We start from the raw sequence: 72089 nt of genomic DNA on the forward strand, positions 1-72089 counted from the left end.
TGAAAAGACAAAGGGAAAAGAGACCTTGAGTGATAAATGTCTACTTGATGGTCCACTTTTGATGAGTGAAAATATAGATGAAGTAAAATTGGAGAGTTCTCAAGTGGGAAAAGAAAATGAAAAACAAGAAAATATTCATGCAAAAGTAAGGAATTATAATGTTTTAACTAACTATAACTTGATTTTGTTTAGTGGTGTTTCCTTGTTATAGGATTTTAAGGATCCATTGATGGACTTCCAATTATATTACTCTACCATCAATAGACAATTTTACTTGTATGAAAGAGATAAGTTGAACATTGATAATTCTCCATAAGTGCTTCAAGGTAAGAAATGTAAGGAAACATTAGAAATTAAATTAAGAAGGCATACATTGCATGTGTTTGATAAGTATGCTACTGATTTTAGATTTCCTTATGACATGTTTTCTCGTTGGTTAAGCTTCAACAAACCTTTGTCAGTTTCAATTAATTTTACGGGTTTATCTAGATTTGCAAAGGTTAAAAATAGTAATTTTGTTGCATTAAATAGGTTTATTAAAGCATTTTATACATTTATTCTTACAACAATTTTTTCTATCTTGACCTTTAATGATGAATTTTTACATAATCTTAACATTCTTGATTTTTATAATTATGTGAAACTCTTGACTCATGATTGGAAATTCTTATGGATGACCATGCATATTCAAAGAAAGTTACAGATTATATTTTACTTGAACACTCATGTGCCTAACATCTCTTTGTTTAGCATTGATACCTTCTTTTTAAAGGAGACGTCCATGATCAAAGCTAATTTGAAGGATCGAAATAATATCTTTGATCTTGGAGATAGTTTTGGCATCCAAGAAAGCTTAGCTAAGTATTTTTTTTTCATTTTATTGTTATTAATTCTAATCCCATTTCTTTTATGCAGCTAAAGATTTGAGGACGAATCTTCTCGAGGAATGGGGAATGATGCTAGTCTCAAGGCCCAATCTCAAACCCATGAATGTGATGGGCTTACATTACCTCAAACCCCAAAAATATGATCAAAGGCCAACCAAATGAAACCAAGATTCGATCAAAGGAAATATGTGAGGATGAATCGTTTTGAGGACTGATACATGTACGAAATGGGTGAAATTTATTAAATTTCATTCACCGAAGCTGCCAGTTTTTAAGTTTGGGGAATCAATAGACTTGTGACAACTTTTTTAATAGGATCCAGGCATTTCTTGGTTAATATGTCTCAAGGAGTTTGAATATATATCTCTTAGATTTGAAACGCACTTTGAATCACTCAACTTTAAGTTCGAGAGCTCAAGTTATGTTCGTTTTAGTGATGACTATGCAAGCAGAATTTTTGGACAGGATTATGACAGGAATAACAAGTTTCGAGCTTTTAATTCGAGTTTAAATCATATTGGGTTTGAGTTTTAGGCTTAATTTTTATTATATATGAGCTCAATATTGTATTTACCAGCCCTTTTTTATTCTAATTTTTTTATAATTATTAAGTATTTTAAGTTATTTAGGAGTTTTTGTCAACGAGAAAGTTTAGTTTAAAACTACTTCTTGTTTAGGTTAATTAGAATTCTAATATACTTAAGAGTTTTGTTTAGATTTATTTAGCTAACCTATATAAAGGCCTTTACATTGTATTCAAATCATTTAATTCATTATTATTCCACAACTTCTCTTTTCAATTAATAAATTCTCTTTGAGTTTTTCTTTTCAATAATTTTTCTTAAGTTTTCTTTTAGAAGAGTTTTAATAATCTTTTCAGATTGTGAGTATTATCTTCAAAATTTTTCTTTCCAAGTATTCTTTCTTGGAGGGGAAATTAGAGCCTTTTGAAAGAGGTTTTGGATTCTTCTTGTTTCCAAGGCACCTTAGGACTTCTACACGTCATGTTCCATCTTTTCCATCTACCTTGTTTATTTTCTTCTTTATTGTTCTATTTTTTTCATCTTAGTTAATTATTTTAATTTATTTCTTTAAATTTTTTATCTGACTTGGATTCATTTGCATTTCAGGTTGTGTCAAAATCCAAATTTCTTTTCAAACGTCTAGAGCCCTAAGTTAAATCCACAACTTGGACAAACTTATGATCATGTTTCCTCACTCATTCTTTATCAAAGTCATTATGAAGTATTTTGGAGTTCTTATGATATTTTGTTTTTATATTTATATGCTCATATTTTGGTATACTTGGTAAGGTGAACTATAAGGTTTCCAAGGTTTATTTTGAAGCTTTGATTAGTAGCTAATTATGCATGGTTGTACAAGTTTATGTTAGTTTACAAGTTTTTTTCTAGATGTATTGGATTGTATGCTTGGATGATATTTTTTTTGTAATTACATGTGCTGAATAGATGGTTATTGTGTAGGTGCTATGTTTAGGTATGTTTTAGGTATAACTTGTTCAGGTTGGAAAGCTTGAAAATAGGCATTTTTGGTCATTTTGTCATTCAGTCTCGAGGCAAGAAAAACATGTCTCGAGATTATTAGAATAAAATTTACTTAATTGTTCATGCAAAGTCTTAATGTCTCGAGACAAAGTGGATTTTTTCTCAAAACCAGGATACAACGAAGCTAAACTAGTTTTCCGTTGTTCTAGGTCTTGAGACAAGAACCCCTTGTCTTGAGATATCTAAACATCAAAGTTAAAATAGTGAAACAGGGGAAGCCTATCTTGAGACTCAGTCTCAAGACTTGAGAAGCAATGTCTTGAGACATGGATTTCAATGTCTTAAGACGTGTCATCATCGAAGCAAAATTTGTAATAAAAAAATTATATCCTATCTCAAGACATGGAGACCCTTTTCTTAAGACATCTTATTGAAATTTGATGAATAGAGTTTGGATTCAAATCTTAACTTTGTTTTTGATCGAACGCGAACCTGTAACCTTATTTATAGAATCATATAATATTGAATCATCATGTTTACGCAGATAACTATAATTGAATTTGATTATTATAAATTAATATTGAATTGTTTGATTAAATTATTTAAAATAGCCTAAGTTGCTTCGACAACGTAATGTGACTTCACTCATTTAGATCTGACGATCAAATCGAGTGTGGGGTGTCACATAACATGAATGTACTTTGGCGTTAAAAAAAATCAATGGCTGCGTGTTGAAAAATCTGGTTGTGAAAACAATTTACTGTTACAGCAAAAGTTTAAAATTTTTCAAAACTGAGTCGGTTTTGTGAAATTTATAGTAATGAACATTATACTGAAAAGTACATGTGTTTTGTGCAAGATGGATCCAAAATATTCCTAGCTTTCAATTGAACGTCCATCAACACTATCCTTGTACCCTGAATTGTGTTGAGTGTGGGCTTGAATAACAAGAAGTAAACACAGAACTAAAATCAATACAAATTATTATTCCCAGAAAAAAAAATCTATTCTAAGAAAATAAATTTTCACTACTTTTTGGCAGAATAACATCTATTTATAAGAAGAGATAGGAGAATTTTAGTTGAATAATAATAGTACAAATAATATTTATTTAATAGAAAAACACTCCCATAGTCTAATTAGAAGAGGGGGCAGGCACACCCTAGATAAAAATACTAGGGTTGCCACCTTTCACATGTAGAATGAGAGGAATTGGGTCTCTCATGTATTGGATCTAATTCTATGTGATTCATGAACTTTTAACCCAACAATTTATAATTTAATCTAACCCAACATTTGTTTTCCACTCCCAAGATAAATATCGCTTATTTATTTAATTAAATTAACTAAATTAATCCCAATTTTAATCTCGTTAAAGTCAAGACGGTTTTTTGTAAAAGAATCTATGCGGAAATATATTTAATTTTCATGCTCAATGGATTCATAACGACTAATTAATTTAATTTCATAATCGAAATTCAATTATTTAATTACAATTAATTAAGTAATAATTTAAAACCTTAAATTAATTCTCAAGTTATTTCTATACTCAGTGAGATAATGCATTCATTTGTGAATATGACCTATTTCTCAAACTTCATTATTTTATTCATTGTTGCTCATTTGGTTCTACATGCAATTCATTTTCGATTTCAACAAGCTAGCAGAGGGACCAATTTGACATTTGTAATTAGGACTTAAATAATTTAGAATTAAGTTCCATTTTTTTATCTATTGCTTATAAACTTATTTAGTTACAAAGTAATTCTACTATAGTATCGTGACTGAGTCTCCATAATTACATACCATTACGAAAGTTATTTAATTAGTGCTCATCCAATGACCTAGTCATCAGTGAGTTACCCTATTAGGGTATCCTTAATCTCTTTGGGATAAATTTGTTCTCCCAATATGATCCTATTTTATATCATGATAACTATTGCATCTTCCTTTCTGAAAAGTCAATTACTATCGAATAGTAATTAAGTCATTTATCACGAAGACAAATGACCTGTGGTCACGTTTATTTTTCATCTATCATGTAATGCCGATGAGAGGATATTATTTACCCATTAGTTAAGCTATGAATTCCACTTATTGTGAATAATGCTACATACTGCAGAATTCATATACTGAACGCACCAACTTTCAATTCATTATCTATTTGAACTCAAACTTTTACTTACATCAAAGTATATAAGTCACACATACATTGTCCATCATCTACTCAGGATTAAGGTATGTCACAAGTGAATAAATCAATAAACGGATTTAGGATCTATTCTACTTGGGTCTTGTTCAATGTACTGTCAGTCCAGTTAGTCATATCTACGTTTCTATCTTCTGGGAGTCATATGTTCCGATACTCAAGAAAAAGCATCTCCCCAACTGAACTTGATAGACGACATATTAGTCTTTCAATCGGTTTGCTCATCTCTCATTAGATTAATGATATATTTAGGCTCACCTACTAATAAAAGTTGTTTTTTCGTATTACGATCTAACCACATAATATTGCTTAGTATCAATTAAATATTAGATAATCAGTGAGTCAATATTTGTTTCCATTATGCTTTGCATGCAAAAACATTAAAGACAATATACAAAGGGTACAATGAAAATAATGGATGTTATTGTTAAACCAATTTGTTCGAAAAATACAAATATACAAAATGAATATACTACACTTAAGACACCAGATCTAACAGTACAAACAACAAATGATTTATAAGTCTCGCTACTCTTGTAACTCTTATCCCTATTATAAATCCATAAACTTCTAGTTTGGAGAGCATTAGAGAAAGTACATACTAGCATTGGACAAACAAATAAGGAGAAATCAAATCTCCTTATCTCAGGTCATGACACGATTTAAAAATCTTTATACGATTACCATTAACCAAAATCTGGTAAGACACTGTAAAGATAATGGAGATCCACTTGTCACTGATGCCAACTAATTCCAATATTGCTTGAATGAAATTCCAACTTATTCTCTCGTAAGCCTTAATTATGTCAATCTTGAACGTTGCTAATGAATGTTTGCCTTTATGGTGTTCAGAAGTTCCCTTACCCGTAATATATTATTCATTCTAAAATTCGAATAAGACGTCATTCAATCCATTATCCAATTGCGGATTCGGATATTCGATCTCAATTTACTACTGAGAAAATTATTGATTCCATTAAGCGAACATCTTACCTATAAAATCATACTTTAATCGCTAATACTTGCCTTAAACATTGATTATAACTTACAAATATGTATAAATATGTATAAATACATAATAAAATATTTTCTAAAATTAAATATAATAATTAATAATAATATGAAACATAATATTTTTTATTAGAAAATATATCTTCTATAACATTTTATTCTCTTAAATTTCATTCGGGTAATTTACCAATAAAAGCCCTTTTTTTTCAAAATTTACCGAAATGGGCCGATTTTTTTATTATTTACCGGAATGGGCCATTTTCCGCGAAATCGCGTCCACGTCAGCGCGATGTCAGGGTACGTGTCAGGACATCGCGTCCACGTCAGCTCGATTTGCTTACGTGGACACAAATCACGCCTACGAGGACGCGATTTGCTAACGTGGATGAACAGTTTATGTTTTTAAGCTTGGAAAACTTTGAAAGGCTATAACTTTTCGCTCGGTTGTCCAATTGAGACGATTTTTTTTTTGATTTCGAATAAATTTTTGAGATCTACGCGCTGAAGAACAGCCGAAGGCAGTTTGCCACACTTTTCGTCGAAAAAGATCCCTTTTTGCCCCTAAATTTTGATTTTTTCAGTTTAAAATTGAATTTTAAAACATTCAAATCATTATTTTCCTTATCTATTTGAAGTAAACACCGGATCTTTTTTATAGAATTGTCTTATATCATCCTGTTATAGGTATAAGTCAGCTCATTCCACTTTTGAGAAGTTCCCTAAAATTTTCCATTTTATTCAATTTAGTCCCTAAAACCTAAATAGTCATATTTTCAAATCTAAGCTTCATTTTTCAATTCAAATTCAAATTCATCCTTCCATAACATTCAAATATTCTTAAATACAAAAATTTTATGCTAATTTTGAAATAATTACACTTTAGTCCCTATACTCATAACTAACAAATTATACTTTACAAATTAGTCCCTATTCATCTCTAAGCAGTTTTTCAGCGCGTAGATCTCGAAAAGTTATTCGAAATCGAAAAAAAAATCGTCTCAATCGAACAACCGAGCCAAAAGTTATGGCCTTTCAAAGTTTTTCAAGCTAAAAACATAAATTGTTCATGCCACGTCAGCAAATCGCGTCCTCTAGGGCGCAATTTCCGTCTACGTCAGCAAGTCGCACTGACATGGACGCGATTTCGCGGAAAATGGACCATTCCAGTAAATAATTAAATAGTTGGCCCATTTCGATAAATTTTTAAAAAAAATGGCTTTTATTGGAAAATTACCCATTTCATTCAGCTAACCTTGAAACATATTATTTTATCAACTCAATTATCTAAATTACTTTAAAAATTAATTAATATTTATATAATTAAAAGAAATATTACAATATGAACTTATTTTATAATGTGGGATGTAATTATATTTAACACATATTATATTAAAAAATGATATACATACACATTTAACTACGTATAATATATGACAATTATTATATACCAAAAATTATATCACATGCGTATGTATGTGAAAACCATATATTTAAAATATAGGTGTGTTTAAAAATAATATACAATAAATGATAAAATGTAAGGTTTGAAACTAATAATAATAACACATATGCAATATGTACGAAAGTAAATAAAAACTAGTTTAACTTGTGGGTAAAAGAAAATTGAAATAGGTAAATGCATCATATTAAGAATATAAATACACTCTAATTGTTTATCGTTGTATTTTCATTTTTGTATAACACGTCAAAAGTTATCAAGTTAGTGAAAAGAAAATTCAATATTAAAATTTTATTTCTAAAGATTTAAATATTGAGTTGACTTGTAACACTAACGCAATCTAGGACATTATCTATATACACAAATTTGGTGAGAGAAAATATTTTATGTTAAAAGTTAATTTTTTTAAATTTACTCAAGAATTATTATCAGTGTAGTGGTAAAAATTTGTTTATAAACTCATTAAACATAGGTTCAATCCCTAGCAATGTCAATATTAAATCTTTTATTTAAAAACTATATAAAAATATGAAAACACAAAAGACCATTAAAATAATAATAGTAATCATTTAATAAAATGATAGATTACTTAATTTATAAATAATAGAGATCCCTAATATTATAATAATTAGGGTAAACTACACTGTAAATCATCCTAAAACTGCACCTCTTTATAATTAATCCAAAATATTTTTTTTTATTTATTACATCAATATTTATGTTGAATCCTTTAAAACTCGATGATGACGAATGCTCTATTGTGAACCCACCCTTCAAGATTGGCCTCTCGTCGTCGGACTACCTCCTCAGCCGACTGAACTATTGTCAGATCTGTTCGGTTCGGTTCGTCTGAATACTTGTCCAGATCTGTCATGCCCACCAAGAGGAAACCTTCTTCTTTTCCTCCAAAGGAGGATGGTTCTTTTACCACTCAGACTCGAAGGAGCCAGACACATCGCAGAACGACAATAAACCCTAGAAACGAGGAAGTCATCGATGTCCCTGATGAAGAGGAGAGCAGTGAAGTTTTAGGTGGAGGAAAGCACAAGCTAAACTCTGCCTCTGCTGCTGCTACGGTGTCCAAGAAGTCAAAACGAACCATAACCAAACCAGTCTCTAGAACGACACCATCGGAATCTGAAAGTGAAGACACTCTGCTCCTTGACGACAGTGAGAACAACAACAAATCCGCCAATGTGAAAAAGGTTGAGAGGAGCTGTGGTTGATAAAGACGAGGAGAAGGACGCTAAGTTCATTGGCGAGCCCATAGCTGATGAGGAATCACGACAGACGTGCTGGCCAAAAATTATCAAGGAAAGGTATAAAAAATATGAATAGAAAATTATTATTATTTAACATTTTAAATCTTTTTTTGCCAAGACTATCAATGCAATTTTTCTCCTTTAAATTTTAATTTTTTTAATTTTCTTTTTCGCAAAGCCAAAAGTAGAAGTATTTGAGCCTGTTCGAGTGAAAAGGTTTCTTGTTTACAATTTCATGGATATTGAAGTTTTTTTTAGGAAACATAAATGGGAATACATATTTTATAACATGCAATTGCATCTACTATATATATATATATTAGCTTTCCAGATCCAAAGTTGATAATGCCCGTAATGAAATTATTATGTTGCAAATAAATAAATAAGTGTTTTGGACTAATTATAAAGAGGTCCTAAATTTTAATCAAAGGTAAAAAAGAAAGTGTCATGTCAGCAATCCGTTAGTAGATTAATGGAATTTTGAACGGTAGTGACTAATTCGAGTAATTATCTTAATTAGACTGATTAAATTAACAAAAATAATTTTAGAGTGGCTAAAATGGGAACGATACTAATTTAGGGTGACTTGCAGTGTAATTACCCTAATAATTATTGTACAATTATGATATTATAATGTGCATTCTTTTATTAATGATATGCAACCTAAACCTTAAACGTCAAACTAGTTTTATGGTAGATTATAATATATACAATTAACATTATATAATTAAAGTGGATTACTAATGATATGTTTCCTATATACAATTATATTATTATAATATATATTTTTATATTAATTATATTTAAGCTTAAACCCTAAACGTGTGTTGAACATTTTCATATATTTATAGTGTTCCAATAACTATAAATATATAAATGAATGGGTGTAATCAATCAAAAGTTATATTATTTGTTTTTTTTGAAAAGAATTATAACTATTTAAATAATATTATTTGAATAGTTATAATATTAAATGAATAATTATGTGTTTATTTTAAAGACATTATTATTCAAAAAGACACCTATTGAAAGATGACTCTATGAAGAGACATGAAAATTCCTATAAATAGGAATGGGATTTCATTTGGAAATCACACCAACAAATTCTAATATTATTTCTTTCCTTCCTTCATTTTCTAATATTATTAGATTATTCTATAAAGTATAACTGCAGAAATCCTTTGTAGAAATTGAGTTTCTTGTTATACATTGCTCAGTGCGTAGTGGACTATTCTCGTCAGTACAAAATGCAAATAGTCATTGGCTTCATTGTATCCTCGAGGTTAATTTGCTTGGAACTCATTTGCACACCGAAGATAGGTGGGGGAGAATATAACCTTAAAGATAATGGCTTGATACACGCCTTGGAGCCTTGTCCTATTTCTTCTTTTTCTGTTAGAGTTCCGTTCGTGTGTTCGAGATTTTCCTCACCGGAGTTTTGTACTAACAATTTTAAGGTTATAATTCATGATGACTACCACAACACATGAAAGTGGAACATTAAGGGAGTTGGCTTCCAACTTTGTCAAACTTGATCGGTTTGATTGTGGCAATTTTCAAAAGTGGTAGAAAAAGATGCACTTCTTATTATCAACTTTGAAGATTGCTTATGTTTCGGATACTCCAAGACCTAAAGAGAATAAAAACGAATTTGTTTCTGCAACCCGAGAAAGACAAAAATGGGACAATGCTGATTACATGTGCATAGGCCACATATTGAATGGTTTATCTGATGGTTTGTTCGACACCTGCCAAAACAAGGTCACCGCTAAAGAATTATGGGACAAATTGGAGACAAGATACATGACCGAAGATGTTACAAGTAAGAAATTTCTTATCAGTTGTTTCAATAATTATCAAATGGTTGGTGGTCGTTCTGTTATGGAACAATTCCGTGATATTGAAAAGATGCTAAATAAATTCAAGCAATATGATATGAAAATAGATGAAATGATTATTGTATCCTCCATAATAGACAAACTTCCTCCATCTTGGAAAGACTTTAAAAGAAGTCTAAAACATAAGAAAGAGGAAATATCTCTTGAGGCTTTGGCAAATTATCTTCGTATTAAAGAATAATATCAAAAGCAAGATCAGAATCTAAATTCTGAAAATGTCAAAGTGCATGCTACGGAGGAAGTACATTCTACTAAACCATTCAAGAGAAAGTTCAAACAGACTGATAGAGCACCTAAGTTCAAAAAGAAACAAAAGGGCTCATGCTATCATTGTGGTAAGCTGAGTCATTTCAAGAATGAATGTCGATTTTTAAAGAAGAAATCATCTTCTAAGGCTGATAATAACGAAAATTTCATTGCAATGATATTTGAAATTAATATGCCCCAAGAAGATAATACATGGTGGATTGATACCAGAGCAACCAAACATGTGTGCAAAGACAAAAGCATGTTCACAAAGTTCACACAATGTGAAAATGACAATGTCTTGTACATGGGAAATTCTTCCACCGTAGCAATCAAAGGCAAAGAGTCTGTTGAACTACAATTCACTTCTGGAAAGGTTTTAACCTTAAATGATGTATATTATGTACCAGAAGTTAGAAAGAATTTAGTGTCTGGAAGTTTGTTGAATAAGTTTGGTTTCAAACTTGTTTTTGAAGCAGATAAGTTTGTTTTGTCTAAGTGAGGAATTTTTGTAGGGAAATAGTATATGTATGAGAGTATGTTCAAACTCAATATTATTAATAAGAATAAAAATATTATTTCGCTTATATGGTTGAATCTTTTGTTTATGGCATTATAGATTAGGTCATTTGAATTATAGAAAATTGAATAACATGTAGAAGTTAGATTTAATTCCTACTAAAATTACAAGAAACCCTTTCCCTAAGGTTAAAAGGAAAACAAAATTTCTTGATTTGATACATAGTGATTTATGTGACATGCATAATACTCCTACATTAGGTGGAAAGAAATATTTTGTTACTTTTATTGATGATTGTTCTAGATATTGTTATGTATATTTATTGCATTCAAAAGATGAAGCGTTTGATAAATTTAAAGTTTATAAATCTAAAGTTGAACTTCAGTGTGAATCATTTGTCAAGTGCTTAAAAACGGATAGAGATGGAGAATACTATAATCCAAGTTATTTTGAATCAACTGGAATTGTCCATCAAGTTTCAGCCCCTTACACACCACAACAAAATAGTGTAGCTGAAAGGAAAAATAGAGTCTAGACTGAAATAGTAAATTCAATGTTATCATATTCAGGTCTTGGACAAGGTTTTTAGGGAGAATCTGTTCTAACAACTTGTCATATATTGAATAGTTCCTAATAAGAAAACTAAAATAACCCCTTATGAACAATGGGAGAAAAGCAAACCAAACCTTAGTTATTTGAAGGTTTGGGGTTGTAGAGCTATTGTTAAAGTTCCAACACGTAAACGTAAAAAGTTAGATGAAATAGGAATTGAATGCATATTTATAGGATGTGCACATAATAGCAAGGCATATAGGTTCATGGTAATTGAACCAAATGATTAAATTTCAATTAATACTGTTATTGAGTCAAGAGATGCTATTTTTGATGAAAATAGATTTAATTCTATTTCAAGACAATTACAGCCACAACAATTGATTCATTCTTCAAATGAAAATGAGATTCTATTGGAACAAATTTATAATCATGATGAATCTTGTCAAGAATTAAAATAAGTAAGAGAATTAAAAGGTCAAAGATTTTGGACCAGATTTCATTATGTTTCTTGTAGAAGGAAAAGGTGAAAGTATATGCAATAATGTACCTTATTGTTATAATATGAAATCTAATCCTATTACATTTGAAGAGGCAATGAAATCTCAAGACTCTACTTTTTTAAACGAAGCAATAAATCATGAGATGGATTCAATAATGGGAAATCAAACTTGGATCTTAGTTGATCTTCCATCGGGTTCCAAACCAATAGGTTGTAAATGGATCTTAAAAAAAAATTAAGTTCGATGGAACCATTGATAAATTTAAAACAAGGTTGGTAGCCAAAGGTTTTGCACAAAAACAAAGTATTGATTACTTTGATACCTATGCTCCAATAGTAAGAATTGCTATAATTAGACTATCAATATCACTTACCTCTATATATAATTTGGTTGTTCACCAAATAGATGTAAAAATTGCATTTTTAAATGGTGAATTGGAAGAGGAAGTGTACATGGAAAAACCGGAAGCATTTGTTGTTCTAGGACAAGAGCATAAAGTATGTAAGCTTGTTAAATCTTTATATGAACTTAATCAAGCACCAAAATAATGGCACTAAAAGTTTGACAAGGTTGTTTTAGCTAATGGCTATAAAATAAATGAATCTAATAAGTGCATATATAGCAAATTTGAAAATGGAAAAGGTGTCATAATTTGTTTATATGTAGATGAGACGCTCATTTTTTGCACGAATTTGGAACAAATAGAAAACACAAAAAAATTCTTGTCAAATAACTTTGCTATAAAGGATATGGGTGTAGTATATGTTATTCTTAGGATTAAAATAACCCGAAATGAAAGCACTATAACTTTATCACAATCACATTATATTGAAAAGGTGCTTAAAAAGTTTGATCTTTTCAACTGCATACCAACATCTACACCCATGGATCCTCAAATAAAATTAGTATCGAATGTTGGTAGAAAAATTGATCAATTGAAATATGCAAGTCTAATTGGTTGTCTTATGTACATAATGACTTGTATAAGACCAGATATTACATATGTTGTTGGGAAATTTAGTAAGTACACAAGTAATCCAAGTAGTTTGCAATGGCAAGTTTTGAATAGAGTACTTAGGTACTTAAAGAAAACTATTAACTATGGATTGTGTTATAATGGATATCCTCCACTTTTAGAAGGGTATTTGGATGCTAGTTAGATTACAATTTTGGAAGATCATGCATCTATTAGTGTGGATGGATCTTCATTCTTGGTGGAGAAGTCATTTCTTGGGGTTTCAAGAAACAAACATGTATTACTGATTCCGCCATGGCATCAGAATTTATTCCATTAGCCATTGCAACTAAAGAAGCAAAATGGTTAAGAAATTTGCTTTATGATGCACCTTTATGGCCTAAGACAATTTCACCTATTTCTATCCGTTGTGATAGTGAGGCTACTCTAGCAAAGGCATATAGCCAATTATATAATGGAAAGTCTAGACACATTGGATTTGTAACACCCCTAACCCATATCCGTTGCCGGAATAGAGTTACGGAGCATTACTGAAATAACAGATCAAATACAGGCATTTCATATTATTTAACATTCATGTCAAATATTATTCATAAAGTCCCTTATATGAGCCCTCGAGGCCTAAAACATACATTAGAAACAAGTTGAGACTAAACCGGGTACTCAGAGAATTTTTAGCAAAATTTCAAATTTTTTTCCAAGGTGTAGGGGACACACGCCCGTGTCCCAAGCCGTGTGGGCACTCGAAATAGGGCACACGGCTGTGTTCTAGCCCATGTCTATACTTGTGTAACTCTCTAACTTGGGTCACACGGCCAAGTACCACGCCCGTGTGCTAGGCTGTGTGTAGGTACAGGGGTCACATGGCCAAGCCACACACCTGTGTGCCAGGTCGTGTGAAAAATATTAAGCATTCTGTTTTGAATTTTAATGATGCAGGGGACACGCGGCCAAAACACACGCCCGTGTCTCTGCTCGTGTGGATGAAATAAGGTCATTTCCAAGTCATTTTTCTCACCCATTTGGTCTTCCACCTACACTAACATGTTAACACATTCAAAAGTCAATCCAAGACATTTAAACTAACCAAAATCAGGTCATAAACATGCCATATATCCCCATTTCTTATCATTAAAATTTACCATATTAATGAAAACATCTATTTGCTTACTTATACCAACTATACTATCTCATCTCATACATCAATATGCTTATAACTTATCCATCATTCAACCACATCAAACACAACAAACATGAAGAAGCCACACATATATATATATACTTAACAAAAGTATGTCCAACTCAAGCCATTCCAATGGCTATTTATAACCAAAACACATATTTGCCATCAATGTCCCAATTGAACCTATACATGCCATTATACCAAAATTTGGTTCGTTATATACTGAAATGAGCCGAAGGATAGTATGATGATGCACCAACCAGCTTCCAACCACTTTGAGCTTCCGAATTACTATAAATAGGAAAAATAATACAATGTAAGCATATTATGCTTAGTAAGTTCGTATAATAGGAAATTAACTTACCATTCATTTATATTTAAAGTAAGCATACAAAATTCATCCAAAGAAAAATTGGCAATTTGCATAAACACATATAATCTCAAGAAACATGTTGGTCATGTACTTCATGTGAATATCAAGAATAAAAAATGAGCTTATCATGTAAAAATTTTCATATATATATGCTTTCCAAATCATATATCCATATAACATGTACATTTCCATAATAATTCATCTCAAATTCATATTATTTCATGTCAAAACTTTTCCCGTTGAATTTATTAGAAATATCGATGGATACACAGGTAGTACACTTAAAGTGTACAAACTGTAATTCGTTAATTCATTTTTGGGAGTGCTCGTTAAAGTACATAATCGGGATGCCCTCTCTCGAGCCATATAACAAAAATCTCATGTGAGCTATATAACAGGAAGCTTATCCGGGCTCTATGATGGGAAGCTCATAAGAGCCATAATCGGGAAGCTCATGCGAGCCAATAACTAGTAGCTCCGAAAAGCCATTAACGGGAAGCTCCAGATAGCCATATATCAGGAAGATCAAGTGAGTCATATCGGGAAACTCTTGAGAGCCATTAATCAGGAAACTCACAAAGAGCCTTTAAACAGGAAGCTCTTGAAGAGCCATATAACGAGACACTCATAAGAGCTGCGGTATGTCCACAACACATGCAGAATCACAACCGATTAGAATGCTCCGAAGAGCTGTTAACGGGTAGCTCGTAAGAACCATATAATGGGAAGCTTGAGAGGGCTAATAACGGGATGCTCTTTTGAGCTGTGGTGTGTCCGCAACATATGCAGGACCACAACCAATACGGGAAATCCTGTATCCATCAAATTTCATTTATCCAAAAGGGACTTAACATTTATTGGGCTTTGTCGGATATGCAATTAATTTCACATATATGACATTTTTACAATTCACATATACAACATTCAATTCAAACATATAAATATACACAATTTAGTTACACGAAGTTACCTTGACAAGTGTTCGTTGATTTGTCGTCTACTAAGTCGACACTTTCTCTTTTCCTCGATCTAATTCTGTATTTTATCTATCCGAATTTATATGAGTAAATTTAACTCAATTTAATAAAATTCATATTCAATTCAATTCAATTCACATCTTAGGAAAAATACCATTTTACCCCTATACTTTTAATTAATAACGATTTCGTCCCTAGGCTCGAAAAACTGAAATCATACAATTAACCATTATTCCAAGCCTAACGATTTTTACATGTAACATTTATAGCCAATGTAATTCATAAAATTTAGAATTTTTCCATAAATTTTACATCTTTATAATTTAGTCCCTAAATCATAATTTCATCAAAATTCACTTTACAAAAGTTGTTTATCTATCAACAACCTTTCATTTTCTACCATAAATTTCATAATTCATGCATATTCATCCATGGAAAAACTTTAATACTTTGATAACTTTACAAATTAATCTCTGAGATAGTTAGATTAAGCTATTACGATCTCGAAAATATAAAAATTACTAAAAACGGGACAAGATTACTTACCCAATTAAGCCAAATAAGCTTGCTTGAGTTCTCTTCTCCTAGCTAGGGTTTCCATGTATTTAATTTTTGGAAATATGATATAAATGATGATATTTTCTTTTATTTTATTATTTATCATCTTTCGGTTTAGTCCTTTTCTTTATTTAATTTTCCATGGACGAATAATCATACTTATCTACTAACCCCTCTTAATGGTCTATTTGCAATATAAAGACCTCTAATTTTGAATTTCATAGCTATTTGATCCTTTTAGCTACTAGAATTCAACTTTTTCATTTTATGCAATTTGGTCATTTTATCAATTAAACATGTAATCAGTAAAATTTTCCAAAAAAATTTCATATGATATTTCTATCATAATTTAGACCATAAAATAATATTAAAATAACTTTTCTTTTCAGAATCGAATTTGTGGTCCTGAAACCACTATTCTGATTTCACTGAAAACGGGTTGTTACAGGATTAAGACATATCTATGTCCAACAATTGATATCTGATAGAGTGATCACTATTTATTATGTGAGGTCAAGTGAAATTTTGGCAGATCCTTTGACAAAAAGTCTTGCTAGAGATGCAGTAAAAAGAACTTCAAAAGGGATGGAACTCAAGCCCATTAATTAAAGTCACCCATGACAGAAACTCGACTCAACGCTTGGTATAATGTCAAGTCTTGAGTTCAATGAGACAAAGTACATTATTAGTATGTGATTGTTAGCACTATAAATAAATTCGTCCTAAGATTAAAATGCTAGGTACCCGTAATGATAAGGGAAGGATGAGTAATGGACCCATAACATAAATATGTTAGAGTGTTATAATTACAGGAACACTCTCGATGGGATCTACCTATGTAAGTAGAACTATGGTTGCTTCTAGGAACTCAAGGGCTTGGCTCTGACAGCACTCATGAAAAGAGGACACAAACACAAGGCCATAATAGTGTCCCTAAATACTATGCATTGACCGATGTTGAAATCATTGTGTGAGATGTGTTTAGTTAATCAAATGGAATAGTTGGTTCAAAGCTTAGTCTACCATGCAATTTCGAATAACTTTAACATGTTTTCACTAAGTGAAGGTTCAATCGTAAAATACCTTCATTTATGCAAATTGATTTCCAAGAATATTAAAATCTAAAATATTTTGAAAATGGGGGGAGATTGTTGGAATATTTTCAAATATATATAATGTTTCAATAACTATATATGAATGGGTGTAATTAATTAAAAGTTATATTATTTGATTTTGTGAAAAGAATTATAACTATTTAAATAATATTAATTGAATAGTTATAATATTAAATGAATAATTATGTGTTTATTTTAAAGACATTATTATTCAAAAGACATCGATTGAAAGATATAGAGACATGAAAATTCCTATAAATAGGAATGAGATTTCATTTGGAAATCACACCAACAAATTCTAATATTCTTTCTTTCCTTCCTTCATTTTCTAATATTATTAGAGTATTCTATAAAGTATTACTGCAGAAATTCTTTGTAGAAATTGAGTTTCTTGTTATACATTGCTTAGTGCGTAGTGGACTATTCTCGTCAATACAAAATGCAAATAGCCATTGGCTTTACTGTATCATCGAGGTTAATTTGCTTGGAACTCATTTGCACACCAAATATAGGTGGGGGCGAATATAACCTTAAAGATAGTGGCTTGATACACTCCTTGGAGCCTTGTCCTATTTCTTCTTTTTCTGCTTGAGTTTCGTTCGTGTGTTCGAGATTTTCCTCACCGGAGATTTGTACTGACAACATGTAACTATCTTTATGATAGATTTAATATATAAAATGAGGATTATATAATTAAGGTAGATTATTAATGATATGTAACCCTATATACGATTATGATATTATAATGTACATTTGTATCTTAATGATACATAATCTTCAACCTTGAAGGTGTAACTAACTTTATAGTAGATTATATGTAACTATCCAATTTTTAGTGGTGTCGAAAAAGGCGCTTTGAACCCCATTTCCATAAACCAAGTTCAGTAAATATTAAATATGAATATTTACGAGTTGGTATAATAGAATATTAAAATTTGGTCCTTTAATTTTGTCTATTAATCGCTTAATTAGGGTATAGAGACTAAAATGTAAAAGTCCAATTGCTATAGATTTGTAATTAACTAAAGGTTCAAAATGGTAAATAAATTATTTTGTTACATCAAATAGTGGATGATGATGTAAACTTCCACTAACTTTGATTAATGGTGTAAGATTAATTAATTACAGTTTAATTAAGGAATGAAAGATTTAATTTAAGTATATATAGTAAAATTAAGTGTAGATGTTTGTCTTTTTCTTTCTCTCCACCATCCAAATTAGAAAACCTAAAGGGAAAAGCCATTTTTGAACTCAAAGCATTTGGCCCTTGATTGGTATGTGATTTCAAGTCCTTTTTTTGTAATTTTTATGTTTTTAAAATCACGATAGCTTGATTTAGCTAGCTCATTTACCAATTTGTTAAACTATTAAAATTTTTAAAAGTTTCCATTATTGATTTCTTAAAATAAATTGATGTTAAATTGATAGATTTTAAACTTAGATCATGAAAAGGATTAGATTGTAAAGTTTAATTTTTAGTTTTGCAAATAAGCTAAAGTGAATAAAATATAAAATTGTTATGAAATTTTAGTATAAATAGGAAGTAGAGAGCCCATAAAGGATGTAATTGAAGTCGATTTCTAAACTAAGACTCAAAATTTAAAGATATTGTTATTTCGGTTTCAAGAACTAAATTGAATAAAATACAAAACTTTAAAGTTATCAAAAAATGAAATTATATAAGTTAATACATATCATGGAATAATATAGAAATGTTTGGTATTGATGATTGTCTAAAATAATTGTTTAGATCAAGAATTGGATCAAACTAGAGATAAATGGGGAAAGGCCAAAATTGTAGAATAGTCTTTGAAGATTCAATGTAACACCCCTAACCCATATCCAACGCCGGAACAAGGTTACAGAGTATTATCAAACCTTACGGATTAAATACGAACATTTCACAACTGTTATTATACATATCAAGAATCAGTTATAAAATACTCATATTGTCCTTTAGATGGACCCTCGAGAACCAATATACACCTTAGAAGTGAATCGGGACAAAACCGGATACTTCAGGAATTTTTCCCAAAATCTCAAAATTTTCTTAAAATTAGGGGACACACGCCCGTGTGGCCGACCGTGTGGCTTACATGGCCAGGAGACACGCCCGTGTCTTAGGCTATGTGGGCATTCGAGTTGAGGCACACGGCCGTGTCCCAGCCCGTGTCGTTACCCATGTAACTCTCTGACTTGGGTCACACGGCCAACCACACACCTGTGTGCTAAGCTGCGTGCTAAAACCTGAGCATTCTGTTTCGAAATTTTAAGGTGTAGGGGACACACGGCCAGACCACATGCCCATGTGCCAGGCCGTGTGTAACACACGGCTGAGAAACATGCCCTTATGGACGAAAATAGGTCATTTTATGGCCTCTTTTCTCACCCATTCTTGACTTCAACCTACGCATCTCAAATTTCATATATATAGGCCATAACAAGATCTTTAAAACAGCCAATTCCTATCATTATTATAGTCATATTATCACATATATTCTAACAATCTAAACTAGAACATAAACAAATCACACATGCAACTACTTTTATTAACATGTTTTACCATCATCCACTAGATACACTAATGCTATTTCAAATATGATAAAAACCATTCAAATATAAGTTAACTTGAAACATAACCAAAATGAAATTCTTAATATTTACACAACCATTTCAATCCCTATACATGCCATATAAAACATAATATGCTTAGCAAAATATACCGATCAGTTGGATAGTGTGATCCGATGTGTTGACCCGACCTCCCGACTTCTAGTAAATCTACAAAGAAAAATTAAACACTACAAGTAAGCTTAATGAAGCTTAGGAAGTTCGTTGGCTTTAAACATAAATCTTACCGAACATACTATAACAATTTATTTAAATAAATCATTCATTACACGTTTCCTGTCAACCACAACTTTAATTGATGAATTCACTTATTTTATCTCAAAATCAATGATATCATTGAGTCTACGAACATTAATTCCATATGTCACTTACCGAATTACCAACCTTTGTCAAATCGGTGAACGTCTTGTATACGGAAGCCCGAAGGCTGCATAGAAGCACATAAGTGCTAAACAGAAACCCATAAGGGTTGAACAGAAGCTCATAAGAGCTGAACGGAAACCTAAAAGGGTTAAACTGAAGCTTAAAATAGCTGAACTGAAACCCATTAGGGTTAAACTGAAGCTCGAAAGAGCTGAACTGAAACCCATTAGGGTTAAACTGAAACTCATATGAGTTAACTGAAGCTTATAAGAGCTAAACTGAAAGCAAACATGGAAGTTAGCAACAAATGTTGAACCCCGATTTACTTGGGTAATTTGCCGTCAATTCCTCTTTTGCACAGGATGAATGTACTCAATCCTGAGTTCCTTTCACCTCGAACATTCAATTCAATTTTTATAACTTTAACAATAATTTTATTTTCAACAAATGATATGAATAATTACATAATACCAATCAACAATTTAACATTTAACATTAAAGCTTAATTATACGAACTTACCGGTGTTAAATTGTAAATTTGTAGTAGTTCAAGGACTATTCATTAATTTCCCTTTTCTTGTTGATTTTTACAGGCTCTTCATCTAAAATATAATCGCTTTACAATCAATACCCTTCAAATTTTAAAATTACACAATTACCCTAACTTTTATAGTTTTTGCAATTTAGTCCCTTACTAATTAGCCCATCAAATAAGCTAATTTTCTCAAGTAACACTTTATCTAAATATTCTAAACTATTACACAGCCTTTGATAAATATAATTTAATACCAAACCCTAATATTTAATCTTTTCACAATTTGTTCCCAAAATCAATTTCCCTTGAAATCACTTGATAAAATCATCATATGACAAAATTAAAGCTTCAAATCCATTTTAATTCATCATAAACATCCAGCACTCAACAATGGTAACTTCCAAGATTACTCATAAATCAAAAACTAATGAATTAGATAGTTGGACCTAGTTGCAAAAGTCTTAAAAACACAAAAATTTCAAAAAAAAGAGTAAGAATTGAACTCACATGTAGAAAAATATGAAAACCAGCTTCTTAAGCGTTCCTCAATGGTGTTTTTGGCCGAGAATTATGAAGAAATTCTCTAGAATTCTCTTTTTATTTTAATTTGTAAGCTAAATTTTTCAACTTTTCCAATTTTGCCCTTATTTCACCTTATTCTTTGATTTTTCTTTGCCTATGCCACCCAAGCCGTCATCTTTGGGCTACTTTTCCTTTTTAATCCTTCCTCATTTAACACTTGAGCTATTTAATCATTTTAGCAAGTTTTACACCTTTTCAATTTTGTCCTTTTTAATTAATTAACTATCAAAACGTTAAAATTTTGTAATGAAATCTTATTACTTACTTAATGACACTCATTGAATATTTATAAAAATATTTACGACTCAGTTTATAAAATCGAGGTCTTAATACCTCGTTTTCTAAACCATTCTATCTAATAAATCCTTCTAAAACACAAATCACCAATTCAAAAATCTTTCTAAAATCACACTTGACTCGTAAATAATAAATAATAAAATTTTTGAACTCACTCGTCAAATTTAGTGGTCTCAAATTACTATTTCTAACACCACTAAAAATTGGGCTGTTACATTCAATTTACCTGTTTTTTGAACAGGTAAGTTCATATGGTAATCATAACTTAGATTGTATGTATTTGAATTATATTTATGTATGCTTTATTATAAATTAAATTTTGTGAAATGATAAAAATGGTGAGAATTGAACTAAATTGAAAAGTGATGATTATATGTGTAATAGATGCCTATGTGAACTTAGTAAATGTTAGTATACGATGGGCATGCCAATAGGTTTTTGTGCGAGATTGATTATAGATGGTTACCGAGGTCCAACATTTATTGCAGATACTTAAATACATGTGACACAGGTTTAGCTCAAACGAGTAACCTGATGTCATTTTAAAGGTTTAGTCCGGACAGGTAACCTGACATGTATGTATTTTCAACTTGGACAAGAAATCAGATATGTCAGTATAAAGGTTTATCCTGGAAAGGTAACCTGGCACAAATATTTTCAGCTCAGACGAGCAATTGGGTTGGTGTAGTTATTTGTGTATCCGAGTCCATTTACTAGGGTTCATAGAGCGAAATGGCTAATGTATAAACAAGAAATTGAAAATAGGTAAATGAACTTGATGTTCAAATGGAAGAATACAGAATAAATTGAGTATAATGCCTTTGATTATGTATGTGAACATATTATTCTTGAATTGAATGAGTTCTTGTGATTGTTTATCCAAAATGGCATGAATGATATGTTTTTGTTATAAGTTACAAGTCTAGCCAAATTATATCAAGTGATGGTAGCTTATTGTATTAGTTAAAAGATAAGGTAAGTTTTATTTAATGTATATAAACTTACTAAGCATTTTATATCCTTACCTAGTTTGTTTTCTCTTTTCCTTATAGATTGTCACCTTGTGAAACACGTCAAGTCAGATCGTCTCAAAGCTCACGCTATCCTCATTTCAGTAGTTATTTGATCATCTTGAGTAAAGAAGTTATGGCATGTATACAAGTGTTTTGGTATATACTTTGATGTATAAGGTGTCTTGATGAGTTTCGTAACTTATGATGACTTGGTATTTTTTATTCATATATGGAGATGAACATATATGCATTGCATGCTTAATGATGTGATGATTTGTAGCCAAGTGTGTGGCATATGGAATAGTATAAAATGAGGTAGAAATGGTAGTTTGTTTGATTGATGAATAAAATGGAAACGCATTTGAACAATTGTAACTTGTAGCATGCTTGAAAAATGTAACCTAATTTGGTAGTATTTGGTTATGTATAAATACTTATAAGCTCTAGATGTGTATATGTGTTCACAAGTGTTTGAAATGGAAGTGAATTGGCATGTTTTAAGGATCTTTAGCATAGATAAATATTGGTAAATGGAATGATATGGTTGGTGTTTGATTCATGGCATGAAATATTAAATTTTCTTGATGTATAGATAAAAATTGTTTTGAGAAGATGATGAACATAGATGTTGAGCTTGCTTAGCATGTTTATGGTAGGTTTGGATTCAATTGAAATCGGTACATGATGTATATATTGTATGGTTTGTTTGGAAACTATTACCAAATACTCATTTTTACCAAATATAGGGTCCTCGTCCCGACGATCATCTTTCCTCGTCGCAACGTTGGCCAACAGTATGTGACATAGTGATGTCAAGTGGCCTGAAATCGTGACATGACATATTGTTTTGGCGATGTCACGACGTTGGCCCTGAACTTTGAAAACTTTGCAATTTGGTCATTTTTCGTGTTCAAGTTGATAAAAGAGCTTTCGTAAGCTCGATTAAGACTTGGAAATTAATTGTTTAACTTGAAATGAAGGTGTTTGATATTGAAATGCATATGTGAATGATTATTTTACTGTGTACTTGACTGCAGTTGCTCCAACAATAAATGAAGCGTCATGTAACTCAGACTCAGCAATCAGGTTGGGTGAGGGGTGTTACATTATAATATATACAATTAGCATGTGTTAAGTAATTAAGTTATTTTGAATTGGTATGGAACTTTCAATTTGTTTAGAATTCTTATGTTTAAGTTGTTAAGTATATTTAAACTGTTGTGAAATTGTTATGTTTAATTCGTTTGGATTGCTATTTAATTATGTTTTATTCATTTGCAATTATTTATTGTTAATTATGAATTTATTTTGTTTTATTTTATTTTATTTCATAAAATGTCCAACATATTATTGAAAAATTTAAATTTGGATTTTTTTTTTGCAAATTGTTATGAATTTTTAATTTTGTTTGGAATTCTTATGTTTAAGTTATTAGGCATGATTAAATTGTTGTGAAATTATTGTTTTAGTTTGTTTGGATTGTTATTAATTATAAATAATTTTATTTAAAATTAATTATTTTATTTTATATTTTCGAATTTAGATTCAAATTTTTGCAAATTTGAGTATTCAATTTATGATTGGAAATGTTAAATTTAAATTTTTTATTTAAAATATTTGACGGATAATGATATTTAATTCAAATTTAGATTGTAGTACTCGAATAATTTACGGATTCAATTTTTTTTATATAGATTTACATATTTAGATTGGAATCATTCAAAAATTCCAAATATTCAATCCACTTTCATTCGTATATATTACCAAGACTAATTGGTCGGAAATCAACCACCTACAGTTGTTCCTTTTGACATGAAGGCCATAATTGTCTTGTTAAACTATTTTAGCTAGTGTCCTGGACACAAAAACGTCAGTGTGGCTTCAATGGTTATCCTAGAGGGCTTGGTAAATTATAGCAGGCCTCAATTGTCAAAAAAAAAAAAAAAGTTTGATTAGCATCTCCAAGAGTTTTTCCGAGAGTTTTAAGTGACATTTTGATTTTGATATCTTCTACATTGTCAGAAATGGTTCAAGAAAACTTGTTTGATCATCACAGATACTAGGAATCATGAAATTCTTGACTTGTATCGCCAATCAACTTGCTCTTGTTGCTCAACAGTCCTCAATTATGATACCGGTATTTCGCATCACTTCAAAAGAGACATACCAATCTATGATCCCAACAAAATAGAGGCCGGTTTTGGGCTCCTAAATGAACCAATTCCATTGTTTTCAAGGTAAAAAATTTCCATCGAAAGGCTTCTATACTCGTTTCTCCAACTCCTGCAGAATCTAAAGAAGGCCCTCAAACGACATCGTTGCGTTCTATACATAACACATGTCTGTTACTATTAGTATATAAGAATTCATAGCTGCAACTAACCATATATCCATCCCTCCAAAGTTTAGAAGGACGTTCTGTCATTGCTACTCTAGTTCTTGAAGATAAGGGTTTGTGGCGAGAGAATTGTGGAAGAAAACAATGGGATCGACATCGACCAAGATAAAGTTGAGGACCTCCGACCAAAAGGTTTTTGAGGTGGAGAAAGCGGTTGCAGTCCAGTCTCAGACGATCAAATACATTTACGAAAATGGTTGCCCCGACAGCGTCATCCATGTCCATAGCGTCTCCGGCGACATCTTATCCAAGATTCTCGACTACTGCAAGAAGCACGTAAATTCCGCCGCTGGCAAGGAAGACATTTCCCCTGAGGAACTCTACGAATGGGATGCTAATTTTGTCAAGGTTGACCAAAACACCCTCTTCGACCTCATCCTGGTTAGTTTCTTTTCTTTTCCCAATTTGCCATTCTGCCATCTTCTTGTTCTTGAATCTTGGTTGTATTCTACTATCATGAGAATGGGGTTTTCTTGCAGGCGGCCAACTGTTTGAAAATAGAGAGCTTGTTGGACTTGACATGCCAAACTGTTGCCAACATGATAAAGGGGAAGAGACCTGAGGAGATTCGCACTACCTTCAACATCAAGAACGATTACACCATTGAGGCAGAAGAGGCTGTTAGGAGGGAGAACAAATGGGCATTCGACATGCTTGGGGTATGAAGCGTCACCGGTGATAGGTTCTCAAGTTTGAAAAAGATACAACATTGCCCCTTTTTCTTGACATTTGCTTTCCAATCTGTCTAGAGGATTTCATATGAGGATGCCTCTTTTGCATGCTTAAGTCTTTAGCCTTCAAATTTGATTGAATGAGTTGATCGATTTCTTGCTTTGCGTTTTGTGGTATATACTTAAAATCATTGTAGAAACAAACATCTCTTACACCATCCTAGATAACAATCGAAGTTTAGTTGATTCATGTCTTCTTTTCAAGGGTGTTGGAACCATGGTTATAGAAGAGTTGGCCGATGATACGATGAGCAAGTGCGTTACAAATGCAAAGTCACGAGTATGTGTAATTGCGGCAAATCAGATTGTTATGATGAGGTCAATTTCAAAGCTTGCAAACAAGAAAAGCATTGATGTATATAAGCAACCACAAAATCCCACAACACCAAGGATTAAGGAAAGCGTCAAGCAGATAAATGTTGGAACTGGTTTTATTGAACTCTTCTTTCATTTCAAATGCAAAATGTGACCCATATTATGAACCAAGTCCTGAGGCTAACATCAAGGACTCTTAATTTTTCTTGGCAGTTCATTTATTCCAGAAAGCCAGGAATCAGATTATATATAGTGCTCGAAAACAAGTTTGAAACCCTATCATCAATTTCTCTACACACAACACTTTCATGACGCTATCAAGGTATCTAAATATTAATGTAATGTCTTACTTCGCAAACAATATTACAGGAGCTCATCCACCAGAGATTTGCCCTGGAACTTTTCGTTGATTGATGCTATAGATGAAATAGTTTTGTCCAACTGAGAACATTCATGTTCCATGTCATCCAAACGGGCCTTGATTTCTGCGACTTTTTCCCGGGCATCAGCAGCCTCCTTTTCTTTCTGAGATAGATTTTCCATTCGAGATTCCAGTTCGTTCTTTACAGACTCTAACGAACTTTCATACTTAACCTTTTTGGCTTCAAAAGTTTGTCGTTGACTAGCAAGATTGATGGCTTCTGAGATTTCATTGAGCAGAGCACGCAGCCAACTAACATCAATGTTTGCAGATTCTACATCCTTAAGAACAGCAAAAATTTCTTTTACTTTTGATTTGGTCAGTTCATTGAATGGAGTGGATTGCAACTCTTGAACCACAGCACACAAGCACTCTAAATAATATGCACGCATGGAAGACGATTCCAACTGACAGTTAGCTGCTATGTCTCCATATTTATCGAAAATTGACTGTAGAGTTGAGGAGATGCTTTCTTTCACACGGTATTTTCCAACTGAAACACAGGACTCAGAGATTATGGATTTGTTATCTTCCTTATCACTCTCTTCTAGAGCTTGGGTGATCCCTGTGAAACTGAAAGCTGAGCTAGTCACATCTTCCCTCCCATCCTCGGTACTTGCATCTGAACTTACCTTAGGGGAAATTTGAATCTTCTCCCCTTTAAATTTGGTTGCTGTATCACCAGGAGACTGTCAAAGAGGAGGATATAAGCAAAGATTTACATTTATAAAAAATCAAGAATCACTAAGCTTTCATATGTAAGTATAAGCCTTTGCGAGTTTGTAAGAGGGAACAACCATGATTTTGCCAGACATAGGCAACGGTTGAGAGTATTGAATTTGAGCCTTGTCAAAAGATTGCTCTTGGGAACAAATCTCTTCAGGGTGTTGCTCAAAAGAAGAAAAGGACTCGGCATTCTCTGCTTCCAACTTCTCCCTATATAAATGAGACTCAAGTGAGTTGGGGTCACCATGGTAAATTGCACCTAGGGCAGGGGTAATCTCAAGTGCTCGAGGGGACTTAGGCTGAGACTCAGATCCCTTCTTTTTCCTGTCAAAGCTTCTGGAATCATCAATAAATTTGGAACCTACAATGAGAAGACTGTAGTCATGAAAATGCAACAGTGAATTTGTGTACCTTGAAAGAGAACATCAATCTCAAGGAAGAATCAAGTCGTTAGATGTTATCAAACCGGTGGAAATGCGTCTCAAAAGTGTATCAGACTAAAAATTACCCTCAGCATGCAACAATATGCCAAAACAAGATCATCAAACATGCAACGATCTAAGAACAACATGGCTTACAAAACTCTTTAAGAACATCTACAAATTCTCCAAGGTTCTATGAATAGCCAACAATAAGATTGATGTGGCCTTTGACTACCTCCACTATTCCATCCCGTCTCCATTCAAGGGAGGGAAAATAATCTTGATCCGTTCAAGAGGAGTCCTTCTATCCAAAGGTTGTATTTAGTTATCTATTTATAAGAATTTACTGTATTCCTTATTGTTTCACCAAATTAGAACTGCAACTCCAACAAACAAAAAACATAAAAACAAAACAAGTTTGCAGTGGAATTGTTTCTAGCAACTTAGTGATAACGAGTAACAGAATTATGACAAAGGTTTGGCTTTTGGGGTGAGGGGGGGTTTAAAATCTGTTTCATTTCTGATCCCCTGTGTAGCATCATTATTCCTTTCAAAGAAATTTTTGTTGCATTCATGATAAGCATTATTAGATGCTTACTGTTCTCTCGACATCCTTCTTTCCTAAGTTGACCTCGTTTTATAACATTGCGACTATCTAACAAATAAAACTGAAAACATGTATGCCTATGTTCAGAAAAAGGTCTGTAAAACCCACAGAATACACATGAACAAATACAACAGTTCTCTTAATCATATCATCAGAAACCTGATTCTTTCTTGGCCTCTGTAATTCTGTTGAAACAATTTTCATCACATTCATGGTATGGATTCGATGCCTTTCTGCAATTTTGGTGCACTCTTCCCTCGCCACCTTTCTTTTTTCTAAGCTCACTTTGTTTTATACCGTTGTGATTATCTAACAAATAAAAAGACATGACCACCTAGCTTTAGAACATCAACAAAAACCTAAACAATAATATAGTAAAGAACTTTTAATCATGAGCAGAGACCTGATTCCTTTCTAACTCCCTGAATATTGGCCTTGGAACTTCTCTGGGTGCAATTATCATTGCATTCGTGGTAAGGATTCGATGCTTTAGGGCAATTTGGTTGCGATCTCCCTCCATCATCAGTCCTTTTGTTACGCACAACTTCTTTTATACCGTAGCGGTTATCTAAAAAATGTAAATGCAAATAAAACCTGCCTTTATAAAGTGATCAACAAAGCTTTGACTTAAGCTAATAAATCAAAAGTTTCTAGGTTAGGCTTAACAACATGCCTATATCACCCAAGAACCAAGTGAACCTAACTGTTCAGGTACTAACAAGAAACTTAAATTCTTTGTACTCTGAATTTAACCAAGCTGCATTTGATGATATGGAAACAAAAATATTTTCCGAAGATACCCTTTTCTCTGGGAATTCTGTTATTTGTCGAGCCGAGAATGACTTAAAATGACATGTTCCTTATTCACACTTTCTACCAAACATTTAAAGATAGACCAAACTTCACCTTTTAGATTATTTAGTTCCACAAATAAACTTTTATTAGGTTACTTAAACCATAAACTAGATTTCAATCATCCACCTTGCATGAATTACATTGAATCGATCACAAACCAATGGTACATGAAAGCATAAGGGATTCCAGTGTTTATGAACTCCTAAAATGAATTGATCATCTTTCCAAATGCAAAAGGAAGTAATAGAATTGAACAACTTCATCTGTGGAATAACATGTTTCGCAAAGATCAGTTCGGAAAATCGAGCACAAGGGGGTAAGATTGATTACCTAATATCTTTTTATCCTTTTCCTTATATCCCTTGCCATCAGCAATCTTTTCTAGGCAATATGCACCACATACATGGTAGGGATTAGCAGCATTAGCACAATTCGGGCGTACTTTTCCATTCTCATCCATCTCTCCTCGTTGTTTGATTTCAGTTTTACCTGTACAGGCTCACAATAAATTAAAACAATCTAATTACTAAAAGCTGTCACATGCCATTGAAATAGAAAGCACAAAGATCCTAGCTTGCTATGATCTTCCTTTTTCTTAGAACTTTTATCATGCACTAAGTCTTCGATCTCACAGCCAAAAGCCACTTCTAAATTTATACACACGATTGAAGTTCAATCCACAAGTAACCAATAAAAAAACTTGAAATTATATATAAAAGAAACAAGTAATCAGTATTCAATAGATGGGAAACAAAAACTGTTTCTCTCCTCCAATAAATAAGCAGCCAAAAACATGATCGAAGACACTTTTTGACCTTCCGTTAATTTCAAAACCAGAAGTTGATGAGTCAAGACGAACAGAGGGGGGAACCCAGCAGAAAGTTTCTTTACACTTCCCTACTCTTTCTCCCCTTCCAAACAGAGCATAAAGTAAAAAAAGAAAATACACAAACTCCAAAATCCCATCTTTTTGATGAGCATACAGAAAAACATGGATAAAATATTAGATGTTGATAAAGAAGAGAAAGAGAATACCAGAGAGAGAAAGGAGAATAGAAAAAAGAAGAGATGGTATCTGAGACACAGATTTTATTGTTGAAAGTCTTTGTATTATAAATTACGATTGACTAATGAACCTGTCCGAGAAGTGAATTAACAAATCAAATTGGAATTTCTCCCGTCTTTGGGGTTGTCGCAGTTTGACCTGAATTTTCCTTCTTTTTTTTTTTTTGGTAATTGACCTGGATTCTGGAATACATATACATTAATTCTCCATTTTATTATTTTGTAAAAAGAATCTTTATATCTTAATATAAGAGTTGATGTTACAGTTTTCTTCTTTCTGTCAATTACAAATTTTAAAATCTATTTTTAATATTTAACTATTTTTCTGGGGATAGTGATTTCAGTTGTCTTTTATATTTTTATATCATATTTAAATAAAATTATAAATTACAAATTTAAAAATATCAAAACATTTACACTCTACTTATTTTCATTACTAAATAATTTTCTAAAAATATATTTCTAATATAAAATACTTTTTCACCCATATAAAATTATTCTACTTAGAAACCTTGAAAAGGCTCCAAAGAATGACTTTTTTTCACCCATGGTCTTTCACTTTCTTTTTTTAACCTCCCAATGAATATAATCTATATATCTAAAACATGTCCCACCTTCTTCTTCTTTTTTTGCCTTCATCTAATTGCCCTTGGTGTAACTGCCAAATTTGTGGTTCAACTTCACAATATTTTGGGTAAATTATACAATTAGTCATTTAACTTTTATAAATTCTTATTTTTGGCACTAAAAAATGAAAATTTTGGAATTTAATAACTGCCGTTACATGTTGTTATCATTTCAATTATTTGCAGTTAATTTTCCATTAGAAACACTCATTTTAGTCACCCAATTTCAGTAAATTTTAATTTTTGTCACTCATTTTATCTTTTTAATTTCTTCTATTTTTTAAATTAATTTTAGTTTTTTCTGTGAAGGAAAACTTGAAATTTTACCTGAGAAATTCTGGTTAGAAAAACTATTTTATCTTTTTAGTTTCGATTTTACATTGAATTACTCGGGATTTATACGAACAAAACTTTAGTTTTTACTGGAAAATTATTTTTTCCTTTTTAGAATTAATTTTAATTTCTTCAATAAGTACTTGGGTTTCTATAGAGAAAACTTGAATTTTTACATCAAAAATCATTTTATCTTTTTAATTTTTTAAGTTTTTGGAATTAATTTTAGTTGTTTTTAGTAAAAGGGAAATATATGGGGTTTTGTAGAGAATTATTTGAGTTTTTTTCCCAGAAAAATTATGGTTATCTAAATCGGACAAGACCGATCGGTTGGACCTAAAACCGTCTGGGGTATTGGTCTATAAAAAGTCTTTAGACCGATTGAGTCAGGAAATGATACATACCAATTCAACCTAGTTAAACAAACTCGAATAATTCCAATAAAATCCCAAGTAATTCCCTTCCCTATAAAATTTTAAAATTTATGGATAGTGGAAGAAATAATTTAAACTGGTATTGACCGGTTCAACCGGGCTAAAAAAACCTGGTAACTCCTATAAAAGCCTAAGTAATTCCCTTCCATGACATATGACAAAACTTTACAATGGAGATTTTTTTTTCTATAAAAGTCTAAGATATTCTCTATAAAACTCTAGGTTTTTCCATTCCCTTTTTATTGAGAAAAAAAATTAAAATTAATTCTAAAAAGAAAACTAAAAAAATAAAATGGTTTTTCTAATAATTCTTAAAAATAAAAATAAAATAATTCTTAAAAAATTAAAATTATAAAATGAGTGACGAAAATGAAAATTAAATAAAATTAGATGACTAAAATGAGTGTATCTAATAAAAATTAATGATGAGTAACTAAAATGATAATTAAAAGTATATAATAGTGGAGACTAAAATGATGAAAGTATGTAATAACCGTGTCAATATTATAAATTTTTTATTTTAGTACCAAATCAAAACTTGTGAAATTTACCTAAAACATATTAAAACGTGATGAATAAAGTTGGGTGACCAATTGCGAATTCTTATTGTAAATTTTATTTATAATATCTTTGAGGAGATCCAGAAAAAAGGACAAGACTATAAATCAAACGTATAAAATGTTAGGACAAGTACCCACAAATATATTAAACTATTGCTGACAAGTACAACGGTTGAATTTGGTCACGTTGGAACCAAATTTTATTTTATTTCCCTTTTCTGGAGTTTTCAGAAAAAGATGGCGTTGATTCACATTGAACTAGAGCATTTAATAAACAATGAAGTTCTAGTATTTATTTTTGGTTCAATTCTACTATTAGTACCTATACTTTATTAAAGTTACGAATTTAGTTATTATACTTTAATTTTATTATTTTTAGTCTAGTACTTTTCGAATTTTGAAATCTTAGTATTAACTTAAATAGTAGTAGTTAAATTTATTTGGTTAAATTTAACTGTTAGTCTCGTATAATGCATATAGTTATAGATTTAATCTATATTCTTCAAATGGATCATTCTAAATTCCTATATTCTTCGAATTTTAAAATTTGAGTATTGACAATTGAATTAACTAGGTGACATGAAATTTTATACGTGATCATATGTTTAATGGACTTAAATCCACAACTTTCCTAAAATATAGAGTATAATAACTGAAATTAACCTTTATTTTAACCTGAACATCAATATCCACGCCGCCCAAATCGTGAAGGATGGTGCCTTCTGATGTGCTTGTACAAGCACCAAATGTGGGCACGCCAATGCCGGTACCGGGGAGATTTGCATGCTAATGAGCCGCATGATTTCGTGCAGGAACGCGACAATGAAGACCTACCTAATCTGCAACTGGGCCCATCGAAACAAGATCTCACCCAAGACATTCCAATGGCCCCCTTCAACAAATAGATAGAGTTTAAACATAATATTAATGCATTTTATATTTGTTTAAGTTTGACTCCAGTAGAAATATGAGCTAAAATCTTGCCACAAGTCCCTTTTGAACATTCCAGTCCAAGGTGATGGTAATATAGAAAGCAGAAAACCCAAGTAGTGATGGTGAGGCGCAAGCAGCATTCACCCATGAGGAGGAGCAGTCGAAACTCACAGGGAAAATGAGCGTTGTTGGAAAGAGGAGCTGAGCCATGGAAAGTCATAGGGAAATATGAAAATACTATTATCACAAAATCCCTGTACAACTATTAAAAATAAAAAAATGGAGTGAGTGAAGTGGCACAACAGGTAATGGAAGTTTTGAAGGAATACCCCAAACTTTGGTTAACTCAAGCCATATAGCCTATGAAGTGTAGGGCTGCATTCTGAGTTCGAATCCTGCAATTTTTTCTTTTACCTTTTTCTTAATGTCGTTACACGGTAAAAACTATTGATTTGTTATTTTAATATAGTTTAAAAAAATCACTTTAATTTAAAGGATGAAATTATTTGGTTCTCATTATTCTTGTAATAAAATTTTGGTTAAAATATTACATAAATTTCTATATTCTTTACAAATTTAGAATTTAGTTTTATTTTCATGAATTTAATCTTTTTTAATGTTAAAATTTATGTCTAACTATTAACACAGTTAAATTTGTTGGTATGACATTTTATAATAATAAAAATATTCACTTAGTAGTCATGTAACTATAAAATGATATTGTAATGAACCTAAATGTAATGAAATTGTTGATGTGACATTTTGTAATATAAATAAATAATAAAATTCACTTAGTAGCCATGCAAAAGACAATATCATAATGAATCTAAATTTAATACAATAATTTTAATACCATTAACAATTAGACCAAAATTTTAAATTCTAAAAAGTAAAAAGTAAAGAGTAAAGGGACTAATTTTCAAATTTTTAAATGGTATAAGGACTTGTGGAATATTTTAACTTAAAATTTTTCATCCAATTTGTGACGCAAATATGTTAGAAAATTTTTAAGGCAAAAAAGTGAGCGTAGATTAGCCGCGCCTAATGAAAAATCAGAAAAAAGTAAAAGAGAAGCTTTGAAATTTCTTCCCAAATAAAACAAAGGGAATCTAGAATGCGTTCACTTTTACATCTTCTATATACGGGGAAAATCCGGTTACAACTTACAATAATGGATAATTAAAATAGATTTACCTACTTTTATAAATTTTGTTGATTAATTTATTAAAATAATTGTATTTGTAGTACATGTAATCTTTTTAATTGATTCAATATTTTTATCATATTGATCTAAAATATAACATTTATTTTTTTAAGCCCGATTGATACAAGTGTTCATCAAGTGCGGTATTGTTTTAGCATTTTGTTTATTGAGGTAGTCTGAAATTGTTACATCTCAGTGGTCTCTTAGTAGTCCCCTCTTATAGATAAGTTTGCTCCCACTAAAAAGCAAGTGGTCTAGTGTCTAATGGTTCAATAGGTGACCAATCGAACAATGCAAGGTGGAAGACTAACCAAGAGGTGCGAGGTGGAGAGTCATCCACAGGTGTCTCTCAAGTAGCTTCTCACGGTGTTACGTGTCTGTGAGGTGCAGGGGTATACCCAGTCGAGAGGTAGGTTAGAAATTGGCTTACCTTAAGACCTTCTGTAGGTAATCTCAGTGGGTGGTAATTGTCATAAGAGAAATAACATCATCTTCAAAAGCGTCCTCAAGACACGAGAGGTAGGTTATTAGTGTATTGAGGACGATTTTGAAGATGAAGGGTCATTTTAAAGATTCTGGAACATCTACTTTAAATGAAAAGTTGAGCCATTATTTATAGAGAGTGGGGCCAATGATAAATTGTGTTATTACAAGGGACACTCTCCAAATGCATTGGTCGTAAAGTGTTGAGATAGTTGTGTAATGAAACACATTTTTTGGGGGATTTATATATATATAGGTTTCTTCTTCTTCTTCCAATTATTTGATAGCTTTGAGTTCTCTGGTTGTTGTTCCTGCTCCTTTTCTGATTGTTCTTTAAATTCTCTTCATAGTGTGCGGGTGGCTAGTAACTAACAGTGCAAGGTGGAAGGCCAACTGGACAATGCGAGGCGAAGGGTCATCCGTAATAATCTCATGGGTAGCTTCTCGTTGTGCCACGTATTTAGGAGGTGCAAGGGTATGACAAGGCTTAAAGGTCTAGGAACCCTTTCAAAAAAAATGCACTCAATTGAGCTCTTGAACACTAGAATTTGTAATGAGTTGATTTTAGGCAATGTCAGAAAATATGGTTTCGAAATCTCATTTTCGTAAACCGAGTCTGTAAAAATAAAATGGGAATATTTACGAAGTTACTATAAAAATATATTGAAGATCGTTTAAGTAATTTAACAAAGAAAAGAGTTAATTAAAGCTTAGGGACTAAATTGTAAAAGTTTAATTACTATTGAGTTTTAATTTAAAAAATGCTTGAGGACCTAGTTAACAATTATCCAAAAGGCTTAAATGGTTATTAAATCATTTTTTTATATTATTAGTGGGAAATGATGATTACTACCATTAACTTTAATAATAATAATAATAGTAATAATACTAGAATATAAATATTAGATTAATTAAGAAACCATGACTAATTAACTTATTTAAGATTAATTGAAAACTAAACTAAGTATAAATAATAAATTAGTAGAACGAAAGATGAAGTTTTCATCTTCTTCCCCCGTCATTGAAAAAAAAAGAAAAAAAAACCTCAAGCTTCAAACATCATTCGACCATTCAAATTCTCAAGGTAACCAAGCCTTTTTCTTTGAATTCTTATAGGTTCATAATCATGGGAGCTTGATTTAGCTATCTCATGTATTAATTTGTTCATTTAGTTTATATTTAGCAAGTTTCCATTGTAGTGAAATTGATGATTTTAAGCTTAATTTGAAGAAATTGATAGTTAATAAGCCTAGATTATGATAAGGGCTAAATTAGAATGTAAGTTAAACCTGTTAGATAACTTTGTAACATTAAGGATTAAATTGGATAAAATGAAAAAATATCATGAAATTATGTTATAGATAGGAAGTATAAGGTCCCTAATGAAAGAATGTGAAATTGGATTTTGATCCGATGTTTGATATTGAAAAAAACAAGTATCCTAAATCTAGGGACTAAATTAACATGTTTGGATATGTATTTCAATGTGAAGTGGATGTAAAATGATATTGTTTCTATTATTGAATTATCGAACGTAGCTAAAGGCGACGTCGGGCCCTCACAAGAGAAAGGAAAGACGAAAGTTATAGACGAGTGACGAATTCAATTTGTACTTTTATGATTCAAGTTCAATACATAAATACATGTGCATATGTGTGTGTGTGTGTGTGTGTGTGTGTACACACATATATTGTATTATTACCTTGTAACGACCCAAATTTCATTGCTATCGAAAAATGCAATTTCGGAGCCCCATTTCCATAAATCGAATCCATAAATATTAAATAGGAATATTTACGGAGTTAATACAAAAATATATTGAGATTTGGTTAAGTAATTTAACCGAAAAAGTAGTTAATTAAGGCTTAAGGACTAAATTGTAAAATTTTAATCGCTATAAAATTTTAATAAGGAAAAGACTAGGGGACCTAGATAGAAATTATCTAAAGGATTAAAATGGTAAATAAACTGTAACACCCCTTCCCTGACCCAACCACCGAGTCCTAGCTATAGAATGCCACAAGCGAAACCGGAACAAAAATCGACAAATTATTCATCCAGGCATTCATTCATACCATAAACGTTTTCACATGATGATATGCAATTAAATTCAACTCTAAATCAAGTTTACGAAAGCTCTTTTGGTGACTCGGGCATGAATTCGAACCAAATTGCAAAGTTTGAAAGTCTGGACCCAATGTCATGATGTCACTTCCTCCACATCGTGAGTCGCCCAACAGTTTGTCACGTCCCAACATTGAACCACTTGATTTCACAATATCACTTACTGTCGGCCGACATTGCGACAAGGAAGAATTGCTCGTCAAGACAAGGACCCTGTTTTTGCTGAAATTTAGCCATTTGGTACCTATTTTATGCCAAGCCAAACCTTTAACTCATTTGGTGCATAAATGCACACTTAAACCTACATAAAACCAATCCAAAAGCATTTCTAAACATTCATTTAACCATTTCTAAACATCCATTCTAACATTTCCACAATTTGGCATCAACATATCAATCCAACCTATAGCAATTCAACCTACCAATCATGGGTTTATAACTATTCAAAACCATCATTTTACCATGCCTTATCATGCTCAAAATGCCATTCAAATATTATTCATAAGATTACAACACATTACCAATTCATTTCCATCACTTTTTACCATTCAAATAGCATTCAAAGACATTATATGTCAAAACCAAAATCATCATGTACTACTTAGCAAGTGATGCATAACATCAAACATTAACTAATTCAAACCAACATATCCAACTAGTAATATAAGCAACCACATATACGCAAACTCTAAGTCCATATTATCATTTACAAACACCTATTTACATGCCACATAACTGGACGTAAATGAACAAAAGACTACCAAATCAACAATTGGATAGTGTGAGCTTTGAGGTGATCCGATTGATAGGTTCCGCAAACGGACAAACTACAGAAAAAGAAAACAACAATCGAGTAAGCATTTTGAATGCTTAGTAAGTTCATAAACATAAAAACGTAAACTTAACTCACTTTATACTTATATACGATAACATATCCAACCTAACAAATTAAACCCAACATGGCAATTCAATTTCACAAGGTGAGTTCTCATATGATCATGCCATATAAAAATTCAACATGTAACTTGCATTTTCATCATTAATCAACAGTCAATCATATACTTGTCAAGCTCATTCTATATCATTCTTGTATTATTAGTTCGTATTAATCATTTAACCCAATGAACCCTAGTAAAGAAATCCTGATACACGAGTACTACACTACACCAGAAAGCACTGTAGTGTTGTACAGAGGCACCAAAGTGCAAACAAAGGCACCGAAGTGCAAACCTATACAAGTGTGCAAATAACTCTATTGTCATGCCAACCGTATCCTATTCTTTGCTATGTTCACACGGGCACTACTTTTTACAGATAATAACATTTCTTTACAATTCAGTCTTAATCTCACCATTTTGTAGTATTTTGTAAACAAGTTAAACTATAGTCAAACATTCATGATTCAATTATACAAAAATTTCATTGCAACCATTTCATCTGAACTTACCAAACAGGATTAGTAATAATGAAACATCGAGGACTAATCTACAATTTTCTCTTTTTTCGAGATTATCTATTGTTGGTTTAATTCGGATCTATATCATAATTTAATTCAATTTATCAATTCCAAACATCATTTAATAGCCTACTATGAGTATGCCTCAATTTAATTTCATTTTTAGATATTCCATCAAGTTTTACATTTTATTCAGTTTAGTCCTAAAATCGAAACAACCATAACTTACACATTTGAGCTTCATTTTATAATCATACTTCAATTATAACATTAAAAAACCTTTACTATCTATTTATATCAAAACATCATGACAATTTTACCATTTATTCATTTTAGTCCTTAAGTTTAAAATTAACATTCAAACTTTACAAACTAATCCTTTTTCATTTCTAAGCTTAAAAGCAAACATTGTAACACCAAAACTTAAAGCATTCATCCATGGTAACATTTTGTAACTTTAACAGTTTTGAAAAATAAAACACGGGTTAACTAAATCGAGCTACCACTAATAAAAACGTAAAATTTACAAAAAACAGGCTTCAAACGCAAGGGCCAAACTTTCGTTTGAAGGTCAACAATGGTTTCCTCAATTTCTTTTTTTTAGAATAGTGAGGAAGAAAAATAAAAGATAGGTTTTGTTTATTTTGTTTTAACATATTATTTTAATTATTTAATCAAACTTTTAATATTCATTATTCATAAAAGACACCACTAACCGTCCATTCACCCTTAAAATGGATGATTTGCTATTTAAATCCTTGATTTAATTACCATTTAAGCCTTTAAACAAATTAAAATCTATAGCGATTAACTTTTATCACTTTTACGCTTTAGTCCTTATACCACAATTAACTACCAATTCAAAAAGTTTACTAGACCAAAATTTAATATAATTCTATAATAGGCTCGTAAATATTAATTAATAATATTTACAAACTATCAAAAATGGGGTTCGAAACAATCGTTTCCGATACCAATTGAAAATGTGTTGTTACATAAACCAATGTTCTTCATATATATAATGAGACGTGATGATGATATCTATTATGCATAATTTATAATTAAATTAACCCAAATATGATTAATAATTAACTAAAATACTTAATTAAGTTAATTAGCTTACTAATTATACTATATATATGTTAAATGGGATGAAAGATAACAGTTTTATCATCTTTCTCCAAAATAATACACCATTGAAGAAAAGAAAGAAGAAAGCTCAAACTTCTAAACATTCAACAACCATTACAAGTAAGTTCCTAAGTCATCAATTTTTCCAATTATTGAAATTTTGGTAAGTTGTTATTGTTGAGAAATTGAAGAATTAGGCTTAAAATTGATAGAAAATAAGCTTAGATTATGAAAATGACTAAACTGTAAAGCTTAATAAGCTTGTTTGTTAACTTTGTTACATTAGGAACCAAATTAAATAAAGTGAATGACATGAGATTATACTAGAAATAGAAAGTATATGGTCCCTAATGAAAAAATATGAAATTGGATTTTAATCTAAAGCTATATACCGAAAATTATTCAAATTCCGAGTTTAGGGACTAAATTGAATAAAATGAAAAATATGCTTGGCTTTATATTTGAACATGAATTGGATAAAAAAATTTTATCGCTTATTTGTTGAATTATCATCCGTAGCTAAAGACGACGTAGAGCCATCAAGAGGGAAAGGAAAAGCGAGAGTCGTCGATGAGTGACATGCAATCCCGATTTGTACTTTTATGATTTGAGATCAATTTACTTGCTTTCGTATTCATGTTAATTGCATTATTGAGTATTGAGGTGAGTATATAATTTTCGTGTAAATTGATTGAATGTGATTAATATTGAATATTGAGATTTTGGACTGAATTGAATAAAATAGAAAGTAGGATGATTTAATTGATACATGATATGTGATATGGAAATGGAACAAAACATGTTATGTGATATGAGAAAGTTTTGAATTTTTGATGAATTGAAATGTGATTATGAAATTGAATGAGAAATGATATATGAGTTGGATTATATAATGTAATCGAAACATTGGTACCTATTAACTGTTCGGGAAGCGTCAAATATAGTTGGCATGTCATAGGATTAGATTGTATACAGTTTTACACTTCATTTTATCTGACGCTGCACTTATGTGCCAGTATATTTGCTTTGGCTTGTCCAATGATGCACTTTGTGTGCCATTATATCTGCTTCGATTTATCTGATGATGCAATGCGATGCTAGGTTGATGTGTTGGTTGGTTAATCTGTGTATTCGTCTTGAATTTGAGTTTGGTTAATTGGGAATATAAATAATTAATTGGATAAACGATGTTAGAGTTGAATTGATGATACAAATTGATATTATAAATGTATATATGTGAGATGTGATTAAAGACAGCATGTGAAAGACCATGCAAATGTTGGATTTGGTGCCCAAAGTGTAGTATTTTCATTAATGTGCACTTTTAATTTTTTTTCCAAACTGATTGTTAATAAAATTATTCATGAATTACATTAATACTTAGTATAATTTCCTCACATGGTTTTTCATGCAAAGCAAAATGGAAATAAATGTTACTCATTGGTTGTCTAATGTTTAAACTAATACAAAGTGGTATCATGTAGTCGGTTCGTAATACAGAAAGACAGCTTGTATTAGTAGACGAACCTAAACATGTCCTTAATCTAATCGAAAACGATCAAATCGATTGAAGTACTAATATGTCGTCTATCAAGTCCAATTGTGGAGATGCTTTATCTTGGGCATCAGAGTGGATGACTCCCAAAAGATAGAGACATAGATGAAATTGACTGAACTGACAAAACATTAGATAGAACCCAAGAAGAATAGATCATGAATCTATTTATAGATTTATTCACTTGTGATGTTCATAATGTGACATACCTAAATCCTAAGTGGATGACAGACTAGGTATGCGTGACTCGTACACTTTGATGCAAGTAAAAACCTAAGTTCGAATAAATAAGGAATTGAAAGTTGGTGCGTTAGGTGTATGACTTTTATAGTATGTAGCATCATTCACAATAGTGGAATTCATAGCTCGAAACATGGGCAAATGATATCCTTTTATTGGCATTACATGGTTAATGAAAAGGAAATGTGGCCAAGGGTCGTTCATTTTTGTGATGGATGACTTGATCACTATTTGATAGTGATTGACTTTTCATGCAGGAAGATGTAATGGTTACCATAAGATAAAATAGAATCATATTGGGAGAACGGATATTATCCCAAAAAGATTAAAGATATCTTATAAGGGTAACACACTTATGACAAGGTCATTGGACGAGCACTAATTGAGTTGCTTTTGTAATGGTATGCTGTTAGGGAGAGCTCAATCATGATATTATAATGGAAAGACTTCGTGACTAAATGAATATATAATTAGTAGGCGAAAAAGCTGGAACTTAATTATGAATCATTTGAGCCTCAAGTGCATATGTTCAATCGATCCCTTCGCTAGCTCGTTGGAACCACAAATGAATTGCATGATGAATCAAATGAATAGAAATTAGTAGAAATGGTGAAATAAGAGAAATGGAAAACATTCAAAATGATTATGGTTTTCTCCGAAATGGAGAAATGGAATCATTTGGAAATGAATGTGGTTTTCTCAAAATGGAAATGAAAATGAGAAATGATTCATTTGCAAATGAACATGGATTACTAAAAAATGATCAGAAAAATGAATTTATGTTTTTGAGCTATTTTAAAGCCCAAAAATGAAAATAAATCATTTGATCATAGTGAACAAGTTGAACGGCGAAATATTAAATATATTTTCTCAAAAATTTTATCAGGGGTAAAATTATCATAATTTTATCGAGGATAAAATTGGGATAAAAAATTATTTAATTGAATATAAATATTGCAGTTTATTTGGGAAATAGAAAAATAGAATCGGGTTGGCTTATATAACAAAGTATTAGGTCCAAAAGTTTAATAAGTAATTATAATTGGACCTGATGTGAGAGAGGCCGAAAATCCCCCATAAAACATGAAAGGGTGACAACCCTAGTAGGAATACTAGGGGATGTCATTCACCCTACTTATACTCTAAGTAGGAGGTTATTTTTCTAGTTGAAATAAACTTCTACAATTCAACAAGAGTTTTGTTTTCTTTTCCTATAATAGATGGCACCGGTAGGGCTAGAAAGATAACTTTAAGATATTGTTACTCTGTCGAAAAATAGAGAGAATTTATTATCAATTATTAAATATATTTTTTGAAATAAAAATTCTGTCAGTTTCCATTTTGAGAAGAGAATTTTCTTTTTCACCCCAAAAGAAAAGAAAACTATTTTTAGTTCTGTGTTTTGATTCGATTTGATTGAGCTCATGCTCGAGGCAATTTATGGTACGAGAATAGTGGAGAAGATCATTTGGTTGAAAGATGAGAATGACAAGGATTCGTCTATCTGAAAAAACAAGTGCGATTTTGATCTAGGGTTTATTGCTATAAATATAAAAAATCGAGTCGGTTTTCAAAATTTTTATTTTTCATTGTGTAAGAAAACCTTTTTCAAACCATTTTTTTCCAACAACAAACTGGTTTATATGAGCCCTAAGGGCTGACATGGAACTAAGCGAATCAATATATGCGATACAAAAATATAAATTTTGGTATAGTCAAATGGAATTGATTGAAATTAAGGATTGAGTATCACATTGTTATATGCTTATGTGTATGGAAATTAAATGGGATTGTTTGTATACATATTATCAAAAGGCATGGTATTGAATGTTTTAATTGGTTATTAAATGAAATGGTATATGAAAATTGGTATTTGAATAGTAAGCATATAAATCAATATAAATGAAACTTAGCATACATTGATTGAATCCTTATTATGATTATGTTTAATTTATGACTTGAATTATGAAAGTACTGTAATAGGCCATTTTAGCCCGGGCCCAAACCAAAAACTAAAATTAAAGACAATTACAAATCCAATAAAACACCCCAGCCCATTAATAATAACCTATTACTAAACCTTGGGAACGGTGTAAGGAACTAGAACGATTTAGGTCTTGTATCCTTGAATTATGATAAAGAAGGATTGAGGAAAAGCCACATATTTTTTACCATTGGGTTACGGTGGAAAAACGATGGTACAATTTCTGCATCCCAGTGGATTAAACTTTGAGGTTTACAGTGGGGGCAACCTGATTAAATGTTTCTTCTGAAAAAGCCAGCTAAGCAAGAAGGTGTTGTAGCACGTCGGAGATAAAGCCTTAATAAACTTTGAGCAATGATAACCTAAGAAGGATCATTCTTGAAAAAAATATATAGAATAAAATTATGCATTCATGCAAACACCATTCACACCTGTCTAGTTAGGAGTATTGGATTCATTTTGATCATACCATTAGGCATAATTAGGTTCATTATACAGGTCATGTTTTACAGAGAACAGATCAGTGAAAATGACAGATCTTGCCTTCCTGTATAGACAGTGAAGCAGATCAAAGATGGCGGATTTTACCTCCCTGTGGTTACAGTGGAGTACATTGAAGCCAGTAATTCTACTTCCCTAGGCAGCAGTGGAATAGATTGAAGATTTCAGATCTTGTCTCCCTAGGCAGTAGCGGAGTAGATCGAAGGCACTAACCTTGCCTCCCTCGGTGGCGTGAGCGAGTTAAAAATTACGATCTTATCTCCTAGGCGAGCGGAGTAGATCGAAGACACTAACCTTGCCTCCCCGGTGGCGTGAGCGAGTTAAAGATAGCAGATTTTGCCTTCCTGTACTGACAGTGAAGCAAATCGAAGACATTAACCTTGCCTCCCTCGGTGGCAGCGGAGCAGGTTAAAAAAATTACAGATCTTATCTCCCTAGGCAGTAGCGGAGTAGATCGAAGACACTAACCTTGCCTTCCTCGGTGGCGTGAGCGAGTTAAAAATTACGATCTTATCTCCTTAGGCGAGAGCGGAGTAGATCGAAGACACTAACCTTGCCTCCCTCGGTGGCGTGAGCGAGTTAAAGATAGCGATTTTACCTTCTGCATCGACAAGAAAGCAAATCGAAGACATTAACCTTGCCTCCCTCGGTGGCAGCGGAGCAGGTTAAAAAAATTACAGATCTTATCTCCCTAGGCAGTAGCGGAGTAGATCGAAGGCACTAACCTTGCCTCCCTCGGTGGCAGCGGAGCAGGTTAAAAAATTACAGATCTTATCTCCCTAGGCAGTAGCGGAGTAGATCGAAGACACTAACCTTGCCTCCCTCGGTGGCAGCGGAGCAGGTTAAAGATAGCAGATTTTGCCTTCCTGTACTGACAGTGAAGCAAATCGAAGACATTAACCTTGCCTCCCTCGGTGGCGTGAGCGAGTTAAAAATTACGATCTTATCTCCTAGGCGAGCGGAGTAGATCGAAGACACTAACCTTGCCTCCCTCGGTGGCAGCGGAGCAGGTTAAAGATAGCAGATTTTGCCTTCCTGTACTGACAGTGAAGCAAATCGAAGACATTAACCTTGCCTCCCTCGGTGGCAGCGGAGCAGGTTAAAAAATTACAAATCTTATCTCTCTAGGCATAGCGGAGTAGATCGAAGGCACTAACCTTGCCTCCCTCGGTGGCAGCGGAGCAGGTTAAAGATGGTAGATTTTACCTTCCTGTACTGACAGTGAAGCAGATCGTATCCAGTCTTATCTCCCTGAAGTTGCAGTGGAGCAGACAGAAGAAATCAATCCTATCTCCCTGAAGTTGCAGAGGAACGGATTAACATCCAGATCTTATCTTTCTGAGGTTGCAGAGAGCAGGTCGTATCCAGTCTTATCTCCCTGAAGTTGCAGTGGAGCAGGCAGAAGAAATCAATCCTATCTCCCTGAAGTTGCAGAGGAGCGGATTAACATCCAGATCTTATCTTTCTAAGATTGCAGAGAGCAGATCGCATCCAGGCTTATCTCTCTGAAATTGCAGGAGAGCAGACAGAAGAAATCAATCCTATCTCCCTGAAGTTGCAGTGGAGCGGATTAACATCCAGATCTTATCTTTCTGAGGTTGCAGAGAGCAGGTCGCATCCAGTCTTATCTCTCTAAAGTTGCAGTGGAGCAGGCAGAAGAAATCAATCATATCTCCCTGAAGTTGCAGCGGAGCGGATCAACATTTAGATCTTATCTTTCTGAGGTTGCAGAGAGCAAATCGCATCCAGTCTTATCTCCCTGAAGTTGCAGTGGAGCAGACAAAAGAAATCAATCCTATCTTCCTGAAGTTGCAGTGGAGTGGATTAACATCCAGATCTTATCTTTCTAAGATTACAGAGAGCAGATCGCATCCAGTCTTATCTCCTTAATGTTGCAGTGGAGTGGATTGAAGCACCGATTCCTATACTTCTGCAGACGCAGTAGGTTGGAATGAGGCTACTTGAAGAGCGTTAAGGTCCAGTATGCCCGGGCAAAATTGGCCATCTTAAAGTCTTTGATCTGTTCCCGTTACACGACAACGAGCAAAGAGGGGCAGCTGTAATAGGCCATTTTAGCCCGGGCCCAAACCAAAAACTAAAATTAAAGACAATTACAAATCCAATAAAACACCCCAGCCCATTAATAATAACCTATTACTAAACCCAATACCCGAGCAAGCCCAAATCTAACCTAATCCAATTAGCCTAAACACTAAAAAGAAAAAAGAACCCTAATTTTCCTTGTGCCGCAATAGTCTCCCCACGTCGCGGCAACTGTTTTCACCCATGTTCGGCCCCCATACGCACGTCGCGCATGCCTCCTCTAGTATCCACCTGCAACAAATAAGCCACAAACAGAGGACGTGGGGGGAAAACGAAAAATAGGGGTTTTTGGTTGTATAAAAGGGAGAATCAAATCTGTAAAAAGGGTTAGCAAATTTTTGAGAAAAAAATTAAAAAAAGAAAATACAAGAGAAATAAAAGATAATTTTGAAGGTGACGGCTTGTTGTTCTTTTCTTCTGTTCTTTTACCATTTTCATTTTACTTTTGTTTTTCTTTTGCTTTCTAAAATAAAAGGGATTAAAGAAGGGGAGTAAAGCTTACCAGCGTGGTGTTGTTGGATCCCTTTGTTTCATTACAATCGAAACAGGGGAAGAGTTTTGGGGGAGGAGATACGGCACAATGACAAAGAAAGAAAAATGGTTTTTAGGGTTTGAAAAAGGTTTTTTTTAATTGATTTTAAAACGGCGCCGTATTTGGTGTACTCGAATGCCTGCGTGACCCGACCCAGAAACCCGATCAGATCCGCGTGTTTTAAGTAGATGGGTTATTTACGATTTAGGTCCTTCATGTTTTTAAAATCATTTTTTCTTATTTCTTTATTATTTTCAAATTTTTCCATAAAACTTTATTAATGTTTTAATTTAATCCAATAGTGTGCAGTGTTTCTGGGCGGGTTGGAAAATTTCTCTTTTGGTCCCTTATCTATTGCACCTGTTTTAGCTCACTCCTTTTCTTGTTTTTATTTTCAAAATTCGGCTCTCAACTTCTGCTTGACATTTTAATTTGGTCCTTAAATTTTTTTTATTAGCTTATTTTTATTATGTTGTTTTTATTGTTTATTATTATAATTATTATTATATTATTATTGTATGTACAGGTGCGCATATATATGTATGTTAATATATATATATGTGTATATTATAAATGTTTTAAATATATATATAGTTCATATATTTTATTATTATACCATTTTATTTTTTTATAATTTGTATATATCGCACATGCATTATTATTTTATGATATTTATAAATTTTTCATATTTTATAATCCTATATCTTTTTCTTTTAAAATATACATGTTCTTACATTATTCAAATTATTATAAATATATGTTCGTATGTTTTATGTATATCTTTTCATATTTTCATAATTTATTAATATATTATACTTTTATTATTTTTTAAACGTACGAATATATTTTGTATGTATTTTATTATTATTTTATTTTCATGACTTTTGTATTCATATATATGTATGCACTAACATTTTATAATAATTATGCATTTTTTTATATTTATTTCATGGTCATATACATACTAGTAGAATCCACTTATATATCATTTTATATATATCATATACATGTATAGTTTAGGTTTAAAATATTCATTTCGTATTGCATTGACATTTTAGTACCTTTTTTTAAATACATTTTGATTTTGTCAAAATATTTCTTTTATGATTTAAAGATTTTCAAAATAAAAAAACGATATTCAAAGTTAGGAATTTTCGAGGAAAATTGAGCCCTAACGTATTGGGTTCCGATTTTCTTTGTTAATTCCGAATAACCGAGAATATTCGTTATTTAAAATTTATATACAAAAAATTATTTTCGGAAATTCAATATGTTATGCCCTAACGCATTGGGCATGACATATTATTTTCTCGAAATGAAGATTTTCTTTAAAAAATAATTGAAAAGTGATATTCAAAATTCGGGGATTTTGAGAAATTGTACCCTAACGTATTGGGTCTCAATTTCTTCGCATGACTTGAGTAATTGGTTATCCTTTTCGGATTTCAACATTTAAGTTTAACAAAATCTCTTTAATTTTCGACACCAAGACATTAGATAATCAATTTGGTACCGATTTTTGGGCGTTACGAGGGTGCTAACCCTTCCTCGTGCGTAACTGACTCCCGAACCCGTTTTCTCAAATTTCGTAGGCCAAATTTGTTTTTTTAAGGTGGGCCGATCACACCTCAATCAAGGATCGGTGGCGACTCCAAATTTTTTATTTTTAAAGTCGACAACTAAATTTTTGTTTTCAAAAAAATGGTTTCGACAAGTACCATTGAGCTTCATCGTTCAATGTACGTTTGTTTGTCTGTGCACATATTAGGGAAATCTTGAAGATCCCATTTGTGATACAGCTAGTAATCCTTGACTCAGTAATGTTTGTATAGTTCCTTTTGTTTTGATAGGTGGCATGTACCCAGGTTTCGAGTCGGTTTTGTATATATATAACATGATCATGTTGAAGTTTAAGCTAATAACGGTTAACTATATATAGCATAATTGTATTTCACAAATTATGTTTTGAGATTGTTGGTTTTGATACAGCATTAGTATGCATATGTGATCTTAAGTAGATGTAGTGAATTGGAAACATATAGCTACAAGTTAGTATGTGAAAAATATTGTTGGTAAAAAAATGGAATAGTTTTTTTTTTTTTTGTAGTGAATTGGTAACATATAGCTACAAGTTGTGTTATATGCTTATAAATGAGCTTAGGAATACGGTTTTAGTTCTTATTTGAATGTAAAATAGAATTGGTTTATATGATTTGGTATTTTGAATAGGCACCAATTGGACCTTATGGAATCAAGCGGTCACGTTGTGATGTTGGCCCCCTTAACATTGTGACGAGACCAAGTCAGTGAGTTGCATCACGATGAAGAACCCCTGAAGTCGCGACGTCAACCTTATAATTTGAAAATTTTACAATTTGGTCCTTATTCGACCTCGAGTCATCTTAAGATCTTTCATAAGCTCATAAGGGACCCATAAATGATTGTACATCATATTATGAATGAATATTATAATTGGTAGCATGCATACATGGTTTATTTGAATCGTGATTGATCGTAGTTGCTCCAGCAACGAATGTTGCATCCTGTAGCTCAAACCCAGCAATCAGATCGGGTATGGGGTGTTACATGCCTCATGACTTGGTTTGAATATGATGATCTCGAGTTGTCCAGAATTTAATTGAGTTGATTTCAAACATAGTAAACACGAGCATGATATGAACATGTTAAATGATTTCTTAATATGAATTGATGATGGAAATGGTATGGAATTATGATATTGAATATGTAATGACATGTAATTAGATATTGGAAACCATATTAGCTATTTGGGCAGATTCAGATATAGCTGGCATGCCATAAAATTAGATTGTGTATAGGTTTATACTTCAATTTATCCGATGATGCACTATGTGCTAGTATGATATAATAGCGTTGAGTGCAGATTACTTTGGTTTAGCTGATGATGCACTATGTGTTAGAGTATGCCCAAAGACCAATCATGAGATGATTGTAATCATATACTCGTTTTACTTTGTTTATTAATATAAGGTATTGTCATTATTATTTCAGTTTCTTTTTGTGTATATAAATAAACTGAATTGTAATAAAGTTCTAAGAAAATATGATTATTCTTAAAAGGTCCTTAGTCAAGTATTATTGTGGGCTTGGACAACAATAATGCATTGAGACTAATGTGTAGTTGATTGATGACAAAGAGTTGTCATTGACATAGGGATATCAAAATCAATACATGAGTATGTGTTAGAGAATAACATATTGGACTGACCCGCTATGAGTATGTTTCTTGGATTATTATGTAATAATCACAATATTACTCATAATGATAACTATGTACATGATCCTCAGACTTGAGATCATCATTGTCCCAATATCGCGAGTCATATATTTTGATACAGTCAAAACGTCTACCGTAACAAGTTGTACTATAAAGACGGGTGTTGGATATACCACAATCCATATAGTGGGAGCAATATCTTAGGCCTCTTGATGGAGTGAGACTAGAAATGCATAGCCATGCTAGAATAAGTTGATATGAGATATCACACTTATTTGTTTATTGTAGTCTGCTTAGAAAATCAAGAAATATGAAATTGTACTATACAATTGTGACTATTCCATGACTTGTGTCCAATCTAGATATTAATGATAAAATGATATAATACATGAAAAGATTATCACAGAAAGTTTATGACAAATACAACTTCTTCTAACTTGGGTGGCAATGATGCATTGTTAGATGCCACTCATTGCTTGTAATGTTAGAAAAGATTTAGTATTACTACCAATGTTACAATAACCTATACGGCCACACCTTATAGTTGAAACGAATAGAATCCAAATACATTTGGCATTGTATTTAGTTGTCACGTGAATTAAATTAATTGTTGAATTAATTTAATTTAATAGTTAAATATTAAACACATTATATGTACAAACTTGTTGTACACAAATAGAGAACATAGATAAAACTAATATATAAATTTGATTCATACAAATTATTAATTATATATATTTTACCAAATTTATTAATATAAACAATTATATTAATTAATTTCGGTCAAAATATAAAATATATGGAAATTAATATTCTTTTGGAAAGAATATAATTAATATATGAATATGATTCATACAAAAATTAATTGTATATATTTTACCAAATTTATTAATATAAACAGTTCTATTAATTAATTTGGTTAAAATATAAAAGACATGGAATTTAATATTCTTTTGAAAAGAATATAATTCATTTTTTCTAAATTTTCATTTGTCTTCTCTATTATACGAGAATAATCTTATATTCTTTCGGAAAGAATATAATTCTTTTTTCTAACTTTCCATTTGCCTTCTCTATTAATAAGGGAATAATCTTGGTTTTCCTTTTTAATATGTGATATCAAAGAGGATAAAAGGATGATAATCCTTTAGTGTGTTAATGTTACCAACTTAATAAAATAAAGGTCTAGCAACCATTTTTAATTCTCTCTAAAAAGTTCAAGAGAAAGTGATTGTTCGTTTTTTACAAGGTGGATTACATAGAGGCTGGGATGTTTTCGTTATGGCTTGGAATCGATATCGAATCAGCAGCATCCTTTCAACGTTTTCAGTAAAGAAGGTACATTTTCAACCCTTTTTCAACCTGGTTCATTTCTCGTACATGGATCCGTGGTTGATGATCACCAAAATATTTTTTTCACTGCGCCACAGGGTGTATTGATGATCCAACACTATATGCCAGTTTGATTACTTCGATTTATCAAATGATGCACTATGTGCTAGTATCTTTACTTCGGTTTATTCGACAATGCACTGAGGTGGCAAATTGGTGTGTTGGTTAGATGATCTATGTATCTATCTTGAGTCCGAGTTTGGTTAATAAGGATTATAAATTATAAACTTGATAAATGATGTTGAATTGAAATAATGATATGAAATGGTACTATATGTACATATATGTGAAATGTGACTAAAGATAGAATGTGAAAGATCATGCGAACCAAATTATTACAAACCCTGAGAGCCAATATGGAAAATATATGAATCAATAGATTTAAGAAAGAACAATATATGACTTATAGAACTTGGTTAAACAGATTAGTGCATAATCTTGATTCATGAAATTTGCATAAATGAAATTAGATTATGTGTTGAATTGTATCTTTAATAAGTTAATGCTTTTGTATTAATGACTTGAATCATGAAAATACCACTGAGTTTTATCGCTCAGTGTACGGTTTGTTTATTCCATGCACAGGTATTATTAGATCTCTAATCACCGCCTAACATGCGAATGTTTGACTGAAAAATAAAACACCAAATATATATGAAATTAAAGTAGTGGTGTCCACAAGTATACGGGTCAAATTGTAATGTAGTATTGTGTTACAACGGAACACAGGGAAATATTTCGAGGATCATACCCAAGGGAGGATGAATTAGATCTACTGAATTTTTTTTTACAACAATAAGTCTAAATAGTAATAATTAAATTCTATATTATGATAAATCATAAAAGAGATGAATATTAGAAATTAAATAACTAAAGTAAATAAACAATAAAATAAACAAACGACTAAATCAATTAAACCAATTAAGAAGATTAACTTGTTTCAGAGGTTGTAATTAACTTCATATTCGGGCTTTAAGGTGGATTAACTGTTAACTAACCAATTATTACCTCACAGCCTCTAATTAATTAATTAATTAATTGGTAGATATTCGCTTATCTCCCGACCTCTCTTTATCAACTAGGATGAATTATGATTTACTTGGAAAACTTATCTTCCAACCTCGTTTAACCATTGATTACTTCCTAGGGTTGTCAAGTCTAGGGTTTAAGAACGCGTAATTTATATAAACTAATTTGATTGACAAACCCTTAATCTTTCGTTCATCACTTCTCCATCCACTCATTAATGTCCCCTAAGGAAATTAGCTACTCTTGGTATCATAATCTCAAACTCAATTGATGTAAACATGTAAGTAACACAATTAAACCGAAAGAAAAAAAAGATGTAGAATAATCCTGATTTGTATCGATTAAAAGTAGAATAGTGAATCTCTCAATTGTGATAATAAATCTTGTCACTTGCAAAGGATAATAAACAAAAATAATTCAATTGAATAAAATAAATCTTGGACCAAAACTGATTCCAAGAGAAAAGAACAAAGCATTTTAAAAAAATAAGAGAAAACCTAATCTAAATCTTACTTCTAAACTACAAGGGTTTTTGGATGTGTCTAAGACGACTTAGTTACATCAAACCCCTAAGGTTTTATTTATAGGAGTGTTAGTAGCCCGAATTAGGTCTTCTACACATCCTAAGTCTTCATGTAAAGTTGATTGTGCGGACAAAAATAGCCTTGAAATACTTGGGCTCTACGTCGATCCTATGTTGCGCCATACACAAGCTATGGCGCGACACGATACTAAAATTATGGGCTTGGAAGTCCTTGTCTTGCTTCACGGCTCAGGAAGATTGTGCTTTACTCATCCCACATTCCTACGTCCATTGGGCCCTAAATTAAACATCCTACACATTCAATTCAACATATTAGAACTACCTAAGGCCCGTGTTGGCCTAATAGGTCACTAACACTTACAAAATGTGTAAAAACTCTTATTTTTTTAACTTTTAATACTAGACTACTAAATACTAAAAATGCAATAATAAATACGAAAATGGTTAGAAAAAAAGGCTCCTTAAGTGCGAAAATATCCCAAAATAACTACCATATTTGATAGCAGGTCAATCTTGAAGACTCGACGAGTGATCCAGCATCCGATCTGCAACTCTCGACTCAACAATGTTTGTATATGTTATAATTAAAGTCGATAATGGTAGTAGAATGATCGTAAAGCAATAAGAAAAGAAAATTAAAAACACACAGATTTTACATGAAAAACCCTTTCGAGAAAAACCACGAACAGAGGAGGAGAAAATTCACTACTGGTGAAAATCAAATAATATAAAAGGAGTTTCGAATACATATATTTAAAGGCTGAAAAACCCTATTCTAATCAATATCAAATAGAATAAGTGTAGTTCTATAAGGAGTTTCGACCTCTCACCTCCACAGATCCCCTTATTTTGTCACTGTATTTATTTCTTCAACAAGTGACGGGATTTGAGTCACACAATATCTAACAATCTCCACCTTGACATGAATTCTCAACAGAAAAGTTCTCCACCTCTTCCACAAAACCCCTAAAGGGGTATTCTTCAACAATGAACACCAATCGAATCCAAGCAATACTTAAACTTGGTTATAGGAAGTGACTTAGTCATCATATCTGCAGGATTATCATAAGTACTAACTTTTCTCACAACGATATCACCACGAGCAATAATAACACGCACAAAATGATATCAAACACCAATGTGTTTCGTTCTCTCATGAAACATTTGATCTTTCGTAAGGAATATGGAACTCTGGCTATCACAAAACACTGTATTGATCTAAAGGTCTTTACTGAGTTCACCAAAAAGTCCCTTTAAACAAATAGCTTCTTTACAAGACTCAGTAATCGCCATGTACTCAGCTTTAGTAGCAATCAAAGCAACTGTAATCTGTAAAGTGGCTTTCCAGTTGATGGTGCAACCCCCAATAGTAAAGATATACCTTATGAATGACCTTCTTTTATCAAGGTCTCTAGAAAAATCAGAATCAACATACCCAATAACTCTATCTATAGTTTTTCCAAACTGTAAGAAAACATCAGTAATACCTTGTAAGTATCTAAAAATCCACTGAATTATTTTCCAGTATCCTTTACCGGGATTCACCATGTATCTACTAACTGCATATGATAAACATGGACGTAAGCAAACTATATCATAGATGAGAGATCCCACTACACTAGACTATGGAACAAGTTACATGTAGTCAATCTCATCTTCTGATTGTTGAAACAAAGCCAATGAAAGTCTGAAGTGGGGTGTTAATGGAGTACTAGCAGGCTTGGCACTCTGTATATTAAACCTGCAAAATATTTTCTCAATATACCCTTTCTAACTTATGTAGAATTTACATGTTTTTCTATCTCTGGGAATCTCCATATTGAGTATCTTCTTTGTTACTCCCGAATATTTCATCTCAAATTCTTTACTAAGCTGGGCTTTGACCTTTCTTACCTCTCATTTATCTTTGGTTGTTATCAACATGTCATCAACATAAAGGAGTAGATATACAGATGATCCATCACAATTTTTCTTAAAATAAACACAACTGCCAAAACTGCTTCTTTTGAAATCATGAGCAGTCATAATTGAATCAAACCTCTTGTACTACTACCTAGGTAACTGTTTCAGGCCATAAAGGGACTTTTTCAGCAAGCAAACATAGTTCTCCTTTTCTGAAACTATAAAGCCCACTGGTTGTTGCATGTAAATATCTTCCTCAAGTTCTCCATGTAAGAATGTTGTTTTCACATATAACTACTCAAGAATGTTGTTTTCACATATAACTACTCAAGCTCTAAATTATACATGGCCACAATACCAAGCAAGGCTTGAATCGAACTATGCTTAACAATTGGAGAAAACACATCTATGAAGTCTACACTTGGAACCTGACTGTAACCTTTTGCAACCAGCCTTGTTTTATACTTGGGTTCTTCAACCTTGGAGTCTCTTCTTTCTTCTTGAATACCCATTTACAGTGAACAACCTTTTTACCCTTAGGAAGCTTCATTAGGTCTCACATTCTATTCTTTTGTAGTGATTTCCTCGCTTTTTGCATGGCAATCATCCATTTTCTTGAATCTTCACAGCTAACTACCTCGGAATAAGTAGATAGCTCTTGATTTGCATCTATATCTTCAGCCATATTTAAAGCATAAGCAACTAAATCAGCCTCGACGAACCTCGTTGGAGGTTTAATTTCTCTTCTAAGCCTATTCTTGGCAATAGAATATTGTGATGCTCACTATGGTGAAGAAGCAACTCTACTTTGAGTTTTTGTACTAACCTGAGTAGTAGACTCTATTGTAGATCCTTGACCAATCTGAAGCTCCACCTACTTCACATATGTGTTTGATTTCTGTTGGTCTTTATCCAAAGATTCTTTAAGAGATAAGTTAAGTAGCATAGCAGTTTCATAAAAAAAACATCTCTGCTAAGCACAACTTTTTCATTTTTAGGACACCATAACTTATACCCTTTAACACCAGCCTTATGCCCAAGAAAAACACACTTAATAGATCTAGGTTCCAATTTACCATTATCAACATGAGTATACGCAAGACACCAAAAAAATATTCAAATCAAAATAATCAGCAGGAGTATCAAACCATACCTCTTGTGGAGTCTTTTTCTCAATGGTTACAGACGGAGACTAATTATAACACCCCTAACCCGAATCCGTCGCTAGAACAAGGTTACGGAGCATTACCAGGGTTTACAAATCAAATAGATAGAAAATGAAAACATTTCATAGCATATAGCATTCATGTCAAAAACCAATCAAAATCATACATATTGTCCCTTATACGAGCCCTCAAGGCCTAAAATATGTGTTAGAAATAAGTCGAGACTAAATCGGATACTCAAAGAATTTTTCGAAAAACATTAAAACTTTTCAAAGCTGCAGGGGTCACACGGCCATGTGGCCAGGCCGTGTGACTCACATGACCAAGAGACACGCCCATTTCTTAGGTCATGTGGACATTCGAAATAGGGACATGCGACCGTGTCCCAACCTGTGTCTGTGTAACTCATTGACTTGGGTCACATGGCCAAGCCACACGCTCATGTGCTAGGCCGTGTGGGCATACTGACTTGCATTCTTAAGAAGATATAGAGGACACACAACCGTGTCACCTGGCCATGTGTCACACACAGCTAAGACACACGCCCATGTCTCTGCCAATGTGGACAAAAATAGATTATTTTTCAAGCCACATTTCTCACCTAATTTCACACCAACCTAACTCAACATTTTTGCACATCAATAAGCCATAACAAGACATTCAAAACAAGCCAAAATCAAGTCTTAAATATGAAATATCACCACATACAACCAATATTCCCTTAGGCACCTCAAATGACAACTTAAAAACATGTCAACCAAGTATCCAAACTTACCTAAATGACCAAATACATATATGCATATTCAGACCACATTTTACTTTCTTTCATTCTACCATATCAAACACACATCAAATATGATAAGGCCACATATATACACATCAAAGTATACCAAACGCTTACATATAATTCAATTTAAAACATATAAATATACAATTTAATTACACAAACTTACCTCGACGAGTGTACGTAGATACGGATGCGACTAATCTAATATTTTCTCTTTACCTCGATCTAACTCAGTACGAGGTCTGACAGGATCTATACGAATAAATTTAACTCATTTCAATGTAATTCTCATTCAATTTAATCTAACCTGGAATTTTGGCAAAATTATCATTTTGCCCTATATTTTTAATTCCTTTGTAATTTAGTCCCTAGGCTCAAAAAATGAAATTCATGCAATTAAATCCTTACTCAAGCCTAGCCGATTTTTATACATATTAACAGCAGCCCATATATTTCACAAAATTCACAAATTTTATCATAAATTGATCACCTTTTTCAATTTAGTCACTAATTGATAATTTCACCAAAAATCTCTTTACAAAAGTTGTTTATCTAACAACAACCATTCATTTTCTATCATCAAAATTCAAAATTCAAGCATGTTCATTATAGAAAAACCCTAATACTTTAACATTTTTTCAAATTAATACTTAGGCTAACTAGGTTAAGCTACAATGATCTCGAAAATAAAAAAATCGTCAAAAACGAGACAAAAATGCCTACCTAATTGAGCAAAATAAGCTTGCCTAATTTTCAAGCTTCCACGGCTAGGTTTTCTTTTATTTTCTTTTTTTGGTGGAAGATGATGATAATAGTTTATTTTCTTTAATTTATTATAACTTTAATCACTAATTTCCAAAATTAACCTTAATAATTCATTCAAATTCCAATGATGACAAATCCATGCTTATCCACTAACAACCTTAATGGCTAATTACTATATAAGGACCTCCAATTTAAAATTATATAGCTATTTAATACCTTTAGCTATTAGAACACAACATTTGGCACTTTAAGCAATTTAGTCTTTTTTATCAAATTAAGTATGTAAACGGTAAAATTTCTTAACAAAATTTTTATATGGTATTTCTATCATACTGTAGACCATAAAATAACAATAAAATAATTTTTTTGAATTTATTTTTGTGGTCCCGAAACCACTGTTTCGATTTCACTAAAAATGGGTTGTTACACTGATTAATCAGAAAACATGCAGCAGAGGTCGCTTTAGCCTAAAATGACTTCGGTAAACAAACATTCGACGATACATTAAACATTTTCCATGATTGTTCTATTCATTCGTTCTGCAACGCCGTTTTGTTGTAAAGTATGGCGAACTGTCTAGTGTCTCACAATCCCTTCTAATTTGCACAATTCATTAAACTCATCAAAACAGCATTCCAAGTCATTACCTATACGGAGGTGTTATATATGTTTTCCTGACTGCTTCTCAATCATAGTCTTCCAAGGCTTAAATATGGAAAACACATCACTTTTTTGCTTCAAGAAGAGTACCCAAACTTTTCTGCAAAAATCGTCAATGATCGTTGGCATATAATTAGTGTCACCCCTCGAAGGCAGTCTAGATGGTCCCCAAAGATCAGAATGAATACAATCTAGCGTTCTCTTCATGTTTGGATTCTTCTAGTGAATCGAACTCTCTTTTGCTTCCCAACAATGCAGTGTTCATAAAACTTTAGTTTTCTAATGCCTTGTCCATCAAAAAGTCCTCTTTTGCTTAATTTTGTCATGTCACTCTTACTCATATTCCCTAGATGCATATGCCAAATTCTAGTAACATCATCATCTAACAAAGAAGACGAAGTGACGACTGCATCACTAGTAACAGTTGAACCCTGAAATACATATAATTTGGCAGTCTTTCTCTGCCCTTTCATCACGAGGGAACCCTTGCTAATCTTTAGAACCCCACTTTCAATTGTGTACTTATACCCTTTTGAATCAAAAGTACTCAATGAAATCAAATTTCTCTTTAATTTTGGTACATGTCGAAATGTCACTAACTATTCTGGCGACTCCATCAAACATATTATTTTTTTATCATGTTAATACATGCGATTCCACATGAAGCATTATTTCCCATCAGAACAACACCTTCAGACATTGTTTCATATATTGTAAACAAATCCCGATTGGGACTCATATGGAAGATGCAACCAGAATCAAGGATCCACTCTTCACTCACTTTAGAGTTGTCAATAGAAGCTATTAGGCGTTCACCACTGTTGTAGCCTTCTACTACATCAGCTTCACTGGATTGTTTTGGTTGTTTTTCCTTTTGATTCGCTGCCTCTATTTTGATCTTGTTCTGCAACTTATAGCATTCAGACTTAATATTCCTTTTCTTTTGTAGAAATTACAGGATTTACCTTTGTCTCCCTAAGACTTAGATCCAGCCACAAGATGTTTTATCTTGTCATACGAGGTTAAGGAATCATAGACTTCATTAATTGTGAGAGATTCGCGACTATACAAAATTGTATCTCTAAAGGTTGAATATGACAGAGGCAATGAACAAAGCAGAATTAACCTTAAATCGTTTTCATCATACTGAATCTCCATGGCTTCTAAGCCTAAGATGATTTCTTTAAACACGATTAAGTGTTCGACCAAAAACGTACCTTCTTCCAAAAAATGAGAATAAAGACTCTACTTTAGATGCAACTTGCGAGTTAGGGTTTTCAACATGCATAGCTACTCCAACTTTGCCCATAATGTAGCGGCGGTTTTCTTCTTCAACACGTCCTGTAGAATATCATTCGATAGATGCAAATGTAATTTTGTTAAAGCCTTTTGATCTTTACGCTTCTTCTCTAAGGCGTCTTATCTAACCCTAGTAGGGCATCCTTCAAATCCATCTGCGCAATAACTGTCTGTATCTTTACCTACCACAACGCAACTCTGGTGTTGCGATCCAACAGCGGATTGTCATACTTCATTATCGTCATTACCGTGATTGAGACAAGCAACCCGAAAAGCTTTGATACCAATTTGTTATAATTAAAGTCGATAATGGCAGTAGAATGATCATAAAGTAATAAGAAAAAATTTTAAGAGCACACAAATTTTACGTGAAAAACCCTTTTGGAAAAAACCACGGGCCGAGGAAGAGAAAATTCACTAATGTTGAAAACCAAATAATACAAGAGGAGTTTCAACTACATCTATTTAAAAGTTGAAAAACCCTATTCTAATCAATGTCAAATAGAATAAGTTTAGTTTTATATGGCGTTTCGGCCTCTTACCCCCACATTAGTTATCAGGTATGGGTTGTTGTAAAATTCCCATCAATTAAGCTCTTTGACCATAACTTTAACATTTGCCATCTTATATAATGTGTCATGCCAAGATTGTGCCACATGGAGCAAAAATAGTATTTTCTCTTGAAATTTATTTAAATATTATAGAAAATTACAAAAAAAATTATACAGAATTATGAAAAATATAACAAATTATAAAAATTATTTAAAATTATAAATATATTAAAATTACAAAATATTATAAAAACAAATTAAAAGTATATGAAAATTATAATAATAATAATAATAACCCAAAATTTTACCATTTTCATACAAATATAACACCTATAAAAAAGTATAAAAAGAATAGCTTCCATCACCTACGAAAACTCTAATTGATTTGTCCTTCGACCATTATTTGGTTGGTTTTCATTGCAGTTTTTAGGGAAAAGAAAGAGTGCAATGAAATTCTTAATTAAATTGTTTTCTATTAGCATCTTTGATGGAGCCGTAGACTCAATTAGGCCTGTTCTGCCAGATGATTGCATGTAATCACTATGATCCAGCTTTGAGCTGTCCTTTACTCACCAAAAATATAAAATATTTTGTAATTATGAATAAGGACAGTTAATAAATTCTTCCAAATGGGGAACAACCAGGCTCTTGGGATATATTGGGCAAATCAGAACGCAACTGCCTGAATGTATATAGCTTTAACTTTCGTCTTTCTTTACTTTGAAAGCCAAAGCAGCAGAGTAGTTGAGACACGAGACAATCAGTAACACATAAGCCATATTTCAACGACTTATATAAAGCAGTTAGTTAAAGTTTTATACGTAATCTTAGCTCATGCAATATTTGCTCCTTCAATATATCTCCATTTCTTTACTTTATTTTATATTCCCATATATAAGTTTGAACTTCTTTCTCATGCAAGCACTGCATTTCACCTACCAAATAACAAAAACTAAACAGGCTTTCTTTCTACATATAAAAATAAAGAAAACACTGGCAAGGGGTTCATTAAAACTTTGAAAGTTTCTCCATTATTGGGTTTTAAGATTTTCTTCTTTCTTTTTAGAAAATGGAGTTGGCGTTTTAAGGATGAGGTAAGTGTATGTTTGAATCGCATGATGATGCAGTTAACCATTGCTATCAACTCAACCTTGTATGCATCTTTGGTTTTGTTTTGTGTTTTGTCTGCCATTGTTCGTTTGTTGGTTTTCCTATTTCATTCAGTCAAGAGAAGCAAGCATTTCGATTTTGGAATATACCAGGTTTCTCTTTGGACTCTCTCCTTCTCTCCCTCTTTGGTAATTAATTAATTTGTCAGTTTTGTATTAAGACAAAAAGTGTCTGGTTTTTGTTATTTTTAAGGAAATTGCATGCATTTTCTGAATTTCATTGAAGGTCATTAGGATGAACATCTTTCAAAACCTCATGGAGAGACTAAGGCAGGTGGTGGGTCCTAAAGGATGGGATTATTGTGTTCTCTGGAAGCTCAGTGATGATCAAAGGTTTGAGTTCTAATCATAAACTGCTGCGTGCATGTGGTGACAATATATATATATTCAGATACCAATGTTAATGGATATTTTGTCAGGTTTCTGGAGTGGGTGGATTGTTGTTGTGGTGGAGCTGAAAGTATAGAAAGTAGTGGAGAGCTTCAATTCCCAGTGACAACAGTCCTCCCATGCAGGGATGTGATGTTTCAGCATCCAAAAACCAGATCCTGTGAACTGCTTGCCCAACTTCCTTCTTGCATGCCCCTTGATTCTGGGTATATTATTTAGTACCTTATAGTGCCTCTCCCTCTTTCCTCCTCCTTCTTGGTTCATTTGTGTTTTTGATGAGTTTATACTGCTGCTTTGAGAGATTGTAAACAGAAGTCATGCACAAGCCTTGATATCAAACCAACCCAAATGGTTCAACTTCTCTAATAACTCTGATTCCAATGTCTTAGAGGTTAGTGTATTGATACACCTTCAAGCCCCTCATTGTTAAGCTGTCTGATATATATTCTTACTACCCTTCTTTTGCAGGAAATAGTTGGAACTAGGATTTTGATTCCAGTTGCAGAAGGATTAATTGAACTTTTTGTTGCCAAACAAGTATGTGTGTGTGTATATATATAGTAATTTTATTGGTTGCTATGATTGGAGTCAATTCTTTTAATGTTTCAAAACAGGTTTGTGAAGATCAAAATGTGATGGATTATATTGTGACACTGTGCAACATCTCATTAGAGCAAAGCTCAATGATGAATTCAAGTTGCATGGATACACATTTCACTGCTCTAAACGCGCAAGCATTGAATGAATATCAAGCAAAGACTCATTTAAGCAATGAGAATGACCGAAAGGATCCCATCATCAATCATTTCCAGCCACCATTGACGACAACACTCGAAACTCTAAACCTACCTTACGACATCTCCATTGATCAAATTCGATCAACCAACACCCTGCAGCAGTACCATTATCTTTCAGAAGATAAAAACAACAAGAATATGGATGTATGTGTTGAAGGGTCTCATGAAGTGTTCCTTTCGGACAAAGTTGTTAACCCACTTAAGTCTTCCGTGGATAATGGACTTCAAGAGATGGATCCATTGAATTCCATGATGACCAATGAATCAATGGTTATCCAAGGGAATGAGAAGGACTCTATAAAACAAGAGAATGGACGGTCTGATTCGATTTCGGATTGTAGTGATCAGAATGATGATGAAGATGATGCAAGGTACCAACGGAGGTCAGGGTCCAAAGGGCAGTCTAAAAACCTTGTTGCAGAGAGGAAAAGACGGAAGAAGCTTAATGAAAGACTTTATTCCCTTCGATCTCTGGTTCCCAAAATCTCTAAGGTACTTGACTTTCAATCAGTGTCTTAAGTAGCCTTAGACCGATATATATATATATATGTTGTGAAATTGTATATTTTTCAGTTGGATAGAGCTTCAATCCTTGGAGATGCGATTGAGTTTGTGAAGGAACTGGAAAACCAAAAGAAAGAACTCCAAGATGAGCTTGAAGAACATTCAGATAACGATAATGGTGCTAAGAAAACAGGAATGAATGGAGTCCACAAAAAGTTCCAATCTGAGATTTTCTTACAAAATGATCAAATCCCTTTGTATTTTAACCCTGAACATGACAAGGGACCAAATGGCTTTCCTGTTGGAGTTAATGGCAGTGTCTCAAGGGCACAAAATCAAGAAGTGGACACTTGTGCAGACAAGACACAGCAGATGGAGGTAATAACAAATACATATATGTTCTTGTCTTTTATTCATGTGCAATTTCATGGGGTTTTATATAATTTCTAATTAAGAAAGATGGAAAGTGTATAGGTACAAGTTGAAGTTGCTCAAATCGATGGAAACCAGTTTTTTGTTAAAGTGTTTAGTGAGCACAAACCAAGTGGCTTTGTTAGATTAATGGAGGCTTTGGATTCATTGGGGTTGGAAGTAACAAATGCAAATGTTAACAGCTTCAGAGGCCTTGTTTCAAATGTGTTTAAAGTAGAGGTAATTTATCTTAAAACAAGACATGCACCTTGCTTTATATATATATGGCTATTTTGACCCAACTAAAGTTGTAATTGGTGTAGAAGAAAGACAGTGAGATGGTTCAAGCGGATCATGTGAGGGAGTCGTTGCTGGAGCTAACCCGAAACCCTTCCAAGGGGTTGTCTGAGATGGTAAAAGCTTCAGAGACCAACAATGGTAATGGGGTTGAATGTAATTATCACAACCAGCAGCAACATCTCCACAATCAGCGTATCACTTCCCATCACCACGAACTCCATCACTTCCCACCAAAGCAAGCGGCATGACCTTTTATCTTTTTTCTTTCTTCAAGTTGTGCATGAGACAGGGACTTTAGACCCTTTAGCTTATATTCGTAGAATAATATGCTTGCTTTAAGCATTTTGGCAGACAGATAAGACCATTAAGGGTCGATCTGTGGGATTAGTTTATATGTAAAAGGTTTGCTGAAAACTGAAAAGCATTGGAGCCAATCAAAAGACTGGCACCAAATCATTGATCTAAGACTTTTTTCTTTTTTTTCTTTTTAGTGTTTCTGGCAGTAGCCATGGCTGATCTTAATTTCCACACCCATCTTAAATTAAGGTGAACTTTACAAATTAAGACTCACTAATCGATTGGGTACTTTCTTTTTTACGACCCACCATCGATTATTCTCTTTAAATGTTGCTCTGTCCTAGAGAAAACACATTTCAATATTGAAAACAATTATATACCAATGCTTCATTTGACAAAGCAAAGATGAAGTCCATCAAGTATCTACTTCTAGTTTCCAAATCATTTGTTCGAATCTGCTCCAAATTTGCTGTGAATTGTAAACCTAATCTCCAAATTTGAAAATTATCTAAATTCATAATACCGAGGGAAAAATAGAGAGATCCGATTTTTCACTAGGGCACTTGAAAGGAAAATAAATGCACAACTTGATGAAACCATCGTGTGGTGGATAAATTTACTTTAGTATGTCACTGAGTTAAAACTCATCGTCATCTTCCTCAGCAATATGCTTTGCAAGCTCTTGCTCCTGTTGTCGTCTTTCTCTCCGCTTCTCAGCACTTTCTTTCTCCTTGTGGGAGTTTGGTGGGAACCGAAGTGCACGCACTGCCTCGTTATGCATATTGAGGCAGAAAGCAATCCTAGAATTGAATACCGTTTGAGGCTCAGTCATAGAGTAGATGTCTCCAGTCTCCTTTGACAGCATACATCTACTTGCATGATCCAATGTCGCATCAATAGCTCCATCTCTGATTGCCTTGGCTACTATGCTCTCAGCATCAGCAACAGAATCCAATCTAAGCTTCTTGGCAACATCAACCAGTGAGATGCGAGAATATGAGATACTTATGTTGCGTAGCCCAGTCCGAATGACATTATGCCGCAGCCTTACAATCAAATTATGGGTCCGGTCTGAACTGAAAGTACTTGAGAACTTCTCAGCAACAGATCTGAAGAGCTCCAGATCACCAATGCGTACAGCCTGAATACATGCAAACATTTATCGTGTTCTCAAAACCAGTTGTAAAATCTTGGAATTGCTGAGACTGAAGAGGCAATCAGAAAATGATTATAACTCTTGGTTTTGTGCTAAATTTTGTGATGTAGATAACAACAATGCAAAGTTCGATGATAATATGCGCGAGGATAGTGATAAAACTAGTGAAAATTATTTAAGAGCTATGCACATGATGTTCTCTCTTTTTCCTTATTGGGAAATATATGCATGGAATATATCAGATGTTAGTCCCCTATAGAGCAAGATGAATATAAAATCAACTCTGATAAACTCAAACTCACATTTGTCAGTTCAAAATATGGCCTCAATGCTTTCTCCATCCCTTTCTGCATAAAAACAGTCCTCTCAGGGATTTCTCCTAGCAGTAATCGGACAATGATTGCCCATTTGTTGCATTGAACCCGAAAACCAAGAGCTGCAATAGGGGCTTTCCGAGCAGCTTGGAGAAGACACTCTTTGGCATCAGTGTACTCCAATTGGATTGTCCTAATCTTCCCCAAGTAAAAGAGGTACCGGCAAAACTGCACAGGAGAACCTTTTGTCTTAGGATATGAAAGCTGATTATAATGTTTTTATATAACCATAATCATAAGCTATATCAATCCTCCAGGCAAACATTTCATAACCATAACTATATAACTGCAATTTACTGGTCAAAGACAAAAGATGTAAAAGTTTGCGACTTGCCTGCTGATTTGAGTGAGCTTCAAATCTAGGTGCCTTTGATCTCAGTTTCTCAGCTTGATCATACAAATTGTAATGGAGGTAATTGCGAAGTAGCAGGTTGAGAAGTGTCTCCTTCATGAGAGCAATATCCAAATATAAGAATCTTAACATCAGAGATATACTTTCTCAAATATCTGAAAATTTACCTGACCCAGCTCGTCATGGCGCAATGTTGCAATCCGATGCAGGGATAGAAGGTTACTGTCAATGAGAGATCATCATAATTAGACCTTTAATACCATACTGTACGTTCAGATTATGTATGGTAGAAGCACAAAATGCAGAAAATTTCTTTGAAAGACAACACACATCAGAACATATATGAAAGACAACAAATAATAAAAGCTAAGACTTTTATATAATATAGCTCACCCCCTAATTTCAGCAAGATCACCCGTGAGCTCATAGCAAAGAGAGTAATAGAAGTACAGCCTAGCAGCTAGAACATCGACAGTCCTCCTATTGATATTCTTCAGCCGGGCAATGCTTGCAGAGGAACATGCTTTAGCCTGAAATGAGATAATATTATGTACGAGAAACAGGAAATGTCCCAAGGAAACTATATGCTAATGTACCTCATTGTATTTCTTTTGATCAATCAGAAACATCAGGACAAGCAAGTAGCAGTAGATTTCTATCTCTGGCAGGGAATGTTTAGCAGGTGCTTGAGGCGCAGAAGTTGCAGTGTCAACTTCCATTGCATGCTCATCTTCCTGAGACAACATTCAACAATTGAGTTCTTAAAAGAACAAGAAATACAAGAGTTATTAAATTATGAACATTTTACATACTTGCACCCAAAAGAAAAAATTAGGTGGAAAAGAGTGCTAAAATGGAGAAACCAGACTAGTGACAGACAAATTTAAATGACCTTAGAACTAGAAAATCTACTAAACTCGTGAAGGTGAACACATGGAAAAATAAATATCTCAACAGAGATGGTCAGTTAAGGGCCAATCAACAATGATTAACTTCAGTAAACAATCATTTATTTTATATCTTTAGCATGTTTTCAATGCTTTTTAATTAACACGACATCAAGACTAACGTAATAGGATAGCATGCCAATGAATTAGAGTACAAAACCATAGTACAAATAAGTCACCAATTCACTTTTACCACAGGCATCAAAATCACCTTAACACTGGAGGAAAAAAAACCACAATAACACGAATAACTGATTAAAGCAACGCCCCATCAAAAGATTACCTTAGGAAGATAAGAAGAAAGCCGAGTAAGGGCCTCGGATCCAGGGATAAGAGTGAAATTGAGGAATGCAGAAAGCGCAGATGACTTCAACTTCCGCCTTAAAGCCATAGTAAGTCTAATAGCCCGCAAAATACGGCGAACTTCACGGTCATATGCACCGGTCTCTATCAGAGACGCAATTTCCTTCAAATCTAACACAAATCCATAAGAAATTGTTCAAAATCGAGAAAAAAATCATAAGTACCCAATTCAGTAATCATTGGGGAAAAAAAGAGTTAAATTTCTACCGCTAAACATAAAAAATATATATAAAAGGCAAGTGGATATTATAGATTGATTGAGCTTACGGTGCAAAGTGGAAGGAGAAAAGGAAGGAAGGGAATTGGAAGGAGCTGCTTGCTCTTTCATCTCCACATCTTGAGTCATTTTAGGAAATCTGAAAACAAGTGCAAAATGAAATGAAAATAATGAAAAAAGAACTCCGATTAAAAAAGAAATAAATTTTGAAAGAGGAAAAGCTTCAATGCTAAAAATAAAAGGTAAAGAAAGAAAAAATTGACCTTGGATTCGCGAGACGAAATCCTAGACTTGGAGCAATCTATAGCCGAGACTGCAGAGGTGCAAGTTTTTGGGTTTTCTACTGAAGTTTCTTCGGCAACAAGTCAGGAGAGGAGAGCCGGAGAAAGAGAAAAAAGGGCGGACTAAACGACGCCGCTTAGGTGGAAATCAACAGTCTTTCTCAAACGAAGGTGAAACGCATCGTTTGGTTTGAGAGGAAAACCCAAATATTGGGCCGAGGATGTCTATCATTTATTTTCCTAAAATCTATAACTTATGAAAAAAAGGTGAAAACATTAAAACTTGTAGAAGTAAGTGTGTAAATGAATAGAATATTCGATGAACTGTTCTTAAATTTGTTTATATAATGTTTGTTTATACTCATTTATTAAGTTAAATAAATGAGTATGAACAATATTTTTATGTTTGTTTAATAAAACAAACGAACATGAACATAGATGAGTTCGGTTCGTTTATGTTCACGAACAAGCTCATTTAAAAGCTTGTTTATTGGGTCGTTTATAAGCTCGTTAATTAACTCATTTATTTATTAATGATATTTTCTTATAAAAATTTTATTAGTATATATTAATAAAATTATCTTAAAGCTCCTTTATTGCTCCATTAGTATATATTAATAAAATTATCTTGGTTTGTATTTTTTCATTTATAATATAATTATTAATATTTATATTTGGCTATTTTATATCTAAACATGTGTGTGTATTTATTGTTTGTTTGTTTGTTTATTATTTATTAACATTGTTTGTGAACATGTTCAATTATATGTTCATGAACATGTTCGTTTAATGTTCGTGAACATGTTTGATTAAGTTAAATGAACATGCTAGTGAACATTAAACAAATAAACATAAACACGCATAATTTTAAATAAACGAACATGAACGAAAATATGATATTCTTAACGAATACAAATTGAACACGTAAATAAACGAACATGAACAGAGGTTTGTTCGTTCAAGCTCGGTTCATTTCCAACCCCATGTAGAAATCTAGCCTTTAATGAATTATGAAAGACACCTGTATTCTTTAAGGCTTAATATTTATTGATCCCTGAACTTGATTTTTTTTCACATTGACCCCTAAACTCTTTTTGGATCATATTAGTCCTTAAGGTTAGCATATGTTACACATATTGGTGCTCACGGTAACACCATTTGCCTTTTTACGAATTTGTTGATGTGGACAAGCATGGGATTGACATGTGGAGAAATAAAGGGACAACACATGGATTTATTTTTAACCATTCTTAAAAAAATCTTAATTTGTTTTAATTTTTTTAGAAAAATATAAGAAATATATAAATTTTAAAACTTAAATATATATATATATGAATTGAAAATAAAATTAAAAATAATGTATATAAATTGAAAATAAAAATAAAATTAGTTAAAATTCAAAAAATTTAAATATCTTTAAGAAATTAAAAAATTGGTTAATTTTTTTAGAAAATTACAAGAAATTGTAAAAATATAAAAATATAAAATTATATTTTAAACATTAAAGAATCAAAAATTGAATGGTTGACGTAGGTGAACTCCCAGCGACTGTCAATGCTGGTCAAGCCCAGTTAACTTCGGTCAACGCCCAATAAATTTTTCATTATTTTTTGTTTTATTTTTCATTTTTGTAAATATCTCTATCTTTTATTTTTTGTATATTTTTAAATTTTATTTGTTATATATTTTTAGATTTTAAAATTTTCTTTAAAGTTGAATATTTAAAGAGTAAGCATTTAAATGATAAATTTTAACTTAATTTTTTCATTGTTTATTTTATATATTCAAATTTTAAATTTTTATAATTTATCTCTTACAAATTTTTTGAATTTTTCAAATTTTTAATTTTTTAATTTTTAAGAATGACTAAAGATGAATTAACGTGTCACCCCATACTTGCCATATTAGTAAATTTTTCAAAAATAAACTGTGTTAGGGTAGGGACAGATTTGTGTAACAGGTGCCAACCTTATGGACCAATGTGATCCAAAAAAGTTTAAGAGCCAAAATTAGAGAAAAGTTGCCAAATTTAGGGGATAATCTATATGTTAAGCCTTTTATAACTTTTTTATTTGAGACGTGTGAGAGAGGGAGAAGAAGAAAAAGGGGGAAAGGGATGAAATCGTAAAAAAAAATTGTGTTTATTATATATTTAAGATATTACTATATATTTATATGAATTTTTATGAGTTCATAATTAGTTTGATTAAATAATAAAATACTTGAATATTATATTAAATAATTAAATAATTAATTGAAACTAAATTTATGCTTTATTATATTAAATAAATCATTATTTAAATTTTACTATTTTATATAAATAAGTTTTATAACTATTTGGTTTTTAGTGGTGTTGAAAAATGTTGTTTCGGGATCCTGTTTTAGTAAATCAAGCCCGTAAATATTTAATAGGAATATTTATGGAGTTAATGTATTGATGAATTGAATTTTGGACAAGTAATTTAGCTGAATTAAAGCTTAATTGAGATCCAAGTTCAAAGACTAAATCGTAAAGTTCAATTACTATATATTTTAATTAGAAAATGACTTGATTACTTAAATTGCAATCAATGGTTTAAAATAGCAATTAGACCAAGTATAAACTTTAGAAAGTGGACGGTTAGTTAAAGAGGTCATTAACTTAATTAAATTAATTTTTATTTAATTAAATTAAGTTTAATTACCTTAATTAAACTATATATATACTTGAGATAGTGGAAGAAAAGATGAACATGCTCATCTTCTTTACTTAGCCACGAAATAAAAAGAAGAAAAACTTAGGGAAAAGCTTGGATCTTTTGGCTTCAATTTAGTTACTTTTTTTTCTTGTAATTTTTATATTTTTGAGGTCATGGGAGCCTGATTTAGCTAGTCCATGTACCAACTTGTAAAACTGTTAAAGGTTTAGAAAGTTTTCGTTGTTGATTTCTTGAAGTTTTAGGTGTTAAATTGATCGATTTTAAGCTTAGATGTGAAAAAAGACTAAATTGTAAAGCTTAATTGATAGTTTGTACATTAAGGACCAAATTGAATGCATTTTAAAATTGATAGTAGGAATAGGAAATTGGAGGTCTCTAATGGGTAATAGTAAAATTGGATTTCAATTCGGAGTTTTTATTTGAGAGTTATGTTGGTCCCGATTTTAGAGACTATATTGAATAAACTAAAAAAATTGTATAAATTGATAATTGATTGGGAATTGGTTAATTATTGATAGTGCTATATGTTTCATGTTAATGTGTAGCTAACATCGACTTGGATTTTCCAAAAGGGAAAGGAAAATCCAAAGTTATTAACCAGTAGCTTAGAATTCTAATTTGTATTTCTATAATTTAAATCACTTTAATTGTTGTATATTTCTATTGTTTTCTATGGTAAGATATAAAGGTAAGTGAGATTGGTTAGCTAATTGAATTGGTATGATTATGTTTGATTATCGAGATAAAAGACTGAATTGAATAGAATTGAAAATAGTGTAATTCGATGAAAGTATGAAATTGACCCTTGAATTGGGCTGAAATAAGTTATCTTATGTAATAAATTGATGAATTGAACTATGAATTGAAATAATGAAATGTGAATTGAACAAAATGATAGAATTGGATAAATTGTTACCCTACTAACTGTTCGAGCAAAGTTGGATATAGTTGGCATGTCATAGGATAGATTAAGTACAGGTTACTTCCACTACATCTCAATAAGTGTTGGGCACAACTAATACTTCGATTACACTGATGAGCACTGGGCGTAATCTATTTACTTTGGACTTTCTGATCAGGCACTGGGCGTAATTCCTACAAAATAACTCTAAATAGTAGTAAAGAGTGGTAGTAGGGTCGAGTCCACAGGGATTGGATGTTATAATCAACTTTCATGTTTAACTTGAGATTAAAATTTTTGTCATGGCAAAAGTCATGCCCACGACTCCAAACGGACCTGCTAAAAAATAAATAAATAAATCAGGGGAGTTTTGAAATGTTTAGAAACTAAACAATTGAAACAACATAAATAAATAATTAAATAAAATAGAAATTAAATTGGAAATTAAATTCGGATTTTGTAATCAAAGATAATAAGCCCTAGCCCTAGACTCTGTGGATTCTGGATTTCTGAATCGATCCCTGAAAATTAATTTTCCCCTCCAAACAATAAGTTGGTTATACTAGTTAAGAACGTCCTAACCACCAATTCTTTCTCTTGTAGTTGGTCCTGGTACGACCTGGAAACCAACCCTTACTGATTATCTAACTGAGCTACACGTGTTCCCGATTCAAGATTCTGGCAGCCTTGCGCTCTGAAGAACCCAACTCGAATCAAAGGCCTCAACCGCTTGGGTCATTTAAACTCGATCACTTCTTCTTTGATTTGTTCTTAGAGATCTGAATACAGCACGACTGACTTATTTCTCCGACTGTCAGCAAACACGACTCCAACCCGACGTGCACTTTGACTTGAAATCGAGTTTAACTTTAAGGGATGAGTTGTCTATCCCGATACTTAGGAAAAAAGGTGAATATGATTGGAAGGATTTTTAGCACAAATACGTATCTCACGATTCTCGACCGGAAAGAGCATCGGCCTAAAGATAAGAGGGACTTTAGTGAACCATGAAATTATTCATACTTTGTAGAATTGAAAGGTGATTTGATGATGGTGGTGAAGAATGGGAAAGAAAAATATTTGGAAACCAAGTAAACCAATTTGAAAGAATAAAGAAATGGAAACAGAATGCTCATGCCAATTTGAATGAAAAAGAATAATGGCTATTCAATTTCAAATTGAAATC

The 72089-nt window shown here is 32.3% G+C and overlaps 4 protein-coding genes across 7 annotated transcripts; 2 read left to right on the forward strand and 2 right to left on the reverse strand.

Annotated features, from left to right (window-relative positions):
- Window positions 1-24586: 24586 nt before the first annotated feature.
- Window positions 24587-26432, forward strand: LOC105762940 (SKP1-like protein 1A). The gene is made up of 3 exons (XM_012580926.2): window positions 24587-25434; window positions 25533-25712; window positions 25990-26432. Exons 1-3 carry the CDS (start codon window positions 25138-25140, stop codon window positions 26251-26253), a joined length of 741 nt encoding a protein of 246 aa, XP_012436380.2. The 5' UTR covers window positions 24587-25137; the 3' UTR covers window positions 26254-26432.
- On the reverse strand, window positions 26202-30400 carry LOC105762939 (uncharacterized). 4 transcript variants are annotated; one of them, XM_012580922.2, is made up of 6 exons: window positions 30267-30400; window positions 29461-29619; window positions 28679-28843; window positions 28435-28584; window positions 27318-27607; window positions 26202-27209 (listed from the first exon to the last, which is right to left on the reverse strand). In XM_012580922.2, exons 2-6 carry the CDS (start codon window positions 29588-29590, stop codon window positions 26463-26465), a joined length of 1482 nt encoding a protein of 493 aa, XP_012436376.1. In that variant the 5' UTR covers window positions 29591-29619; window positions 30267-30400; the 3' UTR covers window positions 26202-26462. The 4 variants fall into 4 exon arrangements, with proteins under 4 accessions (XP_012436376.1, XP_012436374.1, XP_012436377.1 ...); XM_012580920.2 differs by having other exon boundaries at window positions 30166-30340; XM_012580923.2 differs by lacking the exon at window positions 30267-30400 and adding an exon at window positions 29946-30138.
- Window positions 30401-61145: 30745 nt separating this feature from the next.
- LOC105762944 (transcription factor ABORTED MICROSPORES) lies at window positions 61146-63927 on the forward strand. The gene is made up of 8 exons (XM_012580932.2): window positions 61146-61247; window positions 61334-61510; window positions 61617-61695; window positions 61773-61841; window positions 61919-62593; window positions 62675-62983; window positions 63080-63256; window positions 63340-63927. The coding sequence occupies exons 1-8, from the start codon at window positions 61150-61152 to the stop codon at window positions 63562-63564; spliced, it is 1809 nt and encodes a 602-aa protein (XP_012436386.2). The 5' UTR covers window positions 61146-61149; the 3' UTR covers window positions 63565-63927.
- A 48-nt stretch (window positions 63928-63975) lies between these two features.
- Window positions 63976-67448, reverse strand: LOC105762945 (probable 26S proteasome non-ATPase regulatory subunit 3). The gene is made up of 9 exons (XM_012580933.2): window positions 67286-67448; window positions 67073-67161; window positions 66726-66916; window positions 66092-66229; window positions 65889-66025; window positions 65663-65717; window positions 65478-65588; window positions 65072-65311; window positions 63976-64754 (listed from the first exon to the last, which is right to left on the reverse strand). Exons 2-9 carry the CDS (start codon window positions 67149-67151, stop codon window positions 64251-64253), a joined length of 1455 nt encoding a protein of 484 aa, XP_012436387.1. The 5' UTR covers window positions 67152-67161; window positions 67286-67448; the 3' UTR covers window positions 63976-64250.
- Window positions 67449-72089: the final 4641 nt, after the last annotated feature.

Source organism: Gossypium raimondii, chromosome 12 (assembly GCF_025698545.1).
Source record: "Gossypium raimondii isolate GPD5lz chromosome 12, ASM2569854v1, whole genome shotgun sequence".
Taxonomy (NCBI): domain Eukaryota; kingdom Viridiplantae; phylum Streptophyta; class Magnoliopsida; order Malvales; family Malvaceae; genus Gossypium; species Gossypium raimondii.

Bases quoted from the DNA above. Each gene is read 5' to 3' on its own strand.
- LOC105762939 (XM_012580922.2), bottom strand. From the start codon at position 29,590: ATGGATGAGAATGGAAAAGTACGCCCGAATTGTGCTAATGCTGCTAAT. The intron at 28,585-28,678 runs GTCTCTGCTCAT...TTTATTTGTTAG, and splicing joins GGGAGTTAGAAAGGAATCAG to ATAATCACAACGGTATAAAA. The intron at 27,608-28,434 runs GTTTCTGATGAT...TTCTCATTGTAG, and splicing joins AGAGGCCAAGAAAGAATCAG to GTTCCAAATTTATTGATGAT.
- LOC105762940 (XM_012580926.2), top strand. From the start codon at position 25,138: ATGGGATCGACATCGACCAAGATAAAGTTGAGGACCTCCGACCAAAAG. The intron at 25,435-25,532 runs GTTAGTTTCTTT...GTTTTCTTGCAG, and splicing joins CCCTCTTCGACCTCATCCTG to GCGGCCAACTGTTTGAAAAT. The intron at 25,713-25,989 runs GTATGAAGCGTC...CTTCTTTTCAAG, and splicing joins GGGCATTCGACATGCTTGGG to GGTGTTGGAACCATGGTTAT.
- LOC105762944 (XM_012580932.2), top strand. From the start codon at position 61,150: ATGAACATCTTTCAAAACCTCATGGAGAGACTAAGGCAGGTGGTGGGT. The intron at 61,248-61,333 runs GTTTGAGTTCTA...ATATTTTGTCAG, and splicing joins AAGCTCAGTGATGATCAAAG to GTTTCTGGAGTGGGTGGATT. The intron at 61,696-61,772 runs GTTAGTGTATTG...CTTCTTTTGCAG, and splicing joins CTGATTCCAATGTCTTAGAG to GAAATAGTTGGAACTAGGAT.
- LOC105762945 (XM_012580933.2), bottom strand. From the start codon at position 67,151: ATGACTCAAGATGTGGAGATGAAAGAGCAAGCAGCTCCTTCCAATTCC. The intron at 65,718-65,888 runs GTGAGCTATATT...TCTCATTGACAG, and splicing joins GATCTTGCTGAAATTAGGGG to TAACCTTCTATCCCTGCATC. The intron at 65,589-65,662 runs GTAAATTTTCAG...GCTCTCATGAAG, and splicing joins GCCATGACGAGCTGGGTCAG to GAGACACTTCTCAACCTGCT.